This window comes from Haemaphysalis longicornis, unplaced genomic scaffold (genome assembly GCF_048455015.1).
Source record: "Haemaphysalis longicornis isolate Haplotype H1 unplaced genomic scaffold, Haemaphysalis longicornis Haplotype H1 scaffold_3, whole genome shotgun sequence".
NCBI lineage: Eukaryota > Metazoa > Arthropoda > Arachnida > Ixodida > Ixodidae > Haemaphysalis > Haemaphysalis longicornis.
In genome coordinates this window covers 177824899-177896664 of record NW_027526335.1, presented here as the reverse complement: position 1 = coordinate 177896664, position 71766 = coordinate 177824899, and the positions used below count along the sequence as shown (strand labels likewise).

Below are 71766 nucleotides of genomic sequence, written 5' to 3'. Positions count from 1 at the left end.
GTTGAAGATCCCGTGAACAGATGCGAGTGTGTAGCATGTGTGTGCACTGTCCGTAGCCTAGCCAAAGCTACTTCTGTGTACATGTCGCGTGTGTCGGTGGTGTATGGTCTCAAGTGTGGTTTAATTACGTGTAAATTGCCTGTATGTTTACTCTAGTCTGCTTGCCATGTTTTAAGAAGTTGCTTGATGTGGGGCTTCATGTCAGTGTACGGTACTGCTGTTATATCAACTGTGCCTTCTAGTGCAGCACCGGCAGCCATTTCATCAGAAACCTCATTCCCAACGATCCTACAGTGGCCTGGAACACGGCATAAAATTATATGAAGGTTAGAATATGATAGAATAGCCTTAAAAATTAGATGAACTGCATAGTTTTTAGATCATTTGTTAAAGGAGCCATGAAGAGAAAACACAAGTTTTGTTCATTCAAAAGATTGTCTCGTTAGAATCATACTGACACCACTTTTAACGTAAACTTCGCTCAAATAAGCTACATAATTAGGAAAAACGGGAATGGTCATGCGACCCACCAGCTCATTTCCCCAAACAGAACCTATGATGTCACATGAGCTAAGCTCTGCGATTGGCGGAGGCTGGCAGAAGCAGACGCAAATTAGGTAGAGCTTACAAACTAGACGAACGAGCGATTTGCGCTTACATTTAGGGCACATTCTTTACAAAGCAATAAGAATGATGGGACAAACAGTGGAAGTTACGAAAGCACATGTGAACATAGAAGTACTGATGCGTTCTGCTGTTCGTACTGCGCACAGCATGCTTGGTTTAGCTGCACAGCACTACGTGGCTTGGGGTTGTCTCAGACGACACTGGCCGATTGACGCAAGCAACGGTGTCTTACGTGACCCCATTTGTCGAGCGAGCACTGTTTCAGGGAACGAATATTTTCTCCCGGAACAAAAACAAGCCAGGTTTAAATGCGGGCAAAAACAAACCAAACGCTTGCCACGGTATGGTGGCGCCATCCAGGTTACGGAACGTAAAGAAACGCGGGAACAAACCAACACCGGTGTACAGGGTGGAGACAATCTTTGAACGGTCCCGTGCCGCCGCAATTGGGACAACGGGCTCAACGCGTTATTCTTTTCGTTTCCCACGAGACCTAGCAACGCGAAACAGACAATATGATTCAAACTTCTTCAGTAAACCGCGTTGCGGCGATAATTTTAGCGCGGTTTTGACACAATGACTTGCTTCGGCGGCGAGCGAGCAACCGAAAATGGCGGCGCCAGCGTATACGTGTCTCTACCCCGTACGGCGGATGCGTGAAGGTATTCTAGGCTGCAGAGCGGTCGGTTCCTGTGAGGTCATTTGGGACCACGAGAACGCACGATTGAGCGGGAAAATCAAAATTTTAACCTAAATTGTTTAATTTCTCAGTGAATAAAGCACCGTTTGTCACCGGACAAGCGCTGGGGGCACTATAAAACACGAAATCTTTCGAATAAAACCAACTTGCATTTTCTCTTCATGGCTCCTTTAAGGCACAGCAGCACGTACAGCGTTTAGTCAGTCCACACGAGGGACTTTGGAATTGCGTGTTGGAAAATGTGATATAAAATCATTAGGATACCATATGCGTCTGCCGTGAACATACTATATTATAAAGTTCTGTCCGTGCGCAGCTAAACACACTGCGGTAGAAGTCTTTGGCGTGTCACTATAAAGTTTTGCACACCAGTATTTATCCTCCAGAAACAAGAAATGCTGCCGAATCGCAATTCTTGGTGCCTTGTTCTTATCAAGCTGCGTGAAAGACAGGTCACACAACACAGGGTGAATATTCCATGGTGGCATAAAATCAGTGATCGGTCTCGTGTGAGTGGTGAAAAATGGACATTGAGCTCAGAGGGTCACTCTCATACCGTAAGTGAGAAACGCAAAGAAATGGATGGACGATTTAAAAAGTGTTGTGAAGATGTATTATAATAGTGGAATTAAAAGTGTGGCTAGACATGGCCATAATTTTCGAGGCATACAAATCCACGTATATCCTCTGGTGATGTAGGGACCACTTATCCCTCTTGGCGCAGAGGCTGTGCACTTGGCTAGCGCGAAAAGCGCCACACGCGAGGCGAAGCCCAGATGCAGCAGTCAGTCGAGCATTTTAGGGCCGTTTTTTTGCACACCCACAAACGACACTTCCAATGTCCAATTGGGACCCCACCAGGCTGGTAAAAATACGCAACATGAGTTCCCTGGCCCGTTCCATAGGACTGATGCGACAGAATTTTAAGAATATTCATTGATTTTAGATATTTTACGTTTGAGTTTGATGTTATTATGTTTCAGTTTTGAGGAATGAATATAAATGTTTCAGCCAACACTATACCTAAATATTTGTGTTCTTTCCTGACAGGAATCAAGACGTCATTTAGAGTTATGTCTGGTTCCGGATGGATCCCACGCTTCCTCGAGAAGACAAACACAAGTACTTTTTTCTGGGTTTAGTTGAAAACCGTTCTTGTCTGCCCAGCTGGCAAGTTTTTTGACACTGAGCTGGGCATGACGCCAAGGGATGAACATATTGCACGATTGAAAAGGTATCTGGACATCGTCTACGCACGTTGAATAATAAATTGTAGGTGGCAATGCCTTCCCAAGGGAGTTCATCTTTATATGAACAGAGTGCAGATTAGAACTGCACCTTGCGGAACGTCGTTTCCTTGCACGTGAACCCTTGTGAGTGCGCTACCAACTCTCACACGAAATTCCCTTTCCGACAAATAACTAGCAAGAGTGTTGATCATGTTGCCTAAGACACAAAATGACTTGAGGTGACTGAGGATCCCGTGCGCCAAGCGGTGTCATACACCTTCTCAAGGTGAAAAGCACCGTTGCGTAAAACTGTTTATGAAGAAAAGCATCCTTTATGTATGACTCAAGGGCAACGAGTTGATCGTTCGTGGATTGCCATGCCCTGAATGAAGCCTGCCTGTCAGCTCTCTAGAAGACCATCGTATTCAAGAAAGTACACGATGCTCCTGTTTATCATCTTCTCGGGGAGCTTGCACAGGTAGCTTGTGAAAGCAATCGGCCGGAGAGGAAGGGTCCTTCCCTTCGTTCAGGAAAGCCACTGCTTGGCCTCCCTCTAAGAGCGTCGAATGTGCCCCAAAAGCCGTATTTTGTTGTAAAAATGAAGTGTTTCAAGGGTGTCTGAGTGCAGGTGTTGTATCATGCGTATGTAATTTTGTCTGCACCTGGACCTGAAGGTTGTCGTGGTCAGATCAGCCTTCAGCTCATGAATTGAAAACTGAGAATTGTAGGATGTGTGCGACTTGTTGCTATCAGGCATGGACTTCTTTTCGCAAGACACTTTGTGTTTCATGAAATTGTTTGTGTAGTGTGCAGAGATCGATACGTGTTGGAAGTGCAGTGCAAGTGTGTTAGCCTGGCCTTCGAGTGTGCTCGCTGTTGTGCTAACCACGGGCAGGCTGTATGTGTGATATCATTTGATTTTCCGTATACGCATCCAGACTTTTTGTGTCGGTGTACGAGTTTATGGATGTTATGAATGAGCGCTAAATATCTTTTTTCCTCACGGCGCACACGTTTTCCAAACGCCTTTGCCCGTTTGAACAAGATGAGGTTACCCGACGTGAGGTACCGTCGAAGGATACCCCACGTCTTGTTGTGGGTCTCTCGTGCCCGCCTACAGTCTTGATTCTACCACGGCCTCCTCTGGTTGCGCAGGGCACCAGCGGTGTGGGGAACGGACTTGTCGGTGGCGTCGAGGATGTGCGCCGTGAGGAGTTGGGTTGCGTCTTCAACGTATAGGTGTCTAATGCAAGTGTATGATAGTTTAGATGTCACTGTATCTCTATTCCAGTTTGCCCTTGCTTCATTGAACCTGTTCTGGGAAGATGGACTGCTTGGGCCGTACCTATATATGTTAGTGAAGTGGGGAAGTTGTCGCTGCAGTATGGGTCTGTGCTCACACCCCACTCAAGACATGAAAAGAGAACTGCAGAGCCAATAGCAAAGTCAAGATATGAGTACGTGTTGTGTCCTATGTTATGGTATGTAGGCTGTTTCTGGTTGAAAAGGCATGCTCCAGAGGATGTTAAAAACTTCTTTATCAGGCGACCTCGGGCATCCGTGCGAGAAGATCTCCAAAGAAAATTGTGTGCATTAAGGTCGCCTGCGAGGATGTATGGTTCAGGAAGCTGGTCTATACTGACTCCTTAAGTGTTGTGCGTGCATTATTATCACAAAAATCTACAAAAACTCGTGTGGTAATTTTTTTCATTAATACTATTATGTCTGCATATGCATTAAACCTTGAAGTGACTGTGTGACAGGCCACTCTAGGATTTCAGGAAAAGAGACCCCAGACTAAATGGCTGTCGGTACTGCACCAACAAACTACACATAATAAAGCCACTCTTGGCACCATAATCCACCGACACACGCAACAGACACAGTGAAATTACCCTGGCTCGATTACGGAAGGGCCACACATGCAACACAGTGTCATCTAATCATGGGATTTCCAAGATCTCTGTGTAGCAGGTGTGGAGACGGCCTATCCGTGATCCACGTGCTACTTCAATGCAAAGCACTCCACCCAACACGACAAAAACTCCGCCGAGCCATAGGCGTGCGCACAAAGGGGGCAGGGGGGGCGACCGCCCCCCCTAATCATCTGAAGGGGGCGCCAAATTGGCCCATATTTTGCCAATGCAACACATTAAAGTAAAAATTTCTGCTCAGAAATATTTTGCATGTGTTGCAATTCCATCGCATTGAAATAAAAATTTTATAACCATCCCTCTTCGCACTGCGTTCGGACCGCTAGGCCTTCAGTGGGAAGAGGTCTGGAGTTGCTGTAAAGGGGGTGGGGGGGGGGGGGGCGCAGCGGTAAGACTTTGCCCCTCCCCTAATCGAGAACTCTGCGCACGCCTATGCGCCGAGCTCTATAGACAACACATCCCACCACACCCAGCGTTTTTCCTGTCTGACGACTAAATGGTTTCCGTCAAGCGTGTTTTTAACGATTTAGCACACGTTAATTTTTAGAGTTAATTTTGTACCAAGCATAATCACAACCTGGCCTTCTACACTAGCCATCCTGATTGCCGTTGACTCATTTTAATTGTGGTATTGCTCACCGATTTTAATGTTTAAGCCTTCATTTTTCATATATAACGATTGTTTTGGCGCTCTTCGCCCCAGATGGCCTTGCACCAAAAAAAAAATCCACCATCATCATCATCTGCTGCGTTTTGCGCAGCAAAAAGGCAACGACGCCGACAGGCGAATGCCACGAACGTGACTGATTTGGCGTGCAGAGAAACGACAGCTGGAAGCGAAAGGCATTCGCCTTCACAGTACAAACTCAGAACTCTGCTGCTCGCGTTCCACAAGCTGAGCTCGCCGTAACGCGACCGTACGTGTGCCGTACACGCCACGGAACCGGACCGAACTGGTCGTACCTTTGCCGAAGCGACCCGCCAGCAGGACTAGTAAGGTTAAGAATTGCGAGAGAGCTGAAGGAGCTTTGATAATCGCTATTTATCCGATCCAGTCGCTCCTTTCGCCTTTTGTAATACTTGTTAAAGCACAACCGAATTGGTATTCACCAATTTATAAAACGTAGTCCTATTTGTGGCAAGCAGTGCATAAAAGGTAGCGTTTCTCTAGAAGCCAAATGTCTGTATGGGCTCTTGATTGTTATTCAAGCCGTGCGAAGGCACCGCACAATGGACGTGAAACTGCACTAAAACTGGACCAACACAACCGTCGCTAAAGTAGACGATGAAACCGTACCGCCGACGCCACCGCCGGCCAGCTGGCACTTCCGCGCGGGGAACGCTGGGTGAATTCGCGGCGCCATCTCTAATGTGCTCCGTGAGTGAAACCCTGCGCCCCCCCCCCCCCCCTTCAGCCGTGTCCGACGTGTTGGGAGCTTGTTGTCCCGCACGCCACAAAATAACCGTTGGCTGGTGCTTCAATTTGCGTTTCAGTCGCTCACTGTGGTGCCTTGAATACACTGCGTAGTTCCGTCGCCAGCCTTAGAGCAACACTGTTGATAAAACTGGATTCTGGTAATTAAATGCAGACCTAAATCTTTTATGCAGCGTAAATGTTACATGTTTAAGGTTTTCTTACTGGAGTGGGTCGAGACTTCGCTTCCGTGGGCAATGATCTACGTGCTCCCTTGCTGCCTTCCGTTCTGCGTGCTCCGTCGGCTTTCCTCGGCGCGGACCCTCAGCCACCGGTAGCTGCTGTTGATGACCATGATGCTGCGGCTGGTATTGGCCTCGAGGACGTACCGTGGCGCCACCTAGGAATGACGTCACTTGTTGGACGCGGGGTCGGGTTGTTGTCTGCTACAACACATTTCGTGTGCGTATGCGACCGCGTGTTTGTTTTCCTTTTTCGGGCCACCCCCATCCTTGTGGATTTTATGAAAATTACACAAAAAAGTGGTCTGCAGACCGAATAATCCGGGCGAGCCAACAGCGACTCGCTTGTTCCCGGCGACACTGCCGCGTTTAGGTAGTATTAGACAGCATTAGGTAGTATGTTAAGGTAGTATCGCGACTCACAGCTTGTACGCAGCCAGCTAACGCCCAGGACGATGCAACTGATGCCGAGAAAAGTAGGCTGTAAATTCATTAAGAAATACTTGTCACGTGACATGTACGAGAGTCTGTGTGCAAAAAAACACCTTGTAACACAGGCGGAAACGGGTCACTCACTTGTGATCTCAGAGCGCGTAGTGCTCGCATTGTCTGGTAAATGAATGACTACGTGAGAACGGCGATCGGATTGCTTCGCCGCACATGCTTAAAAGTGCTGCTATGATGTGCACTTTGGCTTAAGCATTGCCTATTTCCCCTACAGTGTTTTTCATAGTTATGCCCGGATTTGATTACCGATCACTGCCGTAGCCTGTGTTGCTTTTCGCGACAACTTGTCCGCAATGTATAAATGATACGAACACGAGTTTTAAACGCCTTCGAGCGTGTTTGGACATGGCTATATTTAGTTTTTATTAGGACCTCGGCGTGGGAATTTACAACTGCAACGTAGGTTTTTTTCTGTTTACGGTGAGCCCGCCTTTCTGTAGCATCAATTTCGAAACTAACAGACGGCGAAGCTGCGTACGAGGCGAACCATGTCATTTGTGATTTGTGGTAATGAAGAGTTTAAGAATAGGAGAACCGAGCGTTGGGGGCCCCCAAGAAGTTAGGGGGACCCAAACGCAACACGGGCGCGTGCGACGAGAGGGTCTTTTCCAACAGCTCGCCGCCGGCTTCGGATGCTCGCGATGGAATGCTGGGAACTTTAGGCTTAGCGTCGCAGCAGATATTTCATCGGCGCTATTGTTACAGTTACGAATGACAGTCCCTAATACAACTTTTCACCGCGCTATCACCCCTTTCTTTTAAGTGTAGCTTTGTATCCATGGTAATTGCCGTTTAAGCGATCGATGATCAAGATACCTGCCATGGCCTTGACCGATGCTTGCAGACAGGTATCGCCATCCTTCGGCCACTCGCCACACCGCGCGCGAGCAGGACGGGACCGACCTCCGCGGCCGGTCGGCGTAGATCGCGGCAGATATTTGAGGGTCGCTATGAAAACCACAGCGGATGACACTACCTAGCACAATTTTTCACAACACTAACATCCACTTTCGATGATGATGGTTTGTGTTTAATGGCGCAAGGCCGACGAGGGCAAAGAGCGCCAGAGAAGTCTAACATCCACTTTCACCAATGTGGAAGCACTTTTCCACGACTAGTGTGATTTTAAAAAAGCGGCGACAAGTTGTTCCTGCCACGACCTGCGCCGTTTCGAGCAGCTTCGTCGGCCGTGCGGGCAGGCACGGCGGGTGTGTGTGTGTTTGTGTACGGAGCGTTTCTGCGAGCAGTAAACGCTTCATGATTTCCTACTTTATAAATTTGTTGCAAACAAGGGACATCTAGAAACTTAGCTCGGCGACCGTCATAGTCTAAATTGTTGATCGGGGTGACGAGCCGCATCTTACGCTTCAAACTGCGCTTTCTGCACTGAGAATTAACTTCAAACGACGGAAATTAACACAAAAATACTTTTAGAACGCGCTTCCTAAACGAAGTGTCACGCGCTGCAAGCCAACTACGCATCCAGAGCGGTGATCCTACAAGTGACGTCAAAACGATCACAGCGCCGGCCTCTGCAGTGGTGGGCCTCGCGGCCATTTGTGGGTGAGGCCGTAAAACCGGCTCGAGCTCCACGCCCCTCCAAATGTCATGCGTTTTACGAAACTCGTTATGAGTCGCTGAAACGAAGGAATTTGTTTAGTGTCTCTACCAGAAAAAAGCAAAAGTAATGAGTAAAATCTGACAAACTCGCGGTGGTTTTGTGAGCCGTAGTTGCTGAAAGGCGGACCCGCTGACCAAAATATGAACGACTCGCGGATAAAATCCGCCAGAAAGAAATTCGACCAAGTGGCGCGAATGAAGAAAATCTGGCTTTTCTTTGTCTTTAAGCGCAGACGCCCTGAATGACAATCTAACTAAAATAGGCGGAACATCAGCAGTAGTTGTAGGAGGAAGAGAACCGGAAATTAAAAGCGCTAAACTATATCAGAACTCCCAACTGAGAAACGCGGGGACAAGGAAGTGTCAAGAATTCAGGAGAAAATTGGAGGGCTGGAGCATCCGAAATTGATTACCAGAAGAAAAAAAAAGCTTAGGGAGGAGAAAGGGGAATAAATGTTTATTTCAAGAGCGCTGGCGCTGCTGTTAGGGCACCAGCCCGGTGGGGGGCGTCCGTAGTGCGGGATGCCCTGGCATTGGCTGGCAGTCCAGGCCCCCTTCACCATCATGCGCTGGATCCCAGGGTCCGGACTTTTCAGGCAGGCCACCCACTGCTCGTAGGAGGGGGAAAGCTTGAGGGGTAGGTCTGGGGTTTTTCCGCACTCCCATACTTGAAGGTATAGGGTGTCGGGTAAGGGACAGAATTTACAGGTGGCCGGGTATATGATGGGGTAGAAGGCTTGAAGAAGGGTGCGATGAGTTTAGGAGTTTGTATTCTTCGGAGGCTGGTGTTTGTCTCGATAACTCTGGATGTGGAGCCTGGAATATTCATCTGGTTTGGCGATCGCGGGCCAGAATACCTCCATATTCTACGAGAGGTTCTGTTTTGGGAGCAGCAGGCGATGTTTCTCCCTCGTAGATAATGGCCCGGTGTACATGCGCGCGTCCAGCTGCATGGGCCGCCTCATTACAAGCGAGGGATGTGTGTCCGGGTACCCAGACGATTTTTGTCTCGGGTAGCTGACCCTTGGTTTCGAGGATGCGGAAGGCTGTTTTGGAGATGCGACCCCATAGATAACTGCGGCACGCTGCGTGCGAATGCGTCAGCACTGTGATGCCGTCCTCACTAGCCGTGGCGTCTACGGCCTGCTCCGTGTCTACAGCAATGGCCACTTCCTCTGCTGTTTCCGCCTGTGTTGTACGGATGGTGAGGGAGATCATTTCTTCACCTGTCGAAATGGCGACTAATACTGCGTGGGCTGCCCGCTAAAGATAAGGAGACGCGTCAATGCATCTCGTAGTCGGGTTTTCGCATTAAGACGCATTGGAAAAGGAACGGGATTTTTAAATTTACACCCTTCTCGAAGTGCAATCGAGTTCAATTTTCCCTCATACCGTAGCGCTCAGCATCCTTTAAGAATTTCTGCAAGCAAACGCCTCTCTCAGGTTCGGGTGTGATTTATTATAAAACTGTGACTAATGGGTATCCTTCACACCTACCAGGTAATACTTCTCATGAGTATGGAGTCATTTCAGAACAGCATTGTGGTACAATTTGTTTCGGAATAGTTGGAAAAAAGCGTGATTCCCAGCCGTTGCCCATAACTACACGCCCCCAGGAGGAGTCTATGTACAGTAATCCATCGTTAATCCATCAGTATTCCACAGTACAGTATCAGTAATCCATAGTACAGTAATCCATCGTTAAAACGAAATTGCTTTACTCGAAATACCGCTTTTTTCAAAATTTCTTCAGGTCCCAACCCGAACGCCTGCATTTTAGGCCGCATTATTCGAAGTGCATGAAGAGCTTGGCCCGCTTAGAGAGAAGTGGCGAGCGGAGGCGTAGCATCTTCTGGAGCCGGTCATGCTCGATTCGCGGCACCCGACGTTAGAAAAACGGTCTAAATGCGTGGTAGGGTCATTGAATTTTGTTCCTAGATATTGTTCAATGGCGGGGACACCACGGTGCGGGAACACCGACACTCGAGCTGTAGAATTAGAAGTATTGTTGACAAGGGGTCACCGCAAAACTCTCGTTTTGCAAATTTCACATATGCCCATTTCGGGAAAAAATTGCACAGTGATCATGCAAAGCCATTAGTGAAAAACCAGTCAGTTTTCATGATTGTGCTATGTACGCGCAATGAAGGGTTAATAATTTTGATGATGATCGTTGGATGTTTATGGCGCAAGGCCAACTGGGGCAAAGAGCGCCAAAACAATAGTCGATGATAGGGGTGAAACCTTAAACACTAAGTAAAATCAGCAAAACCAAAAGTAAAATCACAAAACGACAATGAGCATGGCTGGTGTATAGGGCCAGATTTCATGATGCGTGATAGGAAATGAGGTTTAAAAACTTGACGTCGGACAAATGCTCAAACACACGTTTCACGGAAACAATGGCATCATCACCTAGGAAAAACGATGGATGTAGGGGGATATGTTGTCTGTAGAGTTCTCTGAAGTGTTTGTGTCGTGTTGTGTGAAGTGCCTTGCATGTGATTAGTATGTGCACTACGGATAGGGCCTCTCCGCACCTGCCGCACTGGGGTCTAGGAGATCCCGTCAGCAGATACGAGTGCGTCGCATAGGTGTGCCCTATCCGTAGCCTTGCCAAGGCGACTTCTGCGTGTCTGTTGTGTGAGTCAGTTGTGTACCGTCCCAAGTGTGGCTTTATTACGTGTAGTTTGTTGTCTGTCTGTTCGTCCCAGTGTGTTTGCCATGTTCTGCGCAGGTGCTGTTTTATGTGAGGCTTGAGGTCTGTATATGGTACGCTTGTTATGTCGACAGTGTTCCTGAGTGCAGCAGCACCGGCCCTCTCGTCCGCCAACTCGTTCCCAGCGATCCCAGCGTGTCCTGGGACCCAGCAGAGGAGCAGCCGATGCTTCTCCGCATACACCGACATGATAGTGTTGAATAGAAGATTATGTGGTTTTTGGGGGGTTTATGCGATGATAATGCGCGAACAACACTCAAAGAATCTGTGTAGATGATAGAATTGGGAATTTGATTTTCAAGGATATGTCGTACAATCAGTAAAATTCCGTACGCCTCTGCTGAAAAAATTGTTGTGTGCACGCTCATGGTTCTGGCTGCATTGAAATTTGGACCATGAGCAGCGCACGACACCATAGTGGAGGTTTTAGAAGCGTCACTGTAGAATTCAGCACGTGGGTATTTGAACTGCAAAGAAAGAAAGTGCTGAAGTATTGCAGCTCGCGGTACCCGATTTTTGTCAAGCTTTATAAAAGAAAGGTCACAGGACACAGGGCGAACTTGCCAAGGCGGTAAAACGTTTAAAGAGGATGACCTGTACACGTCTAAAAACGAAGCACTCAGATCCGAGGCTCGCTCTCTCGCTCGAAGTGAAAGGCGGATTAATGGACGGGCGATTTACAAACAGCACAGATGTGGATGTATCGTTAAGGACAGGATAAAAAGGGTGGTTATTCTGAGATGAAATTTTAAAAGCATAAAGCAAGTCCATGTACGTTCGCTGGTTCTCAAGGCTCCACTTATTACATTCAACATATAGACTCTCGACAGGGCTAGTGCGAAAAGCACCCGACGCAAGCCGTAGCCCCAAGTGTAGTACTGGGTCAAGCATTCGCAATGCTGTTTTACTCGCCGACCCATATACCACACTGCCATAGTCCAAACGAGACCCAACCAAAGCAGTATAGAGCCGTAGTAGGAGTTCTTTGTCAGAACCATACGAATGATGAGAGAGAACCTTCAGGATATTCATTGTTTTAAGACATTTTTGTTTTAGTTGTTTCATATGAGAAATAAAGGAAAGTTTTTCATCAAGCATTATACCGAGGAACTTGTGTTCTTTTTTGACCGGAATCGAGACACCATTCAGTTTGATGTCTGGATCTGGCCTGATCCCACGCCTTTTGGAAAACACAACACAAGTGCTCTTGACTGGGTTCAGCTTAAAACCGTTCTGATCTGCCCAGCCTGCTAGTTTGTTGACACCAAGCTGGACTTGGCGTTCGCAGATTGACATATTGCATGATTTAAAAGATATTTGCACATCATCTACATATATTGTACAGGAAATGGTTCGTGGCAACGCCTTTCGAAGTGAGTTCATCTTGACAATGAACAATGTGCAGCTCAAAACGCCGCCTTGAGGCACGCCGTTTTCCTGCAGGAAAACATTTGAAAGGGCAGTGCCAACTCTCACACGAAAGGTTCGCTCCGCCAGGTAGCTACGAAGTGTATTGAACATATTTCCCGAGACACCGAAGGCTTTTAGGTCGCAAAGTATCCCGTATCGCCAAGCGGTATCGTAGGCTTTCTCGAGATCAAAAAACACCGTAGCACAAAACTGCTTATGGACAAACGCATCCTTGATATACGACTCAAGGGCGACGAGTTGGTCGTTTGTGGATCGCCCCACCCTGAAGCCGGCCTGGCAGCTCTCGAGAAGACCATTGAACTCTAAGAAGTACACAAGTCTCCTGTTGATCATCTTCTCGAGAAGCTTGCCCAGGCAGCTTGTGAGGGCGATGGGTCGATAACTGGCGGGAGAAGAAGGGTCCTTACCCTCCTTCAAGAACGCCACTACAATAGCCTCCCTCCAAGATTTTGGGATGTGCCCCGAAAGCCATATGTTGTTGTATAGGTGTAGGAGTGTTTCAAGAGTGTCCGGGTGTAGGTGTTGTATCATGGTGTATGTAATCTTATCTGCGCCGGGAGCTGAAGGTTTACACGTGCTCAGTGCAGCCCTCAACTCATAGAGTGTAAATTCAGAATTGTAAGCAGATTTTGACCTGTTATTGTCATGTAGGGACTTCTTTTCACAAGCATTTTTATGTTTCAGGAAAGTGTTTGTGTAGTGTGCAGAGCTGGAAACGTGTTGAAAGTGTTGTGCAAGAGTGTTAGCCTGGTCTTCGAGTGTGTCCCCTGTTGTACTGACCAGGGGCAGGCTATGTGTATGTTGTCCTTTAAGTTTGCGTATTCTTGTCCATACCTTGTGTGCATCTGTGTATGAGTTAATGGATGTAAGGAAGGTGCGCCAACTCTCTCGTTTTGCCTCACGGCGCACACGTTTGCCGAACGCCTTGGCCCGTTTGAACAAAATGAGGTTACCCGACGTGGGGTACCGACGAAGGATACCCCACGCCTTGTTCTGGGCCTCTCGCGCCCGCCTACAGTCCTCATTCCACCACGGCCTCCGCTGGTTGCGCGGGGCTCCAGAGGCGTGGGGAATGGACTTTTCGGCGGCGTCGAGGATGTGCGCCGTGAGGAGTTGGGTAGCTTCTTCAACGTGTAGGTGTCCTATGGATGTGTGGTGTAGTTTGGATGTCTCTGTAAATGTATTCCAGTTAGCTCGTGCTTCATTGAACCTATTATGGGAAGATGGACTGCTTGGGCCTTTGCCTATGTATGTGAGTGAGGTGGGGAAGTGGTCACTGCCATATGGGTCAGTTCCCACTCCCCACTCGACAAGAGGAAAGAGAACTGCGGAGCCAATAGCCAAGTCAAGACATGAGTATGTGTTGTGACCTATGTTATGGTATGTAGGCTGTTTATTGTTGAAAAGGCATGCTCCAGAATATGTAAGGAATTTTTCTATCAGGCGACCTCGGGCATCCGTTCTGGAAGAGCCCCAAAGAGAGTTGTGAGCATTAAGGTCGCCTGTAAGGATGTATGGTTCGGGCAGCTGGTCAACCAGCGCCTCGAAGTCGGAGCTCGTAAGTGAAACATCAGGAGGAATGTATATGGAGCATACCGTTATCAACCTATTAAATATTATTAAGCGTATTGCTACAGCCTCAAGGATAGTGTTCAAGGTGACAGGGTGGCATGCTAAGGATTTCCGGACGATTATGGCCACACCGCCAGAAGAGTGTGTGCAGCCATCCCTGTCTTTCCTGTATACCAGGTAACTATTCAAGAAATTTGTGTTCTTGGAATTCAGGTGTGTTTCCTGAACACACATTACACTTGGCTGATTAGCATGCAGAATCTCATAGACGTCGTTAAGATTATTTAGAAGGCCTCTGCAGTTCCATTGTACTATGTTCTCTCTTCCCATTATGAAGTGTTCGGAGCTACTGGACTGTGTTGTTTATGTGTCGTCTTTCGGGGCTGTGACTCTCGTCTTTTTTGGCTTGTCGGGAGGCTTTGGCGTCGGGACGCGTTCCTTGCGGTGCACCGCAGACAAGAACGGACCGACGTCCATTTCATCCTCGGATGTCCTCGGAGCGCCTGAGGGATCAGGCTCCTTGGACCGCGAACCCTTTGGGGCGCGCTTTTCCTTGCCCGCAACCACCGAGGGGTTCAGGAACGCCTCGGATGGCACAGGCGGTGCGGTGGGGGTGGGAGCTGCCGCTGGCTCCCCCAAGTCCATCTCCTCTGCGCCCTCGCCTGTGGCTTGGGACGCTGGAGTGGAAGTGGAGGATGCAGCATCGCTTCCACCAGACGTGGTTGGCCCCACAGCCGCTGCTGGCTCAGCGAGCGGTGCGGAGGCGGGTTGGGCTGCCCGAGGCAACCCAGGGGGGGGCGGGGGCGGGACCAAGTCCGACTCGCGGTACTGGGTCCCCGCAGAAACCACACGCCGCTCCGCCCCCCGGCGAGCTGCGTCGGCGTACCTCCCCAGAGGGAAAGAGGCGAACCTCTTCCGCGCCTCTGGGAAGGTGATGTTTTCAGTGACCTTGATGTTAATGATTTTCTTTTCTAATTGGAACTTTTCACATTTTCTGGAGTAGGCCGCATGTGGGCCCTGGCAGTTTACGCAAAGAAGTTGTTGAACGTTACAGTTGTCAGACGGGTGGTCGTGCTGGGCGCATTTTGCGCAGGTAAGTCGGCCGCGACAGGAGTTTGTGCCGTGCCCGAACCGTTGGCACTTGAAACAGCGCCGCGGGTTCGGGATGTACGGCCGGACTGAACATCGGATGTAACCTGCGTTGATGAATTCTGGAAGGATGGACTTGTCAAAGGTTAGGATGAGGTGCTTTGTCGGTATTTCTTTATCGTCTCTGCGGATGGTTATGCGCCTGACCGCTGTTACGCCCTGACTACGAAGGCCCTCCAGCAGGTCAGCTTCAGATTCATTTAGCAGGTCATACTCGGAAATCACGCCCTGGGAGCTGTTTAAGCTGCGGTGGGGCGTGACTCGGATTGGCAGATCGGCGATGCTGGTTTGAGCAAGAAGTTTATTGGCCTGATCCTGGCTACTGACCTCGACAAGAATTTCACCGGTTCGTTGTTTTTTGGCCTTATACGACCCTCCAACAATACCGTCAAGAAACTTTGAAATGAGAAATACAGACTGTGAAGCAAGAGGTTTTGATTGGTCTACAGATTCCATCACAATGAAGCGAGGATAGTTGTTCGGTTTCGGAGGACTCAAGTTAGGAAGTGGTGGAAAAGAAACTTCGGTGCGGCCCCTTTTCGGGGGCCGATCACGTTTGGGGGGGGGGGGTTTGAAAATGCCATATAGCATAGTATAAAAGCAGGGAGACTGGGGTACTTTCTTCTTTGACCTTACCCTGGTAGCCAAAGAGGTCCCGGAGCTCCCTGCCTGGTAGACAGACAGGGAGCCCATCCGCCGGAGCTTGACCTGGGCTCCGACGGCCACCGTTCGTGGTTTCTAACCCTCCACCTATAAACACATCGCCACGGTTGGATCCAGCTTATGTTTGGGGGCTCGGGGTCCGCGGTATCGCCAGTACCGTCACCAAGATTGCTCAAGGTGCCCCGTGCGGGGGTTAATAATTTTCTGAGCTCAACAAACATAACCTAAGGCTCAAGCCACGGCATTTCCGGCGCTTTCCAGGGCGAAACTGTCGTAGGGTTACGTGACGACTGCAGCCCCCCCTTCCCCCCATAAAGTGGCCTTCCTCTCCTCATTCGCTCTCCAGTCTGCGAGTCACTGCTCGCTCTTGCCTTCGTGCCAACTTCTCGCCACCTTGCCGCCAGTTTCAACGTCGGTGCACCTCCTAAGCTCTTTCCGCGTCGCCCGCTGCGTTCAGTCACTTGTGCGCAGCCGGCGCGTACCTTTGGACGCGGGAGTACGTACGCTTGCTGCAAAATAAAGTTGAATGCATATGCTAGCGGCGACCACAGCCCTATGCAATACTTGTTCAAAGTGGAGCAGGGGTTGCTCGCTCCCAGCAGGACTTAAAACAGTCAAACAGGAACTTGAAACAGCCAAAGCTCACTGCCTTTTTTGCACCTGAATATAGTTTTACTACACTGAATACATTGTGTTTTGATTCCTCGTAGTTGTGGCACAGTTAAAGCTGAACTGCTTCGGCTTTTATAGAGTGATCGCTTATATGAATATACCGCTTATAACAAAAATTTTCGCCATCCCGCTGACTTCGTTACAACGAGGAATCACTGTATTGAGAGCACGCGAGATTTCCTAATTGTGAGCAAGTTCACGGTGAAGTATCTAATTATGGCAAGTAATAGATAACTCAACAACTGTTATATATATTCGTGCATTCAGTATACTGACCCACCCGGTATACTAAATGCACGCTACCCGGCGATGCCCGGGTAGCGGTAGTACGTGGGCATCGCGCGCGCCTGGTACTACGTCTAGTCTTGCCATAAAATTTGTTCATTTTGCGAAAAATAAATACAGCGTGCTTCGAGCGGCAGAACTGTTTCCCGCGACTGGTACGTTAGCTGCATTTTCTGGGGCAATATGCGTCTGGAGTGTTTATTTTGTTCTTTAATTAATCATTCAGCACACAACGAGGGCAGCGGTCAGCAAAGCAAACAAAAGCTTCGCGTGTAACCTTAATTTGCGACATTTTTCGTATGCGGGTTCCAGACTAAGGTGACCTGAAACCTAGTACGCGGTATTTCATGAGCGCATGACGAATCTTTCGGGGAAAACTACTGGCGCGGAATTCCTGATGCAACGGGTTGTTGAGGAGGAGTACCGACGAACTGGTCACACTGAGCGTGGTGGCGATACATGACAATCATACCTTTCTTAGGGGCGAAGCCCCTGAGGGGCTCGGGTTGTCGGCGTATCCTGTCGTCGGCTCATGCCATCCTCGATGTAGTCGCGGTACTCAAATACCTGGACACTCGTTTACGCCCCGCCCTAGAACGTAACGCGTACTGAAAGAACGCCCAGTGACACTTCTTTTCCAATACCTCGCGCTAGAACGCTTCATCTCCGTGACCTACCCCCAGCGGTCTTCTCCCCGTTGGCAAAAACGCCAAGGCGCCAAGAATATACTTATACACTGCAGGCTTCGCCCCTCCCCAGGTTTCACGTTAGTGGAGATGGCCCGGATTTTTTTTAAATGACTGTTGGACATGCCCATAAAAGGGCGTCGAGGGCAACAAACACCCCAAATATTGTAAGGCGGATAAAAGGAGTGGAGTTACAAGGGTTCACTCCCGCCATTCTCCTCAAAATAAGCCCTACTAAGCGCATATGGCCTGATGTCCGCCGTAACTTTGGTGCCATGCGCACTCCCCCCCCCCCCCCTCCCCTCCCCCTAAAGGCTGGGGAATTCACTTTTTTTGTTCGGGATAGACTAGAACGAGCGGAAAGCAAAGTCGATTCAGCTAAACGAACTGCGAGTGCCTTGTGTTTGTGGTTCTATTAACACAGACAACGCATTTCTATCCCCCCCACCCGTTTCTTAATCCACGGCTCGCCTGCTCTTATATCGGAGGTGCTGATTTAGCGAAGAAGTCCCTATGGCTTTAAAATCCCCAATTCTGGTATACAGCTTTACAGAATACACACTGGTATACAGCATTTATGTCGCTGGGCTACGCTCTCGTGTGTTGGTGCACGCACGAGCTGGCACTACCGAGTGGGCGGAAGTTTATGGCTGTGTCTAGAGTGCGGTCTGACGGCACTATAGGAACCTTGCTAAACCGACATCCACCGGAGTTTTATTGCAAAAATGCCGCGCCTGGCACTACATTAGCTCTCTATTAACGTAATGTAACGCAAACTGACGTAACATAACCTAACGCACCGAAAAAATAATTTAAAACAACGAAAACTGATCTAAGAAATGAAAATTTTAATTAAAGTGAAGGTAAAGTTGGCCGCGTATCTGCTCCTTTTGTTGCAAATTTCGGCGAAAGGCCATAGTCGATCGGAGCCCCTGCCAAGTAAAGGCCTCCCTTCTCCCTTCCCTTCGCGTGAATTGAGGCTCCCTACTACAACATTAGTAGAATCACGCTGGCCTACTGCGCGAGCGTTACAAACTGAACGTGTATCCCATCTAGTGGAACTTTTCATTGAGATTGCCGTTTGACTTCTAAATGACGCCAGGAGGTAGCGCTGGCAACAGCAGGCGACGGTTTTCTGCCGTTTATGTATTATTTCACTTGGTAAAAACCAAGTATTAATGAATATTTATGAAGGGAGCACTGTAAATACCTCTTGTGTATTGATTTTCTGTCTTATATTTGCGTAATATCTTGATCTTGTGCAACAATGATGACAAGTATGAACACTGACACCGGACTTAGACGTTCAGATTTGGCTGGGAATATATAAGACACGGACACCGGCTCGGATGTTTACATTTGGCTGTGGGTATATAAGACTATTGCGCAAATATCATTTTACTTTGGCCGGGTGGCTAAATTGAGTAACCACAAGACAGACCAAAATTTCTGTGTGTACGTAGCCCAAGAAATACTATCGTCTTCACAAAGTAACAAGATGGCCAGAGCCGGTCTCGAACCACCGCCCTGTGAAACAAGAAGCTAAAACGGAACCTCTACAGCAGAACGGGAGACGCTCTGGCATGTGTCAGCTCAGTCTTAAAAATTCCAATGTCGTCGGACCGCACTCTAGCCAGGTCTGTAGCGTCAGCTGGAGTGCCATGCGACGGCACTCTAGAAACTGCGTAATTTTATTCCGCATACCAAGGTGTTCCGATACCAATCGCGGTAGTCGGCACCAGGTCGTCTTCGCTTACCCATGCTTTCTAAGGTATGAGTCGATGGTCGTCAATGAATTCCAGCAGAACCACTCGTCGGGAAAAGGTTCGCTGGAAGCAGGTACGATGGGAAAGCACAACTGATAGTAGCTGGTCAGAAGCAGAGATGTTCTTTTCCACTGGTAATGATGATTATGTTCGTTGGTTGTTACCATCCTTTTTATCCTCTTCACACATTGGTGGCTCAGGACAACAAATTTTTTCTGTGAAACGATGCGAGAAGGTGTTGATTAGTAGCAGATTTTGTTCACAAATGGAAGTCCTCTACGCGGTTGGTGAAAAGAGGGATTGGTGGGTACGGGGGTATACCGTCATCAGTACCACACATGTTAAAGCGGCTCAGCATAGCTCCACTTCAACTCCGCCGGCAAGTCGCCTGTCTACACAAGTCAAACACCCCTCCTTGTAACGACGACGACGGCTGAACGTGAAGCTTACTCATGATAGATTCTTTGGTTGGCCAATCCCACACTGCGAGTGTGTGCTACTGTGGAGGTACGCACCACTTTCCTAGAATACTCAAAGCAACTCCCGGGTGCACTCTGTAGGCCTGACGTTTGGGTTTGGGGTGTACGGCGCGAATCGGTACCTGCTGCTTGGCAGTCGCTTCGACTATGTCGAAATAGAGCAGTTCCACCTGGTGTCAAATCCTTTTTCTTTAAATTGCACGCCGGTGTTTTACCTGTGAAAACGTGGATGCAGAAGAAGCGCCTCTTTGTCCCGTGAGTGTGGACTGTACCCTGCGTATGAAGCCCGAAACAATGGAACATGTGTTCCTGGATTGCTGGGACGCGGTCTTTCTGTGGGATGTGCTACAGCGTACCCTGAAAAAGGATTTCCCTCGTGATTGTCACGGCATACGGTTCCTGTGTGTAGAAGACTGTAATGGTGTACCTTATGATTTGTTAATGCTTTTGGTCTTGCACGGCATATGGAGGCCTCGCATGGCTTTCCGCATCAGTGATATCGATGCCAGGCCAGCGAGGCAGTACTTCTGCGAGAACGTCAGACGGATAGTAAAGTGTGGAAGGTCCAGCCGTGTGTACCGGACTGGCTTTTGGAGGTGGAAAAAGTATCGAACATGCCGCGTTCTTAATTTGAGCCACGCTAGCGCTCAAATTAATCTCAAGCGCTCAATCGGTACACGTGACACCAAGATCTCATCATGCTCAGAGAAAGTTGGCTTTTCTGTAGGGCGTACAAGCGCATCAATAAGAACACTAAAGCTTCGCTTTAATTTTGTGCCTACGGTACAATAACAAAACCGGCTTGTAGCGCGAAGATTATCTTCTTCCTGCACCACGGAGGTCACGGAAGACTAATCACAACAAGAGGATGCCACCGTACTTGCCACCGTACTGCAGAGCCAGCATGTCTTCTAACTTCTCGAAGGCCGCACGCCGGCCTCGACTGCGCGACGTAGTGTTGCCGCGACGAGCTACCAACAGCCACCGCATCGAAAACACCGGATCGGCTCCGCATCAAGTGCAGAACAGGACGCGAGACGTTTTTATTTTCAGTTTATTTTTGAACTCAACTTAGACTGGTTAGCTTTTCTGATTTTTCGGATAGAGGTTAGTGTCAAATTGTGCTTATAACCGTAACATCAATCTCTTTAGTAGTGTTGTCTAGATAAATGTTCGTATCCGTCGTTTACGCCCGCCTCAAGCGCCTGTCTCGGTTCGGCGACGCGAGTACCGAGGACTAGCTTCCAATACCACCACAGTAACCCCCTCCTGCTTGGGTAGCGATGCTGCCTACAGCATTTTTAAATAAATAAAATAACTAAAATAAGGAACCCGCGGTTCAGGTGAGCTGAAGACACGGCGAAAGCTTTGGCTTGAAAGGAAGGCCTTAGGCTCGAACAAAGGGAAGGGTTGAGCGGGTGGGAGGCAAACGCCATGTTCCCTTCACTTTACCCTGACAAATCCCGGCTATCCAAAATGTTCCCTCAGACACACATAGACTGATGCAATAAATGCGGAAGCCCTTCCAACTTATTTCATGCAACATGGGTCTGGCCTCTCATCTGGCCTTCAGGAAACAACACCAAAAACACGTCACGCTATAGGAGGCAGCTCTGGCCAGCTCCGACTTTGGAATTCAGAAGGACCTAATTGTTCGAGCCTGGAGAGGAGCAGAATAGTCTGGGGCCCTGGAAGGGGGGCACCAACCCCAAGACAATCGCGACACCTTCTTTTTTCCCTAATAAATGTTTCTCTCTCTTGAGTTGAAGAGAGCTTAATACCTGCCCTGGAGTAGGTAGGTGAAAAGCAGGCGACGATGGTGTGGAAACGGGACACATATCTTTGGACCGACCTTGTTAGATCACTGAAGAACCAAATTCTGGGACACCTAAGCGTATCTTATGATGTCGTTAGTTCCATATCATTAGTTTTGAATTTTGAAAGGATGTCACTGTAGTACTGTGCACGCCCCCATGTTTCACAGAAGCTGTTGATGCAAGCCGTGCTCAGTCTATCACCGTATACGCAGCACCGGTGAAATTTGCGCAGTAAATATCGCGTTGAAGGCAGAGCATTTATTCTTGGCTGGATAAGGATCTGGGGGCCTAGGATGTCATGTTTCCGGGGCTGCCCATGTCCTCTAATTTTCCTCACCATATTCTTCCCTTTGGGTTTTGGGACGTTTTCTTCGTCTTTAGGTTACTCTGGCTGACAGGCTAAGCCAGGCGCCGTTGAAAGCCGTACATATACACTAATAGCTGGAAATTGCGCTCTTCCTCCGCTGGTAGCTACTTGTGTGATTCCAAATTTCTCCTGTAGTGATGAGCACATGTTTACGACGCACGTTTCGACGTCCCAGGCCACAAAAAAATCTACACCTTCACCTTTATTCAGCTGGAACAGTCGATCGTGGACGCTGCGGTGGCTTTGTGCTCGTCTCGCATTCCCAAGGACCTTGCATTAGATCTTTCGTAGCGCAAAGGTTACCTCGCGCTGTTTGCAACTAAATTAGTTCATGTATTCATAGCGGATTCCCTGAGATATGTGGCGCCACTCCGAGGATGCCCTTACCTCATTTTTATGCTTTTCGCAGCAGGGAATTTTGTTTTATTTGTCAGTCTTTCTGTGTACCCTAAATGCCGATCTTCGACTTATGCAGGGAAACAACGCTCTCGCAAAAATCCTCCTCTGCGCCGTCTAATGACGACGGTGGGTGAACGGGAAGATTTCTTGCGATGGATTCTTAGGTTGGCCAGTCCAACTCTGCGAGTATGTGACTCGCCTGTTACGCATGGTGATGTCGAAGATTCGTACATGACAGCTAACTCCTCAGCCATAGTTAGTAAAGCCTTGCCTTTGATTAGAGCACTTGCCAGAAATGGTTTGACAGGGCGAGGTCCGCCAAAAAGGGAGTTCACCACTCCCAAGATACGTGGCGATGCACTTTACGTGCACCCAAGTCCACTTACGTCTTTACGTCCACTTTACACTTTACGTCCACTTTACGTGGCGATGCACCCAAGATACGTGGCGATTAAGATACACTTAATGTAGCGCAAAATGCCGCCATTTATTTCGCCAGAGTTTGTGTAACGCCGAATGGTTGAATTTAACCTTTTGAAAGCCGTCTTCCATGCGAAATCTTTCTTCCACGTAAAATGACGCTCCGCCCTTCTCCGTGCCACACATTTTTTTAAACCTTAAGTCAGGTGGCGGCAAGTTCTTCGGTACCTTGAGCACCATGGTTTCTGCTTCCTTGCTTGCTGTTATGCTGTCTAATATGTCGGCAGAAGCCGCTGCTAGTTCCGGTCGGTACTTGTCCCAGTTGACAACCTGGGCAATCTTAGAAGCCCGTAGTCGATATCCTGCTGCGTCAATAAAGATAGGGTAATGTTCACTACCCATTCGGTCTGGAGCCACTGTCCATCCTAACTGAATATCAATTGAAATAAAGGTTAAGTCAATGTCACTAGTAGCACAAGGAGGCCCGAAGAATGGTGGAGTGCCATCATTTCAAACAGAGATCCAACCTATCAATGGCGTCTGCTAGATGGTTTAATAGCGCATGTGTCGCTTTATCTCGCCACAGCGGAGGGTGCGCATTAGAATCTCCACATATAATACGTGGGAGGGACAACGGCCACAGAGTTGTTCCAGGAACGCCTTCATATCAACATTTTTCCGTGGTGGCAGGTAGACCAGCCCAATTCCATTGTATAATAAAGCACTCTGATTTTGTCTTCGTGGTGACCGGTTGCTTAAGCAGAGATATCATGCTCCGGCAGGAGCGTCGCAGAAAATCCCAATATTAGTGGTTCCAAGCTAAGCATGGTCTCAGGAAAGGTCTTTAAAAAGCTTGGTGCCATAGAAGCAAGATGAGGCCGGACGGCTGCAAAAAGGGCTCTCACAACATTCCTTCCGTCCTCCATCTTATTTTCCGTTGAATGAACACGGCGCTCCTTCAAGACGTTGGCATATCTTTCACGCCCCATTTAATTTCCGCAGTCTTGAAGTCTGCGCCGAGATGAGGTGATCGAAGGGGGAGCTCTAATGACCCAGTGGTTGAGCACTTGGCGGATTTGCCGTCATGTTGGATTCATTGTTTGCTTCCTGTGCGTTGAGAGCCGGGAAGCTGTCTGTGTCGGGATGTGTCAACAGTGTTGGCGATGATCTGGGTCCCTCGACGAAGACTTTCCTTGTGTGCAGAGGGCTGACTCGAAATGGACAGCCGCTGTAACTTGCTGGGTGGTCGTCACTACAGTTGGCACAGGTGAAACCCGCAGTACATTTCCGGAAGTCATGCGGGCCACCGCGTCGCTTACAGCGCTGATCTCCTCTGCAGGATTCTGCCATATGGCCAAAACGCTGGAATTTGAAGCAACGAGGAGGCGCCTCCGTTAAGTCGGCCGTTTCATATCCTTGTAAATTCAAAGTTGATGGTTCTCGGCCGTTCAGTGTTTGGTGCCAACGACAACACCACATCGTCAGATGGAGTGGTTTTTCATCCGTTCACCGACGAGCCACTTCGACGAAGAATTCTGACGTGCAGTACACCTTGAGGCCTGAGGTATAGCAGTAGGTCCTCTCGTATACCACTTGGGCACACCCCCTTATGATGCACGTGTTCTGCACGTAGGAGTGAAGGCGTCGAGCAGCAATTGCGATTCCTCCTACCTGGTTGATTCTTCAACAATACCTTAGCCTCCTTCTCCGTGATTACGTCGAGGAGCAAGACACCCTGAGCAGCGAACCTACTGAGAAAAGGCGCCTGCCCAAGCAAAGTCTTGAAGGCCGAGAATAGGACTATGGGGTTCACCTTCCTGAGGTCTTGATCACTTTTAGCCGGCAACACAACCACTGGTATACCGACTGAGCGTTTTTTGCTTTTTTTGCGATGACTCACGGCCTTACAGCCTTCCTCGTCGACGTCAGTTATCCCTACGGCAAGTTCGCTGCCCCCAACAATCGTGTCAGCGTCTCTTTTAAAAGTAGCATCAATGGCATTGTCTCTTTTAGAAGTAGCTTCACTTGCAATCTCTTCGCCACCGATTACAACCGGTGAGCGCTCCATTCAGGCCGCGGGGCGCTCCTCGGTAGGGGAACCATGTCAGGATCGCCGGTACCAGTGTCACCCGATCTTCGAGGTCCTGTCAGGGCGGCAGACTGCGAAGAGGACCCGGGAGGAGCATACGGAGAAAACTTCCATAACGAGGCAGGTGTTCTGGCTGAAATGGTTGTAAAACTCGCAAAATTATCGCAAAAAGAAGAGACGAAATACCAGGCAGATTACGAACGAGCTTCTTCATCTTCTTCCTCTCCTATCGCCTTTTCCGTCCCCCCTCCTCCTTTCTCCGCCGAGTAGCATGTCGGTGTCGAAATTCTGGCAAACATCTCGGCTTTGTCTTGTAATGAAGAGCCTTCTCTCTCTCTATAAGGACCCACTCATGACCGGTTGCCAATTTATGCGTGCACGGGTTGGGAGTGGAGGTACGGGGGGAAGGGGGGAGGCGGGGCACCCGTAGCTATAGATCATTCCGACGAGGGCGCCGCCATCTTGCGTGCGCAGCGCCCTCTCGTAGCTGGCCGATTCGCTGGCTTAGGCGTTCGCTCTGCGGCGCATGGGCTCCTGCGGGAGCTCGGTGAATTTTTCGTTGTAGCGCGTTGTGCGTTCATTTCCGTAATATACTTTATCTGGGAAAGTTGTTGCATAGGACAAGTTTAAACGATCTGGCTTAAATTGGCGGCTTTTTGGGCCGCGGGGGAGCTGAAATTCGCCTCGAGGTAGCGTGGTCCGCGAATGTCTGCAATACTTCGTAACAATTTTTTTTTGTTTGCGTGTGTGTCCGGGATCGCGTATAGGGGTATTTTGATCGCTTTACTGCAAAAACTGATGTTGGATAAAACGATCTAACCGTGATAAGACCGGCGCCCATGGGCAACAAGCAGAACCGTGTGCCAGTGTAACAGACTTCAGGCTACATATCTCTGCAGGGGTTAATACAGGCATTTTGCCACATCAAATGTTTGTATTAAATCTTATCGATATATAGACACTTTGCCCTCACCTGTAAACAAAACTTCTTCTTTCTAAAATTTCGAGCTGCTCTGCAGCATAATTTAGCCGTGTAACTAATATACAACATAAATAAAATAAACGACACAGCTCCTGGAGAGCGTCATATAAGGACATATTAAGTGTCTGCCACCCGGCAACCAGACATGCGTTCGCTTTTGCGTTGCTTAGTTTGATGTAGCCGACAGAGACATCACATTTGAGTAACAGACTGAACTCTTGGCTGGAGTGAGTGAGTGAACAACTTTATTTTGCCCGCATCGGGGATGCGGGAAGAATGGAGGTAGAATCCCCTTCAGTAGCCCCCTTCCGCTTCCCGTCAGATTTTCCGGGGAAAGGAACAACCGAGGGAGGTGTCAGTGTGAAAATCGCCAAGGCCAGCCCACGCAAAACTTGGAGCTGAGTTTACCGCAATGTGACCGCAGCAACGGTGGAGATGTTACTAATACCATCTGCGGCAGAGGTAAGTTTTAGTGACCTATTTTAGTTTGGAAATAAGGTAGAATAATGTTCTGCAACTACTCCAAAGTAACTGTACAGAAAGAGCTCAGCAGAACAAAATTGCCTAAAATCTTGCCTGTAAAGCACACAAGCAACTCAAATGAACCTAGTCTGGCTCATTTATTAACATTTCCATAAAATAATGCGTAAAGTAAGGGTAAACCCGCACCCGCGATGCCTACAGAGCGTAGTCAAGGCAAAGAAGCAGCCGCGCCAGGCCCGCTGTGATCGGGCGCACACTCCAGAGAGGGGGAAAGGCGGCCCGCACCCCGCGACCGCTGCGTGCGAGAGTACGTTTCCCCCTCGCCCGATGGAACGGTCTATAGGCCTTATTTCCTTATTGATGACACCTCCGTTGTGTTGGCGTGAGGTCAAAACGCGGCCGTCTAACAGCCCAATACGTCCGGTGCGGTGTCCTGAGTGGTAGAGTGGATTGGGTTGGCGTGTTACACGAACAGTAAGATACCTACGCCACGGGAGGAAAAGAGACAGCTCTAAGTTTGTGGACTAGGATACAGCTCGGGTATTTCGAAATCTCTTTCAGGTAATTGGCTAGGGCGGGCGTATGCTCAGTCATAAATTACAAACAAACGTGTTTTTGGTGCACTCCGTGGAGGGCATGCAGCTTCGCAGATCATCCGTTTCCACAGCGTGGAAGGGCACTAATTTTTCCTTTCACTTCACCCACGATCATTCATCATCATTGTCAGAGAAATTTGTCCTGACTAGAGGGCGTATTGGAGCACAGCGGCATCAGTAAGGGGACTAAAGCTTCGCTTTAATACTCTCAACGTCCCCGCGTATCACACTTACGATGATCCAGACGGGGAGGTGCATGCCCTTTGGCTCTGCGTTCCTGTCACGGCATGACATCATTCTAAGTAGCGTGAGTGTTTTTAAACTTTTGTCTTGCGTGCTAGGCTAAGTACCATATTTTACCAGAAGAGCGGAATCCTCCTCGAGAACGTACCTGGAGGAGGAGGAAAGTTTTCAAATGCACATTCCTTGTCTACTATGGCTCCAGCAAATGCGTTACTCTGGTAAGGCGTCACTCTTTCTCGGACCATATTCCCAATCGCCATTGTCAACCTTAAAACCAGTCCGTTCTGAGCCACAAGGGTCAATTCTGCGCAGGGATTGATAGCCGCCCGTTCCGTCCATGAAGTGATTCGTGAGCCATCGCCGTTAAGCAGGCGGCAGCCATGGACATTCACGTGCAACCCAGGGCAGTGGAACAAGGCATTCGAGCGGTTCTCAAGGAGGCGATGTTCAAACAGCTCCTCTTCGTCGAGACCGTGAAGCTTCACATCACCCTCTACAGCTTCAACCCTCGCGAGGACAAAGGCTTCGGCGGTGCTATAAGGCTCAAGCACGCCCCCAAATTTAGCTTCCAGGTGTGCGTTCTTGGGGATGAAGAGCACTGCGAAGAGGCGAAGGCGATCGGCCTGTCTTGCCGGACAAAAGAGTCAATTCTGAGAATGAGCAAGAACAAGAAAAGGCTGAGGATGTTTCCGAAAAAGTACGACGCCTTCCTAGCATCACCTTCGCTATACGAAGAAATTCCCGCCGAGGTGCAGAAATATCTGGCCGCGTCGCGCAGGGAACCGGTGCTGATTACCCACGAAGAGTCAATGCAGGCCAAGGTGGAAGAGGTTAAGCATGTCGTCTTCTTCACGCCAATAGAACGTTCTGTCATCACAGCAACCGTGGGAAATGTGAAGATGACACGGGACAAGCTGCTGGAGAACGTTTGCACCGTTGTCGAAAGCCTGGATGCTCACCTAAATGGCAAGTGGGCAAACGTCCAGAACCTGCACATCAAGTCTTGCAAAGGAAACGCGTGCCAAATTTACTAAGCCGCTTTCTGTGTGATTGCCCACCTTCGCAGCGGTGGATGGCCTGCTTGGGTCAACACGGAATAATTACTGCTCAAGAGCAAATTGTGGACACTGGTTGCTGAGAATTTATAAACGGGTATTGCGTAGTAAATGTTCGCTTGTGGTATCGATGTTCTTTCCAATGTGTTTTGTTCAACTTTTGGGATCTGCACCAAAATCTTAGAATTTGCTCTCGGGCAAATCTCTCTAGATATCTGCACGAGCTGGGGTAATTTCGCGTCAGTTTTGGTGATTGGGAGTAGTTCGAGATGACCAATTCACAATGCAGTGCATTGATGTACAAAAACATTAGAGGGACATTTAAAACTGGGGGTGGGAATCATTGCGAAGGCAAGGAATTGTCCTATGAACTAAAAACTCAAGGCCGTTCTGAGCTGCGAATGTGGGTAACCAACAGAGCTCTAAGAACCCGGTATTGTATAGGTATCCATATGTAGAACAGAGCTGGGGCACAGCACTACAGCAAGAGTTAAGAACCCCTCCTGTGTGTCCTAAATCTGCGTCGTTGCCTATTTCCCCCTTTTTTCAAAGGAATAATTGAACGCCATGCAAACTTGTCTTTTCGGCCATGTCGGCCTTTCTAAGAAAGACACTTTGTGGAACGTCCATGGCATGTTCAGACTTCGTGTCGTATGATAATGTGATAATTGTTTTTCGTGTGCGAAAGACACGAGGCATGCTGTCCTTGGAGACAGTTTGTGTTAGGCTGGCATTGTCACGTTTGCTGACCTTGTCGTTGTCGCCTTGGACCACAGTCGCTGATACAGCCTTGTCAGCGACACGAGCATCCTAGTGCTCGTTAGACCTTTCGTCGTCTGTTTGGATATTTGACGCTACCAGGTTCTTGGCATTCCCTGGCGCGTATTTGCGTTCAGCTTCATGAGGTTGAGCTGAGACGAGGGCTCCTTCTTTATCAGATACTTGACGTTCGTTTGCAAGTTTGTAATTCGAAGCATTGGTCACGGCAATCTTACCGCGTTCCTGAAAACACATCCGGTCAACATCTATGGACTGGTCCCCGCCGACTCTTTCAAGGGACAGATTTACGATGTACCAGTGCACTACAACATGCAGCAAGTCCTCGACGACCTCTACTCACCAGGGCATGAGCTTCTGATGTGCCGCCGCCTCGGCAATACCGGGACTGTGGTTATCCCCTTCCAAGCACACAAGGTACCTTTTCATGTGTACTACATTAGTGTTGAAGTTAAACGGTACTTATACAGGAAGACTGTGACAGTGTGTGGTGTCTGCCATGTGTTGGGATATCATGCTTATGTGTACGCAAATCGCAACGTTGGGGCTTGTGACTCCTGCGGGACACGGGAACCGACACCGGCGCACGTCTGCAAGCCGCAGCGTGCCCCAAGGTTCCCCAAGAGGTGCCCCAAGAGGTTTTGCGAGCCTTTCGTCTTGCGCCAGAAAGGACTGGCGAGGGATCGTGAAACCCGGCGTGTGTTCGCGCAATATAGGCCCTCGCGGAGCAGGTCTCGTGGACGCAGCTCATCCCGTCACGCGTCCCGTGGACAATCCCGCTCCAGATCCAGATCCAAGAAGCCGTGCACCTCCCACCCAGGACAGGTGAGCTGGGCAAGCAATGCTTCTCCCTCTGCTCATACCCCTCCACCTAGCCAACCCCAGTGCGCCGAGTGCACAAGGATCAAAGCAGAAAATGAAAGACCAGAGGCCGAATGCGCGAAAGTTTAGGCAGAGCTAAGGAGTCTTAGGGATGAGTTCGCTGCCCTCAAGGAAGCAATAACTACGCAGACCAACGAGAAACGCAGAAAGATGGTGGTAAAGACAGATCTCCCAATTGACCCGGAAGAGCCTAGAGTTGAGCCAAGAAAAGAAAACACACAAATAGTTGAAATAATCACCACGACAATCGAAGCGCACCTGAAAGAGGCTACAGCGAGTATCACAGAGCAGCTTGGCACACTTACAGAACGGGTAGATTCAATGTACACGGAATCAGGTGCCTTGCAAAAAAGGATCGAGATGATGGAAAAGTCGCAGAGTAGGCGCCCAGAGAAGCCGTACGACATACCAAACACGCAAGATCCCCAGGAAGGCTTCTCCAGTAGTAGCAATGGCCCGTAACCACAAATCGAAGGAAAGAACAACAATATGACAGTGGAACTGCAGGAATATTAAACCTAAAGTCGGATCCCTACAGCAGTATATAGGAACCGTGAGTATCCTACCCGACGTAATTGCCCTCCGAGAAACGAATGCGCCTGTCAAACTACCGGGTTACATGACTCATGGCAATTTCCAAATCAATAATTCAGCTACACTCATCAGAAATGAAATTGCAGCCATACAGCATTCATTAACCCAGCATGAACAAATCGGAGTGCTCTCCGAACTGATGCCAGAAAATCTGGAAGAGCCCAGAACCTGTTCGTCCTCAAAGTGTACTGTCGCCCCAAGAGGAAACAGGCGGCGATAAAGCAAATAATTCAACAGGCGGTGCGAGTAGCGGCTGATAACCCGCTCATCATTGTACACGACTTCAACGCCACTCACCCACTGTGGGTATACGGTTACACCAATAAAAGAGCCACGGAACTCAGTCTTGTCATTGAGGAAGAGGGCCTCAACCTTGTCACTGACCACTTGGTCCCCATACGATGACCACTTGGTCCCCATACGAATGGGTAACGGCGTCTCCAGGGATACTTGCCCTGACCTGACTTTAGTCAAGAATATTAATGAGGTCAGCTGGACCAACACAGGTGAAAATCTAGTGTCTGACCGTTATATATTATCGGCAGTCATCCTAGGTCCCGAGTACCGAGCCCACCTAGGTGAGGCCAGAATCACTGATTGGCGCCAATTTCCCGAACGCCGGAAAGCGCAAGGACTATCTAGCGAGATTACAAGCATACAGGAATGGGCCAGAGGATTATGGGAGAACATGAGATCCACGACCCAGAAAGTGCCTAGCGTCAATAAAAAGCTGCTTCAGTTACGGGAGGCTAGAAGAGGACTGATCCGCAGGTGGAAAATGCAACGCTACAAGAGGAAGTTGAAAACGCGCATAGTCGGACTGACAGCGGAGGCCACGAGATACCCAGCGCAACTGAGTCGAGAGAATTGGCTCTCCCTTTGCGACGGCCTAAAGGGTGCTCTCAGTAGCTCAAAAACGTGGAGACTGCTGAGATATTTGATAGACCCGGCCAACAGCAAAGGCCAATCTCGCCGCACAATGACGACGGTTCTGCACTCAATCCCTGGTACGCAGTCAGACCCACGAATAAAATTTCACATCAAATACCTGCCCCCGGCCACCGTTACGATTATCCCAGACTACGCGGGAAGGCCGAATCCTGATCTGAACAGGGACATACAGCTATGCGAAGTGGAAGCTGCAATGGCAAAACTTAGACGAAATATCACTCCGGGACGAAATGAGATTAGTAAGAAAGCGCTAGCGAACCTCGAGCCTTCCTCGGTAACTGCTCTCACCGCATACATGAGCACCGGGTGGAAGAGCGGAACCCTCCCACCGGAATGGAAGACCACAGAAGTGCGATTCATCCCAAAACCTGGCAAAGAACCAGGCATTGAAAACCACCGTCCCATCTCTCTGACTTCTTGCGTGGGAGAGAGAGAGAGAGAGAGAAAGAGAGAGAGAGAGAGAAAGCTCTTTATTAGAGAAGAAAGCCGAGAGGTTTGCCGGAATCATAACACCGACATGCTACTTGGCGGGGGAATGGGTAGGGGAGGGTAGAAAAGGCCCAATAGATAACAGGGCAGCAGGTAGAGAAGAAAAGAAGTAAAAAAAAAACAGGCATCATGGAGTCTGTAGGAACAGTTGGACGAACGTCGCATTCTCAGTAGTAGTTTAAATCAGTTCAGTGACGCCGATGTCGTTCAGGTATTAAAACAACGCCACTAGTCCTTTGCGTTGAGCTGAAGGGGTGAGCCATGGACCAAGCAGTACTTTTAGGCTGACTGTTCCTGGGCGTAGGTGCTTGATCTACTGCTTTAAACAGTACCTTGCGGGCATGTAAGCGGAGCACTCTAACAGTACGTGTTCAGGAGTTTTCGGCGATCCGCAGTTATCACAGTAAGGATTCGAGGTGGCGCCAAGCCGAAACAGGTACGTTTTTGTAAGCGCTATATTGAGGCGTAATCGGTGGTACAAAGTTCCTAGTCGGCGCGGAAGTCGCTCTGGCAGCTTAATCCTGAGCTCGGGGTCTATGTAGTGCAAGAACGGTTAATGGTGCTCTGGAAGGAAGCTTATAAAACACATTGTCCTCACGATGATGCCGAAATACTTAGAAAGCACTGAAAAACTACCATCCACCATGTTTGGCTTTAGGCCGCATTTTTCAACTGATGATATCCTTTTACAACTGAAACAAGATATCATGATGCAAGCCAACAGCCACACGCCAAAAGCCATAGTGGCCCTCAACCTAAAGTGAGCATTTGATAATGTCACCCATCACGCTATCTTAGTCAACCTCAATGGTCTACACTGTGGGAACAAGACTTACAACTATGTCCGAGACTTTCTGTAAGGACGAAAAGCCGTTATTAAGATCGGAGACATTGCTTTGGACCCCAAGTCACGGTGAAGTAACTATGGCAAGTAACTACCAAATCAACATGTACTTGTAGAGAGATATGAAGCAAAACTGTTTATTTCAAAGCTTTCAGTTCTGTAAACTCCACGTCGAGAGGGCGATCAAGCTAGAACTTAACAAAATGGTAGCATTCAGAGCCTGGCCACCTATTTCTTGAGGGAGAGAACGATATGTATGGGCACAACTAGGATTGCCCACACCCCTGAATTAGGCTATATTTTTGCAATGGCGAATGCCTGTAGCACTGGAGTTTTGATAGCGTTATCGCATCCAAGACGCCTCATCTTCCACGGTACCTTTCTGCGAGCAGAAAAACTTAATTCACTTGGATGTCTGGTACAGCTCGATCAGCCAAGCTAGAAGCGCAGTTGAAGGCGGGGAAGGAGAAATGCGGCTGCGAGCACGAACAGGAAGGCGAAGGCGTACAGGAACGTCGACTGGGCCTGGCCCTTGCGCTCGAATGAGCAGCTCTGGTCGTTGAGTGGGTACAACACTCTCTGGTGCGATTCGAGGATGGCCTGGCGGGCGCCGTGCCACCGGTGCGGGCCCTCCAGCCGGTACTGGTAGGGCACGGCCGGGCCGAGCAGCACGCGGAACAGCTCGTTGTCGGTGAAGAAGTACTTCAGCAGGTTAGGACGGGCGCCGATCTGGCTGGCGAGTTCATCCATGTAGTTGATCAAGTCCACCTGGATGGTGTGGCGCGGGGAGTCGACGTAGCGCCGTCTCAGGGCCTCATGCCTTTGCTGGATGTCCTGTTGCATGGCCTTTGCCGAGGGCAGGGAGCACCTCTTGGACAGGATTTCGGCCATCCAGCGGCTCTGTACGAACACGTAGAAAAAAACGTGGTTACGCGCGGCGCATTGGCCAATCCTGCCCAATTCACTATCACTCTACAGTGACGAACGGTGGAGACAAGAGAAAAGTTGTCAGACAAAAGGCACATGTAATCTGTGGGGAATGAGAGAGAGAACTCTTTAATGTGGCCTGGAGAGGTCAGCTCTGCTAGCAGCAGTGCTTGCTACGCCAGATGGGGATGATTACAATGAAGTGAAGTGAATGTGAGAGATCGGGAAAGCAGCAATAGAGAGAAAACATCAGTTAAATAAAAATGGCACGCAATGAAGCGCAAGGGAAACACTCGAAATAAAGTTAAGTAAAAGAAAAAAAAATTGAGCGAATGGAGCCCAGGAAGCGCAGAAGCTTTGCATGATGTGTGTGCCCAAATTTGTCGATATTCGAGCATAAACACTGCGTGCGCAGTAGTTTCTGGCGTACACAAAATCCCTCACTGTTTAGACACACCTTTACTGAATGGTAACGCTCCCGTAGCTGGTCAGGGCAAAGACGACGTGATATTTATGCCAATGCGCCAGACATGTTAATATGCCTAGGCGTGTATGCTTCCCTTCTTTGCTTTCGTCTTTACCTGCAAACGCGTCTTTTCGCAGTGATCACGTGATTCGGTAGTCGAAAATAAGAAGACGAGCTCCAAACCCCGGGATACAGCCAAAGAAAGTTCCATTTGAACATGACCTTCAAAGCTCTCATATCTGTAAATGCCCTTGAACGGAAGAAATTCAGGGAAGAAAAAAATTGTACCCGCATCAAATAAACACAGAATTCTATTACTGGTGGCTTCCTGATGCCAGGCTTCGTGATGGGCATTTTCTACCGCATAGGAAGTTATACTTGAAAATCAACCATTTTTAGAGCGAAAAATTAAGAAAGCTAAATAAGTCGGCGCACATTGCCGCACATATACAGCTGGGGCATGAACTTGAAGAGCTGCGCGTATTCCGAGTTCCATATGATATGCAATGCTGGCACAACAGGAGCGTTCCCCCTGCTCACTACTGGTATGCAGCCCCCTGCCGGTAGGGTAAAAAACTTTCGAACTAAATTCGACACGTGTGCGAGGACGAGACCAAGAAGCTGATGCACTTACATAGGAGGTAATATAAATTACATGTAATGAGGAAATATTCATGGGCTTTCACGGCCTCATGCCTATCGGATGTACTTATTCATGTCCGACGAGCTTAAAAACCGCCGTGAACCAACACAAAACGTCCTACAAGCCCATGGATATTTTCTTAACGGCGCAGCTTGCTTATTTCGGAAATGTATAACTTGTCTAATAAAATAAACCAACATTTTGCTTGGTTGACAGGTAGCGCCATTCAGTGCGAACAAACGAAACGACCTGTGCTTTATTTGTTTTATTTAAGTAGAAGAGTCATGCATTCCTAAAATGAGCACACTATGACATTGCGTACATCTCCATAGGCCCGTAAAACGTTTTGTATTAGTGCGTGATGGTTTTTAAGCCCATGGGTCATGACTCCGTAAGCCCAAGGAATGTGATCAGGTGAGCCCCCTTAGGTTTCAACTTTTCCCGAAAGTTCTTGTACAGTCATTACTCCAGTGTGCACGCATCGGGAGCGCCGGCAGGACTTACTCGCTACACCAGTACTACGGCCAGGTTGCTTTTATGGCGGGATTAGTAACGAAGTGTTTACTGATTATCATCGTGGTAGGCCGTTGCCGCCGATCGCTGGGTAGGTATTTCCACGATGGTGAGCGTGATGAGAGCTTCATATCGTCTTCCCGCTGTCCACAAGGCCTGTCCCCTGTATTTTGACCTTTCGCGGTAGGCGCTTTGCTGCGTGGAGCTCAAGAGTGTTAAGCCACAGCTTGCCAGTATCTCACTATTTCTCCAGTCACTAAGGGGTGGAGTCCGCCAGGGATTGTTCATCTCTGCATATCAAGCTTGCCTAGGCGCATCACAGCTCCCATCGCGACTCACCTCCCGTGTGCAACCCGGGGCCAACACTGTATATGTTGTGTTTTCGTGCAGACACGAAATTAGGTAAACCCCTCTACCTGCTTTTCTGTCCACCCTATTCTGCCCTTTATTAGTTAGTGCCGAATTGGATGCCGCTGTACTCCACTAGGACCGGAACGCCCCCTGTTTGTCAAGCCGAATCACAACACGCGGCAAATGACCATGCATAACCGAGCGGATGCCGATGAGCTCGGCTGCACGGGCCGTCGTTTACAAAAGTGCACTATGGAGGTTCGCACCTGCAACTCGGAAACAGGGAATATGGGGCCGACAGGCTGGATGAGTCCGATGATCGCCAAGGTTGGGTGCGGCAGTTGTGGTGGGAAGACGTACTTGTAGAGCTGCACATGGTTGTCCACCACCGGTACCATATCTTTGGGAAGGAAGGGGAACTTGATCTTGTAGCCCGTGGCCAGAATCACGTCGTCCAGCGGTGTCACCTGCGCCGGCACGTCAGGTCAAAATCAATCACCCATCTCGCACACCACTGTGTGCTGTAGGGCAGCCAAGGGGGGATAAAATTCGTTCTAGAATGACCCAGTACAGGTTCACGCTGCGTCACGAAGAAAGGAATGAAGGAAAGGAAGGCAAAAAAACTCACCGTCCATAAAGGAGCCAAACAACACTGACGGTATGCAGAGGCTGTCAAATAATCTCACAAAAAACAAAATCTCTTCAGGGTAGTTGCACAGATGCATGAACGAGGCTCTGATCTCAAAGAGTAGAACACAAGTAGAACACAACTGCGATTCCAGTATTAAGGCGAAAACCCTCCACCTCTGTTTTGTGAAGACCTGAGAGCCTGGAAAAGTGTTGTGAGGTACGCAGAATCGCACGAAAATGAGAGCGTCAGGCGCGAGGTCTGAGCTAGGGTTCACACGCCAAGAAACAGCGGTGTCGGAAAAGAGTCGGTAGAGAGGTCCGAGAAATGGCGATGCAGTCCGCGTGTGGAGGTGGTGGGTAGGCCGCTGCCGCTCATGCCAAACTAGACGCCTTTGCAAGTAAGGGCAACCACCGGTGGAACAGTTGGATCTCATTCATATTCTTTGGAAGTTCTAACTATACCCCGTTCCTGTCGGGCATGCTTTATGCACACTGTCTATGCTATGTTCCGTCACCATCCAGCAACCCCACAAAAAGTGCATTAAAGGTGGAATGGGACGCTATCTGGAAACTGTAACAGGGGGTGGTTAGTGTTACCTTCATAATAGAACATATAAATGGAAACTGAGCTCCGAAGCCTTTGAATTTTTCAATTCGGTCTAAATTATTTCACCAGTTTTCAGCGCTCGTTTTTTCTCGTATGCTGGCAACAACATAAGAGTGAAACATGAAAATGTTTCTGCCACAATTCTCGCATTCTTGTTTCCTTGAAACGTGGGATATATCTAAGTTGGTGGTAATACCTGAAACCGACACTCCTACCTAAAAGCACGCGTTACTCGAACCGATAGATTCTCAAACGGTAAAGCATAGCTGCTAGCAATGAGGTATCCCCTGCGCATACCTATCAGGGTGCCTGATAGGTGACGTAAAACGTCAGCACACAAACGAGACCAGGAAAAAAAACAGGTTAAAAAAAACAAAAGGAAAAGACATGCGAAATGTGACAGCGACGTTTGCAACCAGAAAGCCGTGGCAGCTGTGACAGCACCATCTTTGTATCGCTTGCTCTGTGAAAAGAAACGAATTTTGAGTGGGACAGGAAATAGTGAAAACCTCGCCTTGATTCATTCACACAAGTATGTTTTCTCCATTTTCTTCACTGAACAGTACCTAACTTAGGACGAGAAGTTTAACAAAAAAATCGACACCTTTTCAAAAGAAAGATGGTCAAAACGCGAATCTTTCTCCTACGCAACCTGAGTCAAGTCCGAAATCCAAACTCCTTCGAGTGTGCAGGAATGGCGCGATCGGATAGAAGTAGGCTTCATAACGCGGGAGACACAAGTTCCGGTCAGGCCACTGGAAGCGTTTTCTTAAAGCGCTCGATGTGCCTTCGCTTATCATCGTCACCGTTTTATAACACCAGTTGTTTAAATTTGGTGTTCGTGCAGTGCGTCTTGCGTGACCAACGATGTCATCAGTGAAGTATAGAACGCTCCGATGTAAAATTATTAGTTGTTCCCATCGCGTGTGCCCTGTATCCTCAGTGCTGCAATCGACGCATCAAGAAGCCCGGCACCTCGTGTCGCCCCTGACTCACCTTGTCGTCACCATCGAACAGGACTCCGTCTTCGGTGAACTCGACGATGTTTTTCTTGACGCGCACTTTCCCACTCAGGATGAGGTTGGGCAGCGCGTCGTTGACCGTCGGGTGCTGGGAGCTGTAGCGGTGCTTGGGCTTAAGTCCGTAGGCTTCGTGGTTGAAAGAGGCGTTCAGGATGCCCTCCACAAAGTCGTCGCTCACCGACTGAGGCAAAATTTTCTTCAGGTAATTCTTCAGCCGCGTCGCCAAGAACATGTCAATCGGCATTCCGTTGGGACCAACGCGCTTAGACACCCACGCACCCCTCCGCGTGGACAGGTACACCTGCGTAGTAGCAATTCATGACAGGTTTTTTTCTTATGCGTGTGAAAAACGTGAATAAGGATGCAACTTTGCAGTCATGCCAGAACAGGTATTGCAATGAGTGATTCTGGCAGAACAATCAACAGTTTTGGGGGGTGAAAATTTCCGGGCCCGTGCAATTTGTTTTTTGCCTTGGTAAAAACAGCTAGAGGTAATTTTTATCACATAATGTACAACGGACGGTTGGCTGCATTCTAACATTTGCCCATACGTGATAACGTTCGTGCCTCAAGACAATGTAATGAACATCGTTACTGCCGTCATCATCACTTTAGATGCTGAAGAATCCGCCTCCTCAAAACAGGTTTTCCTGCGGATAATTTCCCCGTTGGGATCTCCACAAGGCTTTGTTGTAAGTTTCCAATAGAACTTCAGCGATTAGCAGAATTTGGTTTGGGGGAAGAGGCCAGTTCAAAATGTCTTTTATAGGGCAGTAGCAGTGGGATTAAAGGGGCAATGAAGATAAAATGCAAGTCTGGTTCAGTCGCAAGATTGCCCCGTTAGAATAACACTGATGCCACTTTAACACTAACTTCACTCAAATACGCTATGTAATCCGGAAAACAGAGAATAACCATGCAACCCACTAGCTCATTTCCCGTACTGCAACCTATGACGTAATATGGGCACTTGTGCGATTGGAGGAGGCTGACAAAAGCAAACGCAAGTTAGGCAGGGCTTATAAGCTTGGAGAACGAGCTATTTGTGCTTAAATATAATGCATATTGCCTTCATACTACTAATAATGGTAAGGAAAACAGTTACGAACGAACACGTAAACATCGAGCCAGTTAGTGCGGCACTTTCTTGGCTGACACAGCCTAACATTGCCGTCGGACGTGTTGGACTTCTTTGACACACCCGGCACGGGGCACCTTGAGTATTCATGGTGAAGGTATTGGCGACACCGCGAATCCCGAGGTCCCGTATTCGCGCTGTATCCTACAGGCGCAAGGAGTGTAAACGTGGAGGGCAGAGGTTGTCATGTTGAACGAGGTAACGTAAGTCTCTTTGCCAGTCGGAGAAAATTGCGCTGTCGAGCTGGAAGCAGGGTGTGAGAATCGTGCTCTTATGCGAGGGAATGGCGTACTCTTCAAGGGAGGTTGATTAGGGTGTGGGAAGAAAAAAAGGCGAGCTAGTGTCTCAAGACGGGTGTTGGAAAAATTTAGATGTGCCTGTTAGGTTACAGGGGATCTTGTTGGCGTCACTAAAATAAATTACAGAACAGTGAGAAAGTGCAAAATCAGGCAGCTTGACGATCGCTTGAACGCGCATAGTTGGTTTCGAACACGGTTCCTTTTGCGGGGAAAAACTCAACACAAGCATTAGGCAAGGTGGCCCAGGGAGGGAGTTTAAGCTTTTAGGGGCAGCGCCGAATTGGGGAAAATAAGGTGGGTCGCGATTAGCTCGAAATTTGGGCCGAAGTCTGCACACGCTCGCGTTGGGCCTAGATACGACACCAGATGCACTCTTTAAGGGTAATATAAATTCTGAGTTGCCTAAGGGTACGCTGGAGTTGTAGAAGTGTATTCCGAAAGCGATGCGATAGTGCGCGGAATCAGGCCATGAGTGATGGCAACTGAGAAGGCGCGGGTTGTAAATGCTGCATAACACCGAGTATACCGGACATAAAGGTGATGTTCGTACAGTCCGGATTCTTTTGTTAGCTAACCATTTGAGGAGATGGAAAAGCTTGGTGATCTGCGTGGGGAGTGCCAGCGGCATTTCTACCGAGCTAGCGTACCCCGAGGACCAGGACAGTATAAACGTGCGGTATATGGGCGCCTGATAAATATACTTGAGGAAGCAAGCGACTGTGCGGCTGCTGCTGACCACCAGGAGATCGGATTTCGAAGGCTAAATCGAGAGGCCGACAGATGCGACGTACTTTTGGAGGACATCGCATTTTCACGGGAGAGTCCTGATCAGTTGTGTTGCTCGAGAAGGAGCTTGGCGTCTAGTAGATCTGAAAGCCAGGCATAAGCAATGGTGAAAAGTGGGAGTGACAATTTGGAGTCCTGAGGGGTACCCAATTCTAGATATAAATGGGCAGAATTAGAGCCATGTGCCTTAAAAACGTTACGGGTGAAGGAAGAAGTGGATGTAGGCATACATTTAAAGATCCGCACTTCGTTTGCCAAGGTGACCGGAATAACAGTGGGCCGAAAATTATCGGCGGGCTTATGAATCTCAACAGCAATTTGATATGGGAAGACGTAAAGGTCGTGGTAAATGTGGATGAGGATGTCCTCAGTGGATATGTTGTGGCGAAATCCAGTTCGCATAAAAGGGGTGGCAGATGTCTAAGAAAGGTGCCATTCAAAGCCCATCAGTGCCCCTCGTTGAAGCAGTTTACCAACACAAGAGGTAAGATAGATGGGGCGAAAGCAATAGGTAGCAGAGATGGGGCAAAGACGGCCGTAAGCCAGATGTGGTCACGGAGCCAAGAGGTCAGAAGGTGGTGTATCGGGAAGGTGGCGTAAGTGTTTATTTTGATTTTGTGTTCAGCATGCGTTGTACGGCGACGAAGTGTGTTGTGTGAAAGGTGAAGTTCTGTTATGCTCCGAGGCTGGTCGAAAACAGACAGAGGAACGTCTTGGAATAAAACCACAGAAGTAGGGTTGTAAATAGAAGTGGGGTACAGGACTTCGCACACGTGCTCAGCTAGAGAGTTGGGATGTTGTGTACAAAGGAGAATGGGGTGAGCCCGATGGACCATTGTCGAAAGTTGAACGAAGTAACGGACAAAGTGCTTTGATCAATTGACTGATTCATTGACTGATTGTGCGGTGTAACACGCCGAAGCTACAACAGGGCTATGAGGCATGCCACAGTGGAGCGTTCCGTGTTAGTTTTGACAACCTTGGGATCTTTAACGTGCGCCAACATTTCGGCACATCGGCGTTTCAGCTTTTCGGCTACATCAGAAAAGCAGCCACAGGGAGCGGAATCGAACTACCGTACTTTGATACTAAGCCTCTTTTGTGTTCGTTGCTGAATTAATAGCGTTACATAAATCGCATCAGTTCGAGCGTGCCAACGAGGAGGTTTATTAGACGGCAGAGACAAAATGGCTGCGGCTTATCTCAGCTAACCTCGGATGTGCAAAGCAAAACCTTCGCTTAGCCTGGTTGAGTCTTGGTTTTCCTTGGTTAACCATTGATTTAGCTGTATTTCCGACCACGTATCATAGCCGTTCGGTTCCGTGCAACGCTCACAGGAGGCTTAGCGAACGCGGCGAACACGGCTTTCATTCACGGCAAACGCACCGTCGCCGGGCGCGAGACGAGTCACATCGCTCGAGACGACCCAGCGCTGCATGCACGGGAAGCTGAGGGGGTGGTCGGCTGCCTCGGTCGTAGCGGCGGCGGCGACCGCTGCTCGTTCTGCGCAGAACGACTGAAAACGTGGCCTTGTGTGCAGCACCGACCACGGGCCCGGCGAATCACGCGATGCGCTTCGAAGGGTGTGTCGCCGGAGGTGTGTCTCCAGTCAAAAGGTCACATTGCGCACCCTCCACGATATCACCGGACGAAAGTAGTAAAGCTTTGCTTTAAAAGCTTGTTTTTTTTTTCACACCGGCATGAGCGAGGCACTGGCACCCATCCGAAAAGTGTAAAAGACGGCGTTGTCTACCGGGGTGGCACATTCGGTGTGAATATCATGAATGCGGCTAAGGGTACCCAGCCATGCCTACGGATTGGTTGGTTGAACTGTGGCGAGCTCTGAATGAAAGTACCAATGCCAGTAGGTAAGAGACACTCGAGAGAGAGAGGTAAGGCGCGGAGGAAAGAAAGGTGCATAGCAAGAATAGAATAAATGGGTGCAACCGACATTCTCCTAAAGGTGCGACAACGAAGGGTTGAGGACCTGTAATCTGGGAAGGTGTCACGTTCGACCGAGCTTCTGAGGCACGTTGTTAATTACGGCGGGATCATTCAGGAGTCAAAACGACCTATATTGATTGGGCGGCTATTGTTCGAGACGTTTAGTTGGCTTTTGAATAACCTAACGCGGGTGGGAGCAGTTGAAGTCCGCCAACAGAATGCGCCTTCTCCTTGGGTGGAGAGTAGACAAAATAAGATGGGAGAGGGAAGTAGTTAGCCATGTGAGAGACGAATATTTTTGTGTGTGGATAGAACTGGTCAGGTTTGATGAGGACGCCATGGAAAAGAAAATGTGGGGTTCTGTGGGAGCTAAGCTCCGCGAAATGTGAATTAGGTGCTCTGCGATAAGCCTGACGAGGTTGAGTTCGAACAGAATTAACTGTAGCTGCAATAACGAACTGTGCACTTGGTAGATGGAGGAGGAGCTCACTGTCCAAGCCTCTGAAATAAATATCAGTTAAAATTCGTGCAACTGCCCAAGAACTTTGCGACTGGGCTCACGATAGCTGATCGCATGCTCCCGCTGTCGAAGTCGGGTCAAGAGCAAACAGTCTTGCTTCTACGTGCAGCCTTGGTGATTGAATGTATAAAGCACCCTGAGCTGCAGGAAAAGGCTGTGTTGATTTTCGACCGCGGGCACTTGGGAGAAGACGAGAAAGAAGTGCGCGGTGCTGGGCTCGCGCTCGTGATTGATCGTAAGAAGAAATAAAAGTGGAATGTGTTCCGAACGGTAGCGTGGCGTCGGGTCTTCTCGAGTTAATATTTCTGGTGCCGTGAAACTCGGGAGAAGACCGGCGTCGTGTCCTGATCGATGGAGAAGCTTCACCGTCAGTGAGGCGCTCTCCGTGGAGCCGTCACGAGGCTGCTCAAGGCAGCCACCAAGCTCTACGAAAGTCCTTCGCCGTCTCCGCATGACCTGCAAGCGGCCATAGACCAGCTGGCAAGTAAAGAACGCTCATTTAAAGAACTTGATGACAAGAGCGGGGAAGCACTCGAAGGAGATGAGTTTGACCAGGTTATTGCCGACGTGAGACAATACCAAGAAAACATGTCATGCGATCAGTCCTGCGGTAGTCCTTGAATGAGCTGCGGACGCCCGGCATAAGAGCTTCCGGCGGAGGAGCTGCAGCGGAACCACAACCAGTTCAACGACAGAGTATGGTGCTCGAAGGCGGTTTCCCTGCAAGCCATCCGAACCCGCCGTCCCACGTCGGCTCTCGTCCATTGACATCGCGGGTTGTCCTGCCGACGCTGTGTTGGTCCGGCTACTCCTCGACACTGGAAGCGCACGAACGTTCGTGCGCAGTGATCTATGTCGTCAGCTGGCCCTACCTGGTTCTGAAATGGAGGGCTTGGCCGTGTTTACGTTTGGAAGCTCGCACCGCCCGAGATCGTACCAGTGCCGGAAGGTGGCGATCACCTTACGCAGCCGCTTCCATTCATGTCCCGTCACCCTCGATGTTCTTGAAGTGCCAGAGGTATGCACGGTGGATGGTCCGCCCTTGAAAACAGAACTCGTAAATCTGCTTAGCGACAGAAATTTGCTCGTTGCCGATGAACCCGAAGAAAGGCACCCACAAACGCCGACTATAAGCGTGTTAGTGGGTTCGGACAACTACTGGAAACTCGTCGGCGGGCGCATCGAGCGCTTTAATGACAGCCTTTGCGCCGTTGATACAGTGTTTGACTGTGTTCTTCAGGGACCGTACGCAAGTAGCGACAACACCCTGGTAAAGAAAAGCAGCACTAGGGCCTTGTTTTTGGCCGCCGTTGAAGGACCCGGCGAAGGTTTCCCGGTACCGGGACCAGGCGATACCTCAGAAATGTGGAGATTGGACGCCATAGGGATAACTGACCCGCCTGATCAGACTAAGACAGAAGACCACGATGCGTTAGTGAAGTTTCGGTGTGGACTGCACAAAGAACGTAGGCCCGTAGTGCCGCTCACGATCGAACCGCCAGGCCTTATGTCCAGCACTAACCGGGTTGTAGGAGAGAGCAGACTTCGACGGCAGCTACAACGCGGTGAACATCACCCGGATATTCTGGAAGAGTACGACGCAGTCATCGGCGAGTATTTCAAGGACGGTCATGTGGAGCAAGTGCTGCAACTCACTGTCCACGGGGACGCAGTTTACTTCCTCCCTGATCACACAGTCGTTAAACGGGAGGCAGTAACACCGAAGGTTCGCATAGTCTTTGATGCCTCGACGCACGAGAAGGACGAGCCATTCCTTATCGACGTGCCAGACAAGGAAGTTAAGATCAGGCTGCAACTGCTGCAGTTACTTCGGCAGTTCAGGCACCATCCTCTCGTCGTGATTTCAGATATCAGGAAGGTGTTTCTACAGATATCGAACTGTCGCGAGGATCGTCAGGCCTTGCGTTTTTGGTATGTTGATCGGTTGCAGTGCAGCGATCATGCCAATCGCGACATAATTGGATGGCGCATGATGAGGGTGCCGTTTGGGGCCTCTTTAAGCCCGCTTCTTCTGCCAACTACCTTGCAGCTTCACTTCTAAACGTGGAAGGACCGGTATCCACAATATCAGCTGGCCTACCGAGATCCTTTTACGTCAACGACCCTGTCATCGGCGCATCTTTAGAGAGGGAAGTGCTAGAGCTGTGCGAGGCAGACATCACTCTTATAGAGCCAGCATGAAACTTCGAAAGTGGTGATCGAACTCCAACATACTGAATGACCGTTTCTCCGTGGACTGAGTTTCTCTTCAGAAGGTTGGAGAAAGCAGGCTAACTTCGAGGATACTTGGGTTGAACTGGGATTACATGACGGACGACGTAATACTTCGGACTGAAATCGCGTCTTCCTAAAATTTGAAGCATTCCCTGGAAGAAATTGCGTGAAGCGCTACCCCGAGATTCTCCTGCCTGCGGACAGCGAATCAGACGCGCCGTTAAGCGGCTCTGCCTTTTGGGATCGACCGTGGCGGCGGGAGGACGTTGATTTTCGACCGCGGGAAAAGACGCGTGCGCGGGCATTTGGGAGAAGACCAGAAAGAAGTGCGCGGTGCTGGCGCGAGCTCGTGCTTGATCGTAAGGAGAAATAAAAATGGAATGTGTTCCGAACGGTAGCGCGGAGTCGGGTCTTCTCGAGTTAATAGGCTACAAAAATAGGAAAGAAGCAAGCTTTAGAGAACCCCATACCTCGGATGCCACGTAGCTTACGTCGACGACTGCATCGACGCCAGAGTTGCCGATGCCCACAACGGCGACCCGGCGGTCTCGGAAACTGTCGGCGTTTTTGATACTGTGCGTGTGCACTATGTTGCCGCGGAACTTCTCCTGCCCCTTGAAGGTGGGCACGTTTGGGTACACGTGGTGCCCCACACAGACGGCCACGGCATCGAACTTCTCCCGCCGCTCGCTGTTCGTGTCGAGGTCCCGCACGAGAACCTCCCAGCGGCCCGTCTTCTCGTAGTCGGCGCTGGGTTCAGCCTGCACCACATCGTGTCTCGTCTTCACGAGCGGTGTCACGCCGAAGGTGTCGGCGTAGCTTCGGAAGTAGGACACCATCTTGGAGTGGTGCATGTAGTTCGGATAGTCCTTGGGTGGCGGGAAGTCACTGCGCAAAGAGGCACCGATCAAACACGTATACCAGCGGGATTTTTATCACGGATGTGCATATGGCGTGGTAAACACATGAACTAGAGTACACTCGACTCTCCATAATTCGAAGTCGCCTGACTGGAATTTTCAATTAGAAGTTATGTGGCGATCCCGGCAATTTTACATGGAATTAAACGGAAAAAAAATTGCTGGGTAATTTGAAGCTAAAACCAATTACACCGGTTAATTAGAAGGTATGTCAAATAAAAAGCATCAAGATGATCGTCAGTTTTCCATAAATTGAAAATTTTGAAGAGCGAAAACAGCGCCGCGTTCCATATTGATGTAGGCGCCATTGAAACCCATATAGCGCACCGTTGATAAAGCAGCAGACCAGTTGAGACTCGCTCCACCATTCCGCATCTCTCTCGTTTGAGGTCATCAGCCATTTTTGTTTTGTGCACAGCGTCGTGTGAGCACTTTGTGTGGCGTACGCTTCAATTTCAGTTATTCGTATTGACTATCAGGTGAGCCGGTGTCGTGTGCTCGAATTGGCAACGAAAGTCGAGATTCTGAACAAAACAAAAAGGGGGGACGTATTGCGGACTAAGAACAGTGCTGTTCTTGTTCTTTTTGTTGCTTTGGACTTTTGCCTAATTCGAAGTGTTTTTCAGTCCCGCTGGACTTCGTAATAACTGGAGTCCACAGCATATTGATTAGGGTGGATTCACTGTGATAGCATATGCTCCAGTATAAAAATGTGGGTTATGGCGTGCCCTGTGTTTCCGCGGGCTCTGTGCCGCTGATGGGATTCACATGCTTATATACCTGGGTTACGGATATCACGCGAAAATATGTACATTTAGTGCTACTCACTAGGATCAGGCGCCAAAGCTTTTGATCCCCACGCTGTTACGTAGGCGCGGTGCTGCTAAAGCAGAACCGGCATTAAAATTTACCATTATACGTAATGTCCTAGGACAACTTCAGTCCAATACTGCGAATACGTTCATTCGAGATTGTCTGCCTCCTCAGTTTGTTTAAATGCCGGGATATTCAGTCCAATACTCAGAATACGTCCATTCGAGATTGTCTGCCTCCTCAGTTTGTTTAAATGCCGGGATATTCAGTCCAATACTGAGAATACGTCCATTCGAGATTGTCTGCCTCCTCAGTTTGTTTAAATGCTGGGATAGACTCGCTGAACTGCAACTTGCTGCTCTAAACTCGTGTGCGAGGTCCGGGTAGTGTCCCTGTCATTTTGCAATCATTTTCTTCGGCGCAAACTGTGACACCCACAGTTGTTTACCAGTTGCCATACTCAAGCGCGGTCGCTGAGGCAAAACCTTGCAGTTGCGATAGCGTGTTTGACAAACCTAGCCGCCTAGACGGACCCCCACTTTGGCTATCTCCTGGTTTGCTTTGTAACACCCCTCCTATTCTTATAACTGCCAATAGGGCGTTCTTGTTCGGCCTCAGTGGCCTTGGGTAGGGTCGGGGGTCTTCACATGAATGGCGTAGATTTGCTTTCCAGTTCGCCTGTATTGTTATTACGGAGAAACGAGTAAATACTATTCTGCAGCATGTTCTCTTGGGTCAATTCTTCTGCAGAACGTTCTGTTGAGAATAAGGCTAGTTTATATTATTTTCTTCGGTTTAGTATACCAGCACGTTTATTAGTTCTACATTTCTTCTAATACGACGCGAAAAGGAGAATCACTCGATGTGCGTCAAGGTGGTCAGGATCGTCATTTACACGTTCCGGTAAAGGATTCTTCATGGTCGCATTATCGTTGAATCTGTGAACAGGTCATTGCTTCCAATATTCGACCAGTCCGTTTATTAGCCCCCCCACTTCCCCGTGTTCAGGTTCCAGCCATTTTGTGTACCCCACTTGTCGTAATTAAAAATGCTACACTGCAAGAGCTGCAAGCGTTGTAGCCAGCGTATACCTGAAGGCACTCATCTCCTTGCTCGTGTTGATGGTGGTGGTGCGCATGACCGAGGCCTGCCCGTCGACGTTGTCCTCGTGGTAGGCCCACAGGCCCCCGATGTGCGCGGACCGCTCGTACAGCACCACGTCGAAACCATAGTCGAGCATCTGGTGTGCGCACGCCAGGCCGCTTGACCCGGCCCCCACAACGCACACACGACGCCGGGAGGCATTCAACATCGACATGGCTGTTGCTTGCTTGTGCTCAGTCGCCACCGAAGATCTGCACCGACCTCTGCAAAGTAACAAGGATTCTGATGGCACAAACTCTGCGTGACACGTTCTGCTGAGGGCGAGGTACCATTTCCGTCCCGGTGACTGCGCGAATACCCTAGTGCCCGAACTTTTTAAGCCTGTTTATTAACATTTCGTACTAAAGCGAAGATCTCTGTGCCTCAAGGACGGCGAACGCCGCCCCAAAACGCACTGCGGGAAACCCAACTTTCTCTGACGACGTTAATGATCGTGGGTGAAGTGAACGATCGTTGAAAAGCGAAACTTTCTCTGGTCAAAAGCCAATGTCTTCAAAGTTCAACGTCAGAGTCCAAAATCCAAGTCGTTGCACCAGAGAAGCAATGCAGGAAGCACAACTTCCACAATGGCCTTTCACATAGACACAGCAAGTGCCACAAGAGAGAAAAAGCGCTTCCCGTGGTCGGTATGGAACCTGGGTACTGAAATTCGAAACAGCGCGAAAAGACGGGACAAGGAAACGACGACACAAGGCCCTGTCGTCGTTTCCTTGTCCCGTCTTTTCGCGCTGTTTCGAATTTCAGTATGCACCACCAACTAGCCCAAAACCACCGTTCTTACGGAACCTGGGTCTCTCGCGTTACGGAAGCCGACGTCTATCAGATTGCCCCATAGCGACACGGTCAAAGCAGTTTGGTTAGTTGAATCTGACTTTGACTCAGATTCCGTGGGAGGCAGCTTCGCGTTTTAACCATATTTCTCTTAAGAACTGGGCTGTGAATTTTTTTGGTAAGCAAGAAAATAGTGCTCTCCAGGGTGCAGAGAAGGGTTTTAGCTGGAAATTGTTTCCTTCCTTTTTGACAGTCGATTTCCCGAAGTGCCTTCACGAACCCTTTCTGTATATCTTTTTTCTAGGTGAGACTCAAATTCCTGCATTTTGCATGGCTTTTCTCGGTTCGGAGGAAGTGCAAAAGGTAAGAAGTGGCGGCTACTTTTATGATGCAGGCGAAGAGCAAGAACGCGCGTCTGTACGGGATTGCGGCACACGTTAAAGATCTCCAAGTGGCCAGAATTACTCCGGCGCCCTCCACTACGCTGCGCCGGTGCGTTAAACCCTACGATCAATGAAACAATCAATAAATCAAGTGTTAGGAGTGCAAGTTCGGCTATTGGTTAAGTTGAGTCGCCATTCTTTTAGTGGCACTGGTTGCGTGTTTTTCTTTTTGTTAAAAAGATTATGCTCATTGAGTTTTTTTTTTATTCAGAGCTTGTGTTCTTGGGTAAAGTCAGGGGCTCATGAGGCGTGGACTCAATCTCCAGTTAGACCCTCCAACTCTTCCCATCCGCCTGCTGCAACGGTTCCAGCCACCCCACCTCCCGTTCCAGGATCCAGTTGGGGCTACGGCGGTAGGCGGTATAGCAGTCCGTGATTCCTCTCAAGACGCTGGGTGCCGGTATACTATCAGCTACCATAACGTCTTTCCAGCTTTCGCAACCTTAGGGAACTCTAAGGACAAGATGAATCGCGCCCCACAAGCAACAAGCTACGAAGCTTTGCGAAGACGCATTCAACATCAACCACATGACTGAAACAGCGCTGGCTGGAGAAACGTCGCCCCAAAAGCATCTCTATTGCGTTCTCTAACATTTTAATAATGAATGTCACTGGAGTTGCCCGTAAAAGAGGCCAAACATGAGTGTTTGCGACCGACAAAAATCCCAGGCCATCTACACTAATGTGAAACCTGGGGAGGGGCGAAGGATTAGGGTTATGTGTATTCCTGGCGCCTTGGCGTTTTTTCCTACGGAGATGAAACCGTTGGCGAGTCGAAGTGTACAGGTATGCTTAAGGCACGAAACGTTCTAGCGCGAGGCACAAACGTGCGTCCCGGTGTTTTAGTACCGTGACTACATGAGACGACGACATGGGACGCCGACAACCCGAGCCACTAAGGAGCTTCACCACTAAACAAGCTGCCAGGACATGCGTGTTCCGCACTTAACGTAATATGCGCGGCCCCGCCGTTGCGCCGATAGGAACTGAGTTGCGATAGGAACTGAGCTCAGTTACTAACTCCAGACGATGATTCTGCCCTCACTATTGACATCGCGCCACTTATAGGGTTTTTTCAAAACTCTTGGGGGTGGGGGAACGTGCTGCATGCGAGATAAGCTATATGCCGACACCGGCCTATCTAGAGGAGACCCTATTCGTTTCGGTTTGCCCTCGCACCCGAGCCCGCACCCGTTCCCACCCGTCTCGGTTTGCACTCGCACCCTCGCACCCGATGTACACTTTTTTGCAGGTCAAAGGAATTTTATTGACAACGCTTGAAACGCAGTGCGTGTAGCGTTTTTTTTTTCTTTTTTCACACACACTCTTTTTTCGTTTTTCGTTTAGACATTAACGTGCACAGTTTTGGCTAACTTACATGGAGCTGAAAAAACCATTTTTACATTGTAACGGTCAGCTAATTTTTTTAATGTTGTGCCCCACTCTGTGGATGTAAGGCATGACGTACGGATTGTTACGTTTACCTTTCTTCAGTTCCTTTTTGTTAGATGCTCGCGTGTTTTTTCTTGCAAAAGTGATTCGCATACACTACTGATAAAAAATGAAAGGTAACCTGCTAACCAGTGTTGTACACGTTCCTCTAAAACAGGAAGGGAAGCTCGTTCGTCGTTTCTTCCCAATTTTGAAACGAGTTCCCGTTAAAAGTTCCTATATTGAGAAAGGAGCTGATCCAATTACACTGCGAACATTGTAACGTGTCGTTACATTAACGTGACATTTGATTTTTGAAATTAAAATATAGTGTCGGATAATCCCGAGGCGAAATAACGGGAGCAACCTAACACTCAATCTAACTACGTATATTGTACGAATATGAACACCAGCGGTAACAGATTATCTGGGGATAAAAAATAAAAAAACGAAACGTTCCTAGACGTTTTTTAAACAGCACCGGACGTATTCCAGACATGCCTCAGTCCAACTGTAATGCTGACCTATAACAAATGCAACACATGTGGCGCTTTCCACTTGGGTCTTCAAATGCGCAGTCAGGATACTGCGTTTCAGATGTGCAAATAGAAATTTGCTCACATGCACAAACATAAATGTCTTGCTCAAGAAACCGCATCGAAAGGAACAATACATACGCGCCTAATGAATGCTGGTTCAATATTACAGTATGAGTGCAAAAAAATCTCTAGAACACATTTGCTCAACTTAGAAGAGTCCTTTGTTTGAACTCAGCAAGAGTTGCATCTCAATGTTGGTGTAGGACAGAAGAACCCGTTTTTTCATCAACACTTCCTTGGCTATGCTGAAGAGTTTTACTTGAGCATCAGTTAGTTCAGCCCCTCAGGCTCAGGAGACGCCTCCGCATGTGCTGACAGGCGTGCGCTAGCATGCAACCCGCGCTCTCCACGGACAGTGGTTGTTTTGTTCATATTTTGTTTGATGGCTGTTAAAGCACTATGGTGCCGTGCCCACATCTTTGACCGTTGTCGTGTGCTTCTTAGGTTTTAGCACGCGCGAGCATCAGAGCCAGTGCGTCAACAAAAGAGCTGCAGAGTGTTACTCTGCCGAATTGAGATTCCATGTACGCCTTTTTGTCGCAGACTTGTCTCCTGTTACTTTATGCTATTCATTTTCCATGCAATAATAAGTTTCTAAGTTTGGCCTCCGTCTTTTCGTCGTCGGAACGGAGGAGCTCTGCGCACGGCAGCAGCCACCAGCTACGCTACAGGGACTCGACTCCCCATCGGTGCCCGGCTAAAGCACTGGTCAGAACCGGTCCGTAACAATACACCACAGTCGTCGCACGGCTATGATGCTAAGGAAAGGTGGCGCAATAACTCCCATCAAAATTCGAAGAAACCAATCGTCAAAGCAAACCTGGCTCATCACGAAACCGTAAGTCCTCTCTGAGAAAGTTTATGGCGGCGTGTTCGAGCGCCATGACCGTGCCGCGGGGCGATAAAACGCTGGCAGCCCTCGGGGTGGTTGCTGTTGCGCATAAGATCAGATATCTCCCGCCTCGCTTTGAGCAGCAGCGGCAATGTTTCAAGAATCCGAGGCTGAGAACTTGACGCCTTCATTTTACACGTGGTTAGAACAACGCTTGCGACCCAGCAGACACGTCTCGTACATACCCTTCGGCTGGCTCGGCTGCCTGTAGAGAACACGCGTGCGATAGACACTGTGCAGTCACGTCTTCACCTGCTCGGCTTGCACATTACACTCTTATGTAGCAACGAAAGCTCGCAGCAGAAGATGAATCAAAGAAGCGCCAGAGCACCTGTCCCATGCGCATCTACAGCCGACGTAGCGACATGGCCGTGCGCACCCACTGCAGCCTGCCAGACAGGCGGCGGCCCGGTACGTGGTTATTCTTCCGCCTTCGAAATTGGGCAACTTATAGGAAGATAAACACAGTAGTGGCCTGTGGCTTTTTGTAGTAGCTCCATCCTTAGCTAAAGCCTTGGAATAAAAACATCCAAATACTAGCGATGCAACGTTTACAGAAGTAACGACGTACCCTCTGCCATTCATTCGTAAACGTAACGAGTTACCGTTACAGTTACACACACTCTTAATGGAACAGTGGCGTTCCTCTGTGGCTCCTAAAATGAATTATTTCAGGAACGCCGTTTCGTCCAACAGTGCTCCTGACTGACGGCGTGACACTTGAACTTTGAAGCTTTCAGACTGTGCTGGAATGACTTAGAAATAGCAGAGTGACAACAGCTCATAACGATGGCCCTTTCGACTGGGCGAGAGAAGTTGTCCAGCATTATATTTCAGCCTCTAGTGGACTTAATTTCACCCACAACATTCCACAGCACAACCGTCTGCAATTTTTAGGCTTAAACCTGAGAATCTCAAGTAGTCACATTTGCTTCCAACATGAGCCAAGGCGACAGAAGGACTTTTGCGATTCGACAGTGCACATTCAAAGTTCGTCAAAAGGGGCATCGTTATGAATTGTTGTAACTCTACTATTTCAAAGTATTGCCAGCACAAACAGTCTGAAAGCTTCAAAGATCAAGTGTCACGCCTTCAGTTAGCAAATTCCCCTTCATTCTTTATGAGTAGTGTATGCGAATCACTTTTGCAAAAAACCAATTGCGAGCATTTAATAAAAAGGAACGCAAGGAAAGGAATGAAAAATCCGCACGTCGTGCCTTACATCTACAGACTGCGGCACAACATTAAAAAATCACCCAGCCGTTACAATGCAAAAATGGTTTTTTCAGCTCCACGTAAGTCAGCCAAAACTGTGCCCGTTAGTGTCTAAACGAATAAAGAGTGTGTGCGTGAAAAAAGACAAAAAACGTTGCACGCAATGCGTTTCAAGCGTAGTCTACAAAATTTATTTAACCTGCAAAAAAGTACACATCGGTCAACCTGGCCGCTGTTTTAATGACAGGACGCGGGAGCACAATCTTTCTGTTAAAAATAAATCGGCGGGAATCTGGCTATGCTTGCAAAACCTGCGGCTGTGTTCCATAGTTTGAAGATGCCGAGTTCCTAGCAGGAGATAAAAATCAAACAGAGAGAGAAATTATTAAAACCTACAGAATGAGAGAATATGGGGATGATTGCGTCAGCTCGCCCTCGGAAACCCTCCTACCGACAGAGTGAACCTTCGTAGAAGGTCACGTTTAAAGGAACTTGAATTATTTTCGGAATTTTTACGCTTTCGTTAAAAGTTGGAAACGCACCCTCAGTTTTGGTAACCCCTTCCATTCTTGATCCCCTGTTATTTTTTTAGTGGTTTTATGCCTTTTGGCTATGATTTTATGCTTTTATTCTTACATCTTCTCTTTAAGATTTGACACGTGTTGATTTTAAAAGCCGTGTGTAGCATCAAAGTTTGATCTGTTTTCGGTTCTCATAAGTCTTGAAAACGCAACCTCTGTGTTGTTCATCACTTCGATTCTCCCGCTCCTGTTGTCATTTTATTCTTAGTGGTTTCATGCAATTTTGGCGCTGATTTTACTCTTTCATCTTTGATTTTAAGTGCGACACGTGTTGATTTTGGAAGACGTGTACACTGTTTTAGTTGGATGTGTTATCTGGTGCGTACTGCTTGGTTACGTAGTTTTGTAGAACTGTTTTGTTTGTTGTATTTGACATGTGATTCTTGTTACGCCGAATTGGATGGTGCGGCTGTTGATAGGATTGGGGGTGGTACAGGTGCGAGCTGTATATTTGTCTGTTGTTATTTCATGCAAAATAAAGTTGGAATTTGCGCTCGTCTTGTCCTCTCTATCTTCGTCCTCGTCTTTTGCGCAAACATTCCTTCGTATGTCATGAACCAACTAGCCAGCAATCAAGTCCTACGACGTTTTGGCTTTATTTTGTCCGAAATATCCGTTATTCATATACCGTAGTTATTTGCGTAATGATCCCACTCGCGTAATGATCGCACCCCTGAAGTTCGTGGTCAAAATATGACTTTTTTTATTTCCCGCGCAATGATAGCTCCCTGAACTTGCGGCAGCCATATGTCGTTGTGTGCCACGTCTAGACGACGATGGTCCTGCTTACGTTAGTTTGGTCATCTTTCAAACGGACATGGCTGCGTTATTGTCGCGGACTTGATGATATTAGCGATATCGGCAAGCATGCATGAGTTCATTATTGGTACGGAAGAAACTCTCACTAAATGCACTTAATGTACTTACAAAACATAAAAAAACGCACTCGGCTTGCTGCGTCGGCAGCCGTGTCTTGATGTCCCACACTGTGACAGCAGCAGCCACTTGGTCGACCTGTTCTCACCTCACAGCAAACTCGTTCCGGCGCGTTCTGTAATTCCGTAATTCCGGCGCGTTCCGTAATGAAAACACTGCATTTTGCATCACTCGGTGGTCATTAGATGGTCAGTGGAGTTTTTGTTACGCTTTTATTTGTTATGTTTATTATGTTCATGAGACGTATTGTAAACATTCTGACCTGCAACTTGCATTTTCGGCGCTGAAACTTTTTCCGAAAAAATTTACCTCGCGTAATGATCGCACCTCTAACTTCGCATCGTATTTTTGGAAAAAAAAAAGTGCGATCATTACGCGAGTAAATACGGTACATTACTCCTATGCCACAACTGACGGTTCCTCGAGAAGGCCCTGAACATCCAGAAAGTCCGAATTTTTAGGAGTTCCGAAAAACTGCCGGCTAGTGTATTCCGGCTCGAGTAGGACTTGCTTGACTCTGATGATGCCTGGGTAGCCTCCCTGGAGGCCGTGTAAGACTGTAGCAGTGTACACTCAATGTGGAGCTTCGACGTAATGTGGAGCTTCGACAATGTCGCTATGTGGCTTCGACGTAAGTCCGTGATACGAACAAAATTTTGGCGTACTAAACGCCCTCCAGACGTAGGCTTCCTTGAGGGCAGAGGACGAGCTTGAAGTCGACGCGGAGGCAGCGGCGGGGGACGTTTCTCCGATGAGATGGCTGCAGGCGTTAGACCCTGCGGTGGGCCTACTGCTATAGCTTGCCCCTCGGCCGCTGGCGTTTAGTTTTCGTGATGACTCCAACTAAGTATTGGTGATTTTTGGTTGCTGAACCTTGCTTCGTGACATCGTGTGCAATGTTCTTGTCTGGCAGTGAATGCCTGAGGCGGCTGCAGGGCCTTCTTCAATGCTCTATAAGCCTTGCCTATGAGGGCGTGCGGTGAACCTACCGGCGAAGCATGGAGGGATAGTCGAGGCGCACTATTTGAGAGTTACGCAGATGGGTTCTATCTTTTTGCAATCTGGTACATCTTCTATTAAACGAGGCAGTACCCGCGAAGCATGGGGCTGGAGTTGATATTATCAGTGCCAAAAAAACCTTTCAAAACACTCCAGAACTTTCGAGCGGTTGATAGAAGTCAAAGACAAAGGGTTTATCATAAACAGAAGTTCGCAGTACATAGTTAAGTTATACAGAACAAGGCCATAATTTAGAAACTGTCACGGAACCGCTTATAAAAATACATGTTCGTGAATTATTGAAGTTCAGCGTTCAGAGAAAATTATAGTCAAAATAACTTATTTAACACAAGCGTATTTACTTCTTCATTGGAAATACCACTGAAAACACTGGGTTGATAACTAACGAAAGTCCGTCAAGATAAAGTTAGGTAAAGCCCTAGACCGATAGTCCCTAACAAAAACAGAATAAAATTCGAATCAATATTATCTTTTAAGCATAGCCCGAGGCAGACGAATAACACTTTGATTTGAACGGGAGATGAGGGTAAGTCAACGGGTTCAATGAATTCGCCGGAAACTGACGCGGATAATTATTTACTATCATTGCTCCACTTAGACGAGCAACTACAGTACATAGTGCCAAATTTATTAATTTATTCCATGAAATGGAGCTTCAACGTTGTTTGACAGAATGTACTGTCGAATTATTGATGGCGGAGATCAACGCACCGAAGGTACACGTGGGCTATGTGGCGCGCCGTAGTGAAAGGCGCCGGATTAATTTTGACCACCTGGGGATTTTTAGGCGCGCCGAAAATTCGACAGATGGGTGTTTTCGCCTCTCGCGTCCACAAGAAAAGCAGCTACCGCGGCCAGCACGGAAAATGCGTTCTTGGGCTCAGCAGAACAATGGCGGATTATGAGAAATGGGCAGCTGGCTTGCGTATTTATTCAAAATGTAGGCAGGAATAAATTACCATTAGCCGAAAGGTTAATCGACTCGTGGCTTAAAATCGTCAAAACAAAAGAAGCACGACTTCAGAAAGTAGGACAGTAATACGCTGGACACGTGAAAATGCAAACTCTATGCATGGTAGCACCTGTAAAATTATGGTTGGTCTCCACTGTTGCTGAGAGGCGAGCCAAGCACGGACACGATGTGATTTTCTAAAGGCTAGATTTTGGATTTTTTGGAATTACCTGAGACTGCTCCAGCATACTACAGGGTTACCACAAGGTCCTAGGTGCTACAACGACTCACTGCAGTCCTAGTTACTACAAGGACTTATACAATAAATAATGTGAATGGGAGACAAAAATTATAAAAGCGTGAAATCTGCGGAATCAAATAGGTTGGAGCATCGTTGTTGACAAGTCTGGCATATCTCATTTTCTTTAAGCAGCGGAGATGTTGTACAAGCAGTAAGTTCGCCGTTGCAGGAAAAAATACCAAGAAAATGCCGAGAGCTGTGAGCCCGTGCCTAACGACGACCGTCGAGCGTCCGAGACACGCGTAGTGGCTTTAGCAAAAGTAAACCGGCAAAAACCGCAAGCTTCCCTGAATATTTTTTTATTTTCAGCAGCATATAGATAATATTTGAAGTGTAGTTTAAGACCTTAACTTATTGAACAGTTGGTCCTGTTACAGAAGGCTGTGCAATATAATTCCAAGGACTCCAAGTGGTGGCCTAATAAATACAGTTAAATTTAAGGAAGTTGGTTTTTGACGGATTAATTTGTAACACTTGTTAGCACACCAATACCTATATTGTTCAAGTTATTGTGTTATTTTGTGAGTAGCGTCATCACACGTTTGCCTCAAGTGAATGTGTCTTCACAAGAGTCATTTGGAAGAAGAAAGGCAGTTTGGTAAATGCCTAAGGTATAATAGAAATAACACTTCCCTTAGAATACAGTCTTGCGGCACTCCCTCGATTGAAATAGCAGGATCAGAGTAAATGCCAGAAATGGAGGTAACCTTAATCCTATCAGCCAATTAGAATATCAGAAATCGCAAAGGTGGATTAGTAACGCCAATAGCTTCTAGTAACCCGAAAATAACTTTATCTTTAATTGTGTCAAACGCCTTCATTAGATCTACAACTATAGGTCCTGGGTAACATCCATTGTCAATGTCACTTGAACAGCACTGACATAAGCCAAATCGGCCAAGGGAGATCTCATCACATTTGCTCAGGTATTATTAAGAGGTACAAGACTAAGTTCATTAATTACTTGATGGAGCTAAGGCAAACCGCATATAGACCTTTAGTTCGGCATTAGGCTCGGTCACTTTGATTTTTCTTAACTTCTATCGGTAGTACCGTTGTCGGACATCTTCTTTATCCGATTAGGGTTAATGGCATGGCAATGAAATGTCATTTAGGGCTCAATAGGGAGACCTCTCGGAAAGGCAGATTTGCGGCTCATCACACGCCTCGAGCAAAAGAAGAGAGAAGTAAACGGTCCGGACGACAGAGAAATGATGAATCATGGGGAAAATCGTTAGCTCTCCGACGACAAATGGCGGTGGCAGAGGATACAGTAGCTGCGTAATTATAAGAGGTCGGAGACATTCAGTGGAGCCCGCATGCTGTACGAAGGGCATTCGCAATGTACGCCTTTCAGCAATTGACGCAGCTGCTGCACGCAAACGCACCTGGCCTGCCGACGTTCGCCGGGGATGGTTTCGCAGCTGATGATGTGCGGGGGACCAGTGCAGCTGGACCGGGCACGGAGCGTTGCTCTTGTGGGACCCTGAAATGCACAGGCAAAAAGCGCACCTGGCACCCCGGAGACACGCGTATATATACAGGTCTGCCGACTTGGCGATAGCGGGAGGGGCGGTTATCTATGGGGGAGGGAATGGGCTTCCCCGATCCTGAGCCGCTGATTATTAGTTTCGTTTTGAGCACGCGTACTGCGGGTCACGCGAGTACGATTATTGCATCAGACGCAGTTGAACCTGAGCGGCATGTTGAGCTTCGCACAACTCACATGCATTTGCGGCCAATTAGTTGAACGTTGGCACCCTTGGCCGATAGTCCACGAAACGTACGGCACTGGCGAACTCATGGTTTTTTTTTATTGGCCGTGAAATACAAGTACGGGTATTCTCTTCGCCCACCCCCCCTTCACTTCACCTTCACTACGCCTTCCTTTTATTGAAATGTTCATTTAATTTGTGGCCATGTCTATACGCTGTTTGATATTGAATTGCATCATCTCATAGCAGCACTCCTTATCTTTGCACGTCTGTCACGAACGAGAGGGTCGTCCTGCTGGTATCTCTGAGTAGTTTGGGGCGCCGTAGATCTCCTATGCTTTCCTCCTCCCTCAACGCCAAGGGCGGCTCACGCAGGGGGAGGCGGGCGGTGGTGCCGCGGGCGCCCCCGCAACCGCAATTACTGAGCTCGGAAGATACAGGATTCTACTAAATCTGCATCTAATATACTTACTACCAATAGATATTTTGTATCTAAAGCTACTGCCGAACCTACGCTACGAAGCTTCGCTTTCATAGCCGTAATACGCCAATCTGTAATAGCCATGAAATAAAACAAATGTAAATGAAAGAATCAATCGCAACCTTATGCTGACTGGATGAACGGGATGGGATTTTTTTATTTCGATTGCTTGTTCGTCTAAAGTTTTTCTTTTATGCTAACCTTTCCTGCGCCTGTATAATTCGTCGTCTCCCCGTTTAAGAAGGGGAGGGGCGTGGCAGCACCTCGAATGAAATCCCGCGTACGCCATTGGCTGCAAGAATGCACGTTCTCCTCGTTCACTCCGGCCCGAGTTTGAGTAAGTCTTCCTTTCATTGTTATATTGCTTATATTTGCGGTTATTTCCCTGTGCATTTTGTTCAGTTTCACCGCGCAATGTCGTAATGAAGTTGCGTCAGCTAGCAGCGGCGTGCCTTATCGTTGTGCGTACGTCACGAATGAGAGCCTGAGAGGACCACCCGGAGGGTAACAGCGTATTATTTTGCACGGTGTCCAGCCAAGCAACACTTACGTTTTAGTGTATGGGGTATTCGTAAGGTGAGGCCTTATAATACCATTAGAAATAAAAGCACCTCCTTCGGGTTTTTGCTGTACCCCGTTCGCATCAGCTTTCCGTCTTTCCGAGGGAAAAAAAAGATGGCGGCGTTCACGCCATGCTCTCAGCATCGCCGGCGCGAGAGTCGTCTCTAGCACGATCGCCAGTTTGTTCTTTCGCAGGCACTGCGCGTCAAGTTTCACAAACAAAAGTTGCCGAAACAGACCTGCCAACTGTTTTGAAATGTCCACGCGCACGTCTTGTTGTGACATACCGGCGCGTGACTTATTCGGGCGAGCGCTGCCAGCCCATTAAAGTCGGAAATGCTCTTTGAGAGGGCGGACGTCATCGTGTGATCGTGCAAATAGCTACTGACCACCCGGGAAATGCGCAACTACAAACGCTACGTTTTGTTGCGGAAACGTCTTTGAAAGTTTGGTTCCGGGAAGGCAAGCCAAGCGGGAATGTGTATGAAAGGTAACGTGCGGCAACGTTATCGCACTGTGCCACTGCGCGATTTCCGTAGAAAAAACGCCTGGTGTAGCGGAACGCTACTCCTGCCCTTGTCTTTATTTTACCGCCCTCCGCATCAACGGACGACCCGAGCTTGCAAGTCCGTGTCGGCGGTGGCTGCTCCAGGCTCGCACGAATCGTAGCTACGTCGTGAAGGAGTCCATGCCTGCGCGCTCGGTTATCGTGGTTCAGCGCTATCAACTGTAAGCCTCCTGCGAAGAAATGAAATGTAGCAAATGCGTATCTCGACCGCTGATACTGACGCCGAAACCAGTTGAACGGGAACTGCAGCAGAGTCCCGTTAAAACAAACTCGTTTCAGTAGAATTTCATGGTTCAGACGAACAACACTTCTGCTCTCTTGTAACGTGCACAATACAAATACGTCCGCTTAAGATGAAATTCTGATAATACCAACACATATACGCGGAACATTCAACTTTACCTTCAGGGGAGTTCACTGTACTTGGACGCAGCAACACAGTGGTGTCACCCCCCCCCCCCCCCCCCGCCTCCCCACCCTCGTAGCTTTCTCTTGCTTGCCTCGGGAAGTTGCCCCGGGTGTAGTAACCCAGACTTTCCAGGACTGCGCTAAAATGAGTATTAGCCGAGGTATTGTAAATAACAGCAGGGCAATTTCGCCGCGGCATCTCGCCTGCTCCGTTTTTCATTCTCCGGTCACGCCAGCGTCCCCTAAAGACGGCCCATGATGCTCGGCTTCGCGCTGGCGTCTCCAACCACGTTCGGTTACGCTTCGCTAACTGACGTGTCTGCTACTACGTCGCATGCATTGCATTTAGACGGGCTCCTCCAGCTTTCTTCATTCGGTTCCTGCCGTTTCTACAGACGATATTCTTCTTTGGGCTACTTAAACTCGAAAATTTTGCTCTGTCTATCTCTTTGATTTAGCCGTCCGGCCAACAGTTAACAGCATTCTTGAACGAGACGTTTTTATAAGCAAAGCACTTCCTAACTATTATCTGGTTGGAATATTTATCCCTGTCAACACTGTTGCGCAAAAAGAAAACATTAGGCATATTAGAGGCAAAACATCCATGCACAACTGGTTTTCACTGTTAGAGCACTGCACGGGCCCGATTTAAAGGCCCGGGCCCACCCGAGCCTGCTTTATGAAGCCCGGGCCCGGTCCGGGCGTCCATTACTAAGCCTGACCTCGGCCCGGGCCAGGTCCGGTCATTTATTTTGAAGCCTCGGGAGGGCCTGCGTGTGTGCGACCACGCTCGGATTTAGTCGCCGAAGAAAATTTGTGTATTATACTTCGTTGAGTGTCTTCGTAAGCGGGAGATTAGACGGATCATCTATAGACTGTACAAGAACGTCATGAACTAAAATACAAGAAATTAGGGTTCGCTAGTAGTCGCTTCGAGGTTGCTGGCTGGTCACATGGCGGACAAGTCCCCTCAAAATCTCCAACCCGTGCTCCGCATACTTTTTGTTTCACCTGTACTTTAGCTTATACCTGTGCTACACGAGTGCTTGAAAGGACGTTTGAGTCAAATGGCCCTCGATATTTTACATGGCATTCGAACTGTCGAGGGTTAATCTGGTGTTAATCGACCAGGTGTTAATCTGGTCGATTAACACCTGTCCTTCACTTCGAGTTGCTTATCAATTCTCTCTCGCGGTACAAACGACTAGCCTCCTGCTTATCTTAGTTGGTAGAGCGACTGCTCCGGTTAAGCGGTGGTCCCGGGTTCGAATCCGGGACCAGGACGAATTTTTCTTCAACTGCGAAGTTTCTGAGAAAGCTGTATAGCTTTCCTTTGTAGCCGTAAGGCTGCATTTAGGTGGATGTCAAACTTTCCTTCCCAGAAACTTCCTCCACCTTAGGGATTTCCCCTAAATATGGTCGAATAATTCTCGAAGGCAGTTGCAAGTTTCCTCGTTTACCCGCCATGTTTTGGTGTCGCCCCGGTTGCCCAGTTTCATTTCCGTACAATCACAACACGTTTAATTTTACAGTTTAAATGGGCCAAAAAACCCACTTATTACCGATCAAATTGAATATAACCTACACGCACGAGCAAAACTTGCACAACGTAGGCAGATTTTTTTCTTTATTTGCCCCAACGGTGTTGGCAGTACCAAGCTACTTTGTAATCGTAGATTAAGTGGTAGCATGCAAAAACAACAGAAAAGTGATTATGAACGAGCTCGTTACTTGTAAATAATTATTTTTGTCAATACGGCATCGAGAAACTGCATCCGATAGTACAAGCGTTGATGTTTCAAAGGCCTTTGCGATTCCAAAAGGTCGGTTGTCCCGCTCTTTCGTCTCAAACTGCCTTTCATCCAAGTGACTTTGAAAAACTTCGTTTATAAGCTCGAAGGTGGCATTTGAGTCAAATGTATTCTGTTCAAAGGCCTTCAAAGCGCTCGTGTAGCATGGGTATTACACCGTCTGCAGTTGACGCCACATAGGCTTAAAAATAGCTGTTATTTTTACACGAGCGGCACCATTACCTTTGATGACCAGATTCTTAGCAGCTTCAGGTGGTTGCCTCGGCCACAAGTTGGAATTGCCGAAATGTTTTGCGCCGGGTTTGAATCCACGGATTTGTACGTTGCTTGTACGTGGATGTGTACGTGGAGTTGCTCAGCGGTTGTGTTTCCTAGCACGTGAGTTTGATTCCCGGCCACGGCAGCCGCATTTGATGAGTGTGACATCTAAAACACACGTGTACATAGACATAGGTGCCGAGCTCCAAGTTGTCTGAATAATTCCCCCCCTCGCTAGGGCATTCCTTGTAATCGTATCTTTCAAGCATTCAAGGATTTTATTAAACATTTTTCGGTACATACACACTGCACGTAGTTGTTAGTAGAGAAGGAGGTCCCAAAGTAAAACTGTCGGGGGGACCTCCTGTTAATAAATGCGAAAATGTTAAAAAAATATGTAGGCAGTGGAGGTATGGGTCCGTTTATCGCGCTAATTGAATATGCAAACCCTATAACAAGAAATTCTGCAATATTATCTCAGGAAAAAAAAGGTTTGACTACTATAAACAGCGGGAAGCACAAAAAGTGTTATCCAGAAAAAAAAATTTAAGAAATGTTAGCAAGCATGGTCTTAGATTACCGTACAATGAAGAAGCAATATTTTGCACAAGTACTAAAATTTCGCAGTTAGGTACGGATCAGTGTAACACGCCAATTAAATATGGAAGCACTAGAACAAGAAATTATACAATATTACATCTGGAAAAACAGGATTAACTACTATACGAGACTTTATTATTCGGAAAGATTGTTAAGCAAAAACGATCTGAAACTACTGTTGAATGAGCGCATAGAATAAGACCATTCATTTGTTATTGGTAATGAATTCCATAGTTGAATGGCTGCGAAAATGGCTGTTTGTTTGCCGTAGTTAGTGTAGACCTTAGCCAGCAGTAGGTTAAGGCCTTGTGCAAATCTTGTGGGGTTGGTGTTTGTTAGGTGGGAATCTAAGAAGCTACTAATAATTATGCCGTGTGTGCGAGCCCGAAAGATGATAGCACCCAGTTTTAGTTGAAAAGCAAGTTTTAGCGGTGGAATCTTCAGACTGGTGTAGATGGGAAGCGCCGATGCGTTGTAAGGGCTGAATATAATTAGGCGAACTGCTGGGTTTTGTAAATGATGGCGACATGACAAATGAGTAGAACATATGTTTGTGAAAATAGCTTTGAGATCTAATTAGTACGCGTATGCCAAAACCAAGTTTTTTTTGTAAGTGATTTCACGTGGAGATTAAATTTCAGATTAGTGTCGAGTAGAACTCCGAGGAATGTTACTGTGCGTGACACAGGAATGGCGGTGCGTTCAAAGCAAAGGCTTGGAGCTGAAACTGGATGCGTATTAGAGGTATGAAATAATAAATATTTTGTTTTTGTGGGGTTTATCTGGAGTGCGTTTTTATTACACCATGCTGCAATATTTTCGAGGTTTTTGTTTAGCCTTGCTGTTAGGGCGTCTAGATTAGGATCACCTGTTAGTATTGTTGTGTCATCGGCGTAAAGAATACACGTTGTGTTATTTAGGCACGTAGGCAAGTCATTATATACACTAAGAAGAGGAGTGGACCCAAAATTCACCCTTGCAGAACGCCTTGATTTACAGTTAGAGGTTGGGAAGTTGCGTCTAAAAGGCGTGCCACTTGGGTCCTGTCTGCTAAATAGCTCCGCAAAACTGTTAGAGGTGGCACACAAATTTCGAGTGATTCTAATTTAGAAAAAAGAATTTCATGATTAATGGTATCGAAAGCTTTCGTGAAATCAATAAATACCGCTCCAGCCCAGTGCCCTTTTCTTATCTGTAAATTCTATAAGCGCAAATTCTGCTGAAAGATTAGGGCGAACACCAAACTGGCAGTTGGTTAGAAGGTTGAATTTAGCAAAATATGCCATTAGACGGTCTGAAATAAGCTTCTCGATTAATTTACTAAAAAATGGAAGAATAGTTATAGGGCGGTAATTAGCTAAAAAATTACGCTCTCCTTTTTTGAAGACTGGAACAATTTTGCCACGTTTATGTTCAGACGGAAAAACGCCGGTCGTAAATATGTTATTGATTATGCTAGCAAGTACGGCGGACACGTCACGAGAAACTAGCTTTATTTTAAAAGGTTGAATTAAATCTAACCCGGGGCCAGTGTTTTTTTAAATTTTGAATTACAACATGGACTTCGTCAGCTGAGGTAGGACGCAGGTAAAAACTATGGGGACATCTAGGGAGGCATGAAACGTTACTAGCCTGTGTTACATTCACTTTAGAAAAGAAAGTGTTAAATGAGTCAGCAATGTCCATAAGATTCGTTAAAGTCTGCATACCATCGTTAATTTTAGTTATAGAGGAGTGCTCGTCACCCAGCTTTAGGAATTCGTGGATCGTTGCCAGTTCTTATGGGTGTTGTTACCGTTTTGAAGAATTTTATTTTGGTAGTACTTCTTTTTAGCTTGCTTCAACGTTGCATCGAGGGTTTGCGAATACTTTGTATGATGAATTTTAAGACGAATGAATTTTATGATGAATTTTAAGAGGAATAGCTTTAACTTTCTTGTAAAGGTTGTCTCTTTTACGAATGCTGCATAGGAGACCATTCGTTATCCATGGGTTCCTGGGGGCAGAGTATCGCTTATGAACGGGAGTCAGTGACGTGCACAGGTTAATTGATTCTACTATTTTAGAAGAGAATAAGTTGAATGCCGCTTCTGGGCAATGTTCCTCCAACATGTCCCTCCAGTCAATAAGCGATATGATTTCGGTAAATTTACTGGAGTCACACGAGTGTCATGTTATGGTCTGAGGTTTAGATTGGGTACGACTTTCGGGCAGTAAAAAAATAAATAGGGTAATGGCCTGTGATATTAAAGTCGACAATGCCAGGAACTCGAAGGGGAACTAAGTTAGATAAGATGTGCTCAATAAGCGTGTGCGGACCATTTGGCACGCACCGAGTAGCTGATTGTATTAAAGATTCTAAACCGTTACCAACGAAGCAGGTATTGTACTCTGAGCATGCGCCATCTGTTACGTCAATGATGTCAATGTTTATGTCACCTACAATAATGATGTTTTTGTTTTCTAGATTTAATTTGTTTAAGATTTGTTCGAGTTCTTTGCAGAAGTCAATGTAACAGGCGGGCGGTGAGCGGTAGATGGATGCTATGATAGTATTTCTTGCAAATGGAAAGGCAACGCGGTCGAATTCAATCCAGACTAATTCAATTTTTGCTGTGCTAAAACTTGTCTTTGCGACGTTTGTCAGATAATGCGTTTGAAATGCATGTAGCTGAACCGCCATGATGTTCATTCGGGCGGTGATTAAATTCAGCATGGTGATTCTGCAAAGAAAATAGCCTGTCATCACTAGATGATAACCAGGTTTCCGACATGCAAATAACGGAAAAGTTGTGGTTGGAGAGAGTTAAAAAGTTGACGAGATCGTCGTAATGTTTAGGTAGGCTACAGATGTTGAAGTGTATAACGAATATGAGGGATGTGGCTGAATTTTTTAGTAGGATATTTAGCTGGTGTACAGTGTAATACATGATTGCATCAGCGACTTTATGCGCGATTGCGTTCATGCAAAGACGGCAAGATCACTCACCCCCAAGATTCGATAGACGTGGCTATCCTTCGTCTTGCGCGCTTCGATTTTGCAGTTTTCGACCCACAGGAACTGCCATTCTTTTTCTTTTTTCAGAGCCAATGATTGCGCGAAGAGTCGTTTGTTCTCTGGAGTCAGGTGATCGTTGGCGAAGACCGGCTTGAGGCTGTTATTTCTGCCATGAGTCCAATACAGCCAGCCGTGAGTCGTGCCTTTCTTGCCTTCGCTATGAACTCCGCTTTCTTTGTCCGCAAGCAGAACCGAGCGAGAATGTGCGGACCGTCTTTTGTGGGTATGCGATGAACCCCAATATCGGACGCTGTAACAGGGCACTCAATTTTTTCTCCAATTTTCTCGAGAACGTTTGCGCAATCTTCCCCCTGCGTCGAGAGTACGCCTTCGATTTCCACATTGTTAATGCGGGAATACTGTTCCAGATCTGCGACGCGCCGCTCTAGCTGGTGGTTTTCGCGAGCAAGTTCTTTGTTTTCTTTTATTAGGACAGCTTGCTGTGCTTTCATTATTTCTACGATGGTGTTGAACATGCTGAGCATAGATTTTATGTTTTCAACTTCTTTGTGTAATTCAGCAATATCCTTCTCTAACTCGGCATTAGTTACCATCGCGACAACACAATGCGTTAGAAGAGGGCAGCAGTCGAAGCGGCAGTAATGAAAAGCAATCAACTAAAAATGCAAGTACTCAAAACAGACCTGCGTTCGGTAGGATGTCTGGATTAGGTGCTGTCACACCGCCGCAACCACAGCTGCCAAGTTGAAATCCCTCCGATGCGTCGTCCTGTCGTAGCCGAAAGGCACGATGGGGACTGGTGGCGCTGGCGGTTGTCACGTGTCTAGGCGTTCAAGATCTTCCGTTACGTCAGACGTTGTTCGCCACACGTGTGGAAATAGCGATAGCTGTGTCGCTGTCGAGGTGTGTGGAAAAGAGGAATGTGCAGCGCCTGCGTACGGTAGGATGTCTGGATTAGGTGCTCTCACACCGCCGCAACCACAGCTGCCAAGTGGCAATACCTCCCATGCGTCGTCCTTTTGTAGCCGAAAGGCACGATGGGGATTGGTGGCGCTGGCGGTTGTCACGTGTCTAGGCGTTGAAGATCTTTCGCTACGTCAGACGTTGTTCGCCACACGTGTGGAAACAGCGATAGCTGTGTCGCTGTCGAGGTGTGTGGAAAACAGGAACGTGCAGCGCCTGCGTACGGTAGGATGTCTGGATTAGGTGCTCTCACACCGCCGCAACCACAGCTGCCAAGTGGCAATACCTCCCATGCGTCGTCCTTTTGTAGCCGAAAGGCACGATGGGGACTGGTGGCGCTGGCGGTTGTCACGTGTCTAGGCGTTGAAGATCTTTCGCTACGTCAGACGTTGTTCGCCACACGTGTGGAAACAGCGATAGCTGTGTCGCTGTCGAGGTGTGCGGAAAACAGGAACGTGCAGCGCCTGCGTACGGTAGGATGTCTGGATTAGGTGCTCTCACACCGCCGCAACCACAGCTGCCAAGTGGCAATACCTCCCATGCGTCGTCCTTTTGTAGCCGAAAGGCACGATGGGGACTGGTGGCGCTGGCGGTTGTCACGTGTCTAGGCGTTGAAGATCTTTCGCTACGTCAGACGTTGTTCGCCACACGTGTGGAAACAGCGATAGCTGTGTCGCTGTCGAGGTGTGTGGAAAACAGGAACGTGCAGCGCCTGCGTACGGTAGGATGTCTGGATTAGGTGCTCTCACACCGCCGCAACCACAGCTGCCAAGTGGCAATACCTCCCATGCGTCGTCCTTTTGTAGCCGAAAGGCACGATGGGGACTGGTGGCGCTGGCGGTTGTCACGTGTCTAGGCGTTGAAGATCTTTCGCTACGTCAGACGTTGTTCGCCACACGTGTGGAAACAGCGATAGCTGTGTCGCTGTCGAGGTGTGTGGAAAAGAGGAATGTGCAGCGCCTGCGTACGGTAGGATGTCTGGATTAGGTGCTCTCACACCGCCCCAACCACAGCTGCCAAGTGGCAATACCTCCCATGCGTCGTCCTTTTGTAGCCGAAAGGCACGATGGGGACTGGTGGCGCTGGCGGTTGTCACGTGTCTAGGCGTTGAAGATCTTTCGCTACGTCAGACGTTGTTCGCCACACGTGTGGAAACAGCGATAGCTGTGTCGCTGTCGAGGTGTGTGGAAAACAGGAACGTGCAGCGCCTGCGTACGGTAGGATGTCTGGATTAGGTGCTCTCACACCGCCGCAACCACAGCTGCCAAGTGGCAATACCTCCCATGCGTCGTCCTTTTGTAGCCGAAAGGCACGATGGGGACTGGTGGCGCTGGCGGTTGTCACGTGTCTAGGCGTTGAAGATCTTTCGCTACGTCAGACGTTGTTCGCCACACGTGTGGAAACAGCGATAGCTGTGTCGCTGTCGAGGTGTGTGGAAAACAGGAACGTGCAGCGCCTGCGTACGGTAGGATGTCTGGATTAGGTGCTCTCACACCGCCGCAACCACAGCTGCCAAGTGGCAATACCTCCCATGCGTCGTCCTTTTGTAGCCGAAAGGCACGATGGGGACTGGTGGCGCTGGCGGTTGTCACGTGTCTAGGCGTTGAAGATCTTTCGCTACGTCAGACGTTGTTCGCCACACGTGTGGAAACAGCGATAGCTGTGTCGCTGTCGAGGTGTGTGGAAAACAGGAACGTGCAGCGCCTGCGTACGGTAGGATGTCTGGATTAGGTGCTCTCACACCGCCGCAACCACAGCTGCCAAGTGGCAATACCTCCCATGCGTCGTCCTTTTGTAGCCGAAAGGCACGATGGGGACTGGTAGCGCTGGCGGTTGTCACGTGTCTAGGCGTTGAAGATCTTTCGCTACGTCAGACGTTGTTCGCCACACGTGTGGAAACAGCGATAGCTGTGTCGCTGTCGAGGTGTGTGGAAAACAGGAACGTGCAGCGCCTGCGTACGGTAGGATGTCTGGATTAGGTGCTCTCACACCGCCGCAACCACAGCTGCCAAGTGGCAATACCTCCCATGCGTCGTCCTTTTGTAGCCGAAAGGCACGATGGGGACTGGTGGCGCTGGCGGTTGTCACGTGTCTAGGCGTTGAAGATCTTCCGCTACGTCAGACGTTGTTTGCCACACGTGTGGAAACAGCGATAGCTGTGTCGCTGTCGAGGTGTGTGGAAAACAGGAACGTGCAGCGCCTGCGTACGGTAGGATGTCTGGATTAGGTGCTCTCACACCGCCGCAACCACAGCTGCCAAGTGGCAATACCTCCCATGCGTCGTCCTTTTGTAGCCGAAAGGCACGATGGGGACTGGTGGCGCTGGCGGTTGTCACGTGTCTAGGCGTTGAAGATCTTTCGCTACGTCAGACGTTGTTCGCCACACGTGTGGAAACAGCGATAGCTGTGTCGCTGTCGAGGTGTGTGGAAAAGAGGAATGTGCAGCGCCTGCGTACGGTAGGATGTCTGGATTAGGTGCTCTCACACCTCCCCAACCACAGCTGCCAAGTGGCAATACCTCCCATGCGTCGTCCTTTTGTAGCCGAAAGGCACGATGGGGACTGGTGGCGCTGGCGGTTGTCACGTGTCTAGGCGTTGAAGATCTTTCGCTACGTCAGACGTTGTTCGCCACACGTGTGGAAACAGCGATAGCTGTGTCGCTGTCGAGGTGTGTGGAAAACAGGAACGTGCAGCGCCTGCGTACGGTAGGATGTCTGGATTAGGTGCTCTCACACCGCCGCAACCACAGCTGCCAAGTGGCAATACCTCCCATGCGTCGTCCTTTTGTAGCCGAAAGGCACGATGGGGACTGGTGGCGCTGGCGGTTGTCACGTGTCTAGGCGTTGAAGATCTTTCGCTACGTCAGACGTTGTTCGCCACACGTGTGGAAACAGCGATAGCTGTGTCGCTGTCGAGGTGTGTGGAAAACATGAACGTGCAGCGCCTGCGTACGGTAGGATGTCTGGATTAGGTGCTCTCACACCGCCGCAACCACAGCTGCCAAGTGGCAATACCTCCCATGCGTCGTCCTTTTGTAGCCGAAAGGCACGATGGGGACTGGTGGCGCTGGCGGTTGTCACGTGTCTAGGCGTTGAAGATCTTCCGCTACGTCAGACGTTGTTCGCCACACGTGTGGAAACAGCGAGAGCTGTGTCGCTGTCGAGGTGTGTGGAAAACAGGAACGTGCAGCGCCTGCGTACGGTAGGATGTCTGGATTAGGTGCTCTCACACCGCCGCAACCACAGCTGCCAAGTGGCAATACCTCCCATGCGTCGTCCTTTTGTAGCCGAAAGGCACGATGGGGACTGGTGGCGCTGGCGGTTGTCACGTGTCTAGGCGTTGAAGATCTTTCGCTACGTCAGACGTTGTTCGCCACACGTGTGGAAACAGCGATAGCTGTGTCGCTGTCGAGGTGTGTGGAAAACAGGAACGTGCAGCGCCTGCGTACGGTAGGATGTCTGGATTAGGTGCTCTCACACCGCCGCAACCACAGCTGCCAAGTGGCAATACCTCCCATGCGTCGTCCTTTTGTAGCCGAAAGGCACGATGGGGACTGGTGGCGCTGGCGGTTGTCACGTGTCTAGGCGTTGAAGATCTTTCGCTACGTCAGACGTTGTTCGCCACACGTGTGGAAACAGCGATAGCTGTGTCGCTGTCGAGGTGTGTGGAAAACAGGAACGTGCAGCGCCTGCGTACGGTAGGATGTCTGGATTAGGTGCTCTCACACCGCCGCAACCACAGCTGCCAAGTGGCAATACCTCCCATGCGTCGTCCTTTTGTAGCCGAAAGGCACGATGGGGACTGGTGGCGCTGGCGGTTGTCACGTGCCTAGGCATTGAAGATCTTCCGCTACGTCAGACGTTGTTCGCCACACGTGTGGAAACAGCGATAGCTGTGTCGCTGTCGAGGTGTGTGGAAAACAGGAACGTGCAGCGCCTGCGTACGGTAGGATGTCTGGATTAGGTGCTCTCACACCGCCGCAACCACAGCTGCCAAGTGGAAATACCTCCCATGCGTCGTTTTGTAGCCGAAAGGCACGATGGGGACTGGTGGCGCTGGCGGTTGTCACGTGTCTAGGCGTTGAAGATCTTTCGCTACGTCAGACGTTGTTCGCCACACGTGTGGAAACAGCGATAGCTGTGTCGCTGTCGAGGTGTGTGGAAAACAGGAACGTGCAGCGCCTGCGTACGGTAGGATGTCTGGATTAGGTGCTCTCACACCGCCGCAACCACAGCTGCCAAGTGGCAATACCTCCCATGCGTCGTCCTTTTGTAGCCGAAAGGCACGATGGGGACTGGTGGCGCTGGCGGTTGTCACGTGTCTAGGCGTTGAAGATCTTTCGCTACGTCAGACGTTGTTCGCCACACGTGTGGAAACAGCGATAGCTGTGTCGCTGTCGAGGTGTGTGGAAAACAGGAACGTGCAGCGCCTGCGTACGGTAGGATGTCTGGATTAGGTGCTCTCACACCGCCGCAACCACAGCTGCCAAGTGGCAATACCTCCCATGCGTCGTCCTTTTGTAGCCGAAAGGCACGATGGGGACTGGTGGCGCTGGCGGTTGTCACGTGTCTAGGCGTTGA

General features: G+C 48.7%; 1 protein-coding gene and 1 pseudogene across 1 annotated transcript; one reads left to right on the top strand and one right to left on the bottom strand.

Moving 5' to 3' along the window:
* The first annotated feature begins 27471 nt into the window (after nt 1-27471).
* Nucleotides 27472-28125, top strand: LOC144175560 (large ribosomal subunit protein uL1 pseudogene; annotated as a pseudogene).
* A 4681-nt stretch (nt 28126-32806) lies between these two features.
* On the bottom strand, nt 32807-58344 carry LOC144175826 (flavin-containing monooxygenase 5-like). The gene is made up of 6 exons (XM_077704834.1): nt 58191-58344; nt 47589-47864; nt 45235-45652; nt 37817-38143; nt 35850-36050; nt 32807-33583 (listed from the first exon to the last, which is right to left on the bottom strand). The coding sequence occupies exons 2-6, from the start codon at nt 47813-47815 to the stop codon at nt 33122-33124; spliced, it is 1635 nt and encodes a 544-aa protein (XP_077560960.1). The 5' UTR covers nt 47816-47864; nt 58191-58344; the 3' UTR covers nt 32807-33121.
* Between the last annotated feature and the right edge of the window lie 13422 nt (nt 58345-71766).

Bases quoted from the DNA above. Each gene is read 5' to 3' on its own strand.
- LOC144175826 (XM_077704834.1), bottom strand. From the start codon at position 47,815: ATGTCGATGTTGAATGCCTCCCGGCGTCGTGTGTGCGTTGTGGGGGCC. The intron at 45,653-47,588 runs GTATACGCTGGC...CTCTTTGCGCAG, and splicing joins AAGGAGATGAGTGCCTTCAG to TGACTTCCCGCCACCCAAGG. The intron at 33,584-35,849 runs GTGCGAACCTCC...GTGTTCGTACAG, and splicing joins TCCCTGTTTCCGAGTTGCAG to AGCCGCTGGATGGCCGAAAT.